Source organism: Boleophthalmus pectinirostris, unplaced genomic scaffold (genome assembly GCF_026225935.1).
Source record: "Boleophthalmus pectinirostris isolate CB_2022bp ecotype Guang Dong unplaced genomic scaffold, ASM2622593v1 HiC_scaffold_23, whole genome shotgun sequence".
Taxonomy (NCBI): domain Eukaryota; kingdom Metazoa; phylum Chordata; class Actinopteri; order Gobiiformes; family Gobiidae; genus Boleophthalmus; species Boleophthalmus pectinirostris.
Window position 1 is genome coordinate 7,014,206 of NW_026571207.1, and position 72,089 is coordinate 7,086,294.

At 39.2% G+C, this 72,089-nt stretch overlaps 4 protein-coding genes across 6 annotated transcripts in view; 3 read left to right on the top strand and 1 right to left on the bottom strand.

Annotated features, from left to right (window-relative positions):
• Positions 1–19,635: 19,635 nt before the first annotated feature.
• LOC110153674 (alcohol dehydrogenase class-3-like) lies at positions 19,636–40,626 on the bottom strand. 3 transcript variants are annotated; one of them, XR_008632966.1, is made up of 9 exons: positions 40,497–40,626; positions 40,218–40,319; positions 31,920–32,070; positions 31,443–31,530; positions 25,868–26,087; positions 24,110–24,373; positions 22,739–22,876; positions 22,474–22,612; positions 19,636–20,682 (listed from the first exon to the last, which is right to left on the bottom strand). XR_008632966.1 is itself a non-coding variant. In XM_020917587.2 (9 exons), exons 1-9 carry the CDS (start codon positions 40,512–40,514, stop codon positions 20,655–20,657), a joined length of 1,143 nt encoding a protein of 380 aa, XP_020773246.1. In that variant the 5' UTR covers positions 40,515–40,622; the 3' UTR covers positions 19,637–20,654. The 3 variants fall into 3 exon arrangements, 2 of the variants coding, with proteins under 2 accessions (XP_020773246.1, XP_055015226.1); XM_020917587.2 differs by having other exon boundaries at positions 19,637–20,682; positions 22,744–22,876; positions 40,497–40,622; XM_055159251.1 differs by lacking the exon at positions 31,443–31,530 and having other exon boundaries at positions 19,637–20,682; positions 22,744–22,876; positions 40,497–40,624.
• On the top strand, positions 40,626–47,570 carry LOC110153675 (GAR1 homolog, ribonucleoprotein). Its single transcript, XM_020917588.2, is given in 8 exon segments — positions 40,626–40,759; positions 42,611–42,806; positions 44,129–44,283; positions 44,658–44,717; positions 44,908–44,996; positions 44,998–45,032; positions 45,690–45,812; positions 47,427–47,570. Coding segments are annotated over 7 exon segments (657 nt in total). The 5' UTR covers positions 40,626–40,759; positions 42,611–42,622; the 3' UTR covers positions 47,438–47,570.
• A 3,883-nt stretch (positions 47,571–51,453) lies between these two features.
• adh5 (alcohol dehydrogenase 5) lies at positions 51,454–63,793 on the top strand. Its single transcript, XM_055159250.1, has 9 exons — positions 51,454–51,603; positions 53,593–53,694; positions 56,084–56,225; positions 56,312–56,399; positions 57,102–57,321; positions 58,231–58,491; positions 59,729–59,864; positions 61,811–61,949; positions 63,615–63,793. Exons 1-9 carry the CDS (start codon positions 51,586–51,588, stop codon positions 63,637–63,639), a joined length of 1,131 nt encoding a protein of 376 aa, XP_055015225.1. The 5' UTR covers positions 51,454–51,585; the 3' UTR covers positions 63,640–63,793.
• A 3,233-nt stretch (positions 63,794–67,026) lies between these two features.
• LOC110153721 (eukaryotic translation initiation factor 4E-1A-like) overlaps positions 67,027–72,089 on the top strand; it is a 13,022-nt gene continuing 7,959 nt past the window's right edge. Inside the window, exons 1-4 of the mRNA XM_020917639.2 lie at positions 67,027–67,116; positions 69,788–69,891; positions 70,507–70,602; positions 70,681–70,744. Of these exons, the coding sequence (XP_020773298.1) occupies positions 67,099–67,116; positions 69,788–69,891; positions 70,507–70,602; positions 70,681–70,744 (282 nt within the window). The 5' untranslated portion in view covers positions 67,027–67,098. The remainder of the gene's footprint in view (positions 67,117–69,787; positions 69,892–70,506; positions 70,603–70,680; positions 70,745–72,089) is intronic.

The window sequence follows — 72,089 nt, forward strand, 5'->3', positions numbered from 1 at the left end:
TTTCTAGAATGCAGTTAAAAAGAGCATCCATTGGTCTGGTGTCATCAGGAGACATGGAGATGTAAAGCTGCGTATCATCTGCGTAGCTGTGGAAGTTGATTCCATGTCTCCTGATGACACCACCAAGAGGGAGCATGTACAAGTTAAAAAGCACAGGGCCTAAAATGGAACCCTGGGGCACACCACATGTGGTTTTATGGACCCTGGAGGAGCATGTGTCTACACTCACCATAAATGTTCTGTCTGTGAGGTAGGATGTGAACCATCTGTGAACAGCACCGGAGAGGCCGAGGTCTTTTAGGCGAGTTAAAATAACAGTGTGGTCTACTGTGTCAAAGGCAGCGCTCAGATCCAATAGAACCAACACGGTTATCTTTCGTGAATCATAATTTATTCTAAAATCATTTAAAATCTTTGCCAAGGCGGTCTCGGTGCTGTGATTCACCCTAAAACCAGACTGAAATTTTTCCAAAGTGTTGTGATCATCTAAAAAATTATTTAGTTGGATAAAAACAAGTTTTTCTAAAATTTTGCTTAAAAATGGTAAGTTTGACACAGGTCGGTAGTTGTTAAAATCATTAAAATCTAAATTGCTCTTCTTCAGCAGGGGCCTCACCACTGCAGTTTTGAAGGCAGCGGGAAAGACCCCCGTCTGAAGAGAGCAATTCATCATGGTTAAAAGCTCATCCCTAAAAGATCCATAAAATGACTTAAAAAATGGGGTAGGAATTGGATCTAAAAGACATGTGGTGGGCCTCACTGAGGAGAAAACTTTATCAAGCATCTCAGCATTAACCAGGACAAAACTGTCCAGTGTTTCCTCTGGTCTAGACAAACACTCAGATGTACTAAAAACAAAACTTTTACAAGATAAAATATCAGATCTGATAGTGTTTATCTTTCCCATGAAGTGGTCTGCAAACTGCTCACAGAGAGTGACAGTGGGTGTTAAGTAAAACGTACTACAATCGGGGTTTAAAATGTTGTCGATGGTTGAAAAAGAACTTTTGGATTATTTCTGTGGTTGGTGATTATTGTGGAGAAATATTGGTTTCTAGCGTTTCTTATTGCTTTGTTGTATGTCTGTTGTTGATCTCTGAATAACTGGTGGTTTATTGTAATTTTGTTTTTTCTCCATCTCCGTTCTGCCCTCCTGCACTCCCTCTTGGATTTTGTCAACTCTTCAGTTCTCCATGGAGGTTTTAGTTTGGTTTTGATGGTTTTAGTTGAGAGTGGAGCAACCAGATCCAGAGCTGACCGTAGTTTACTGTTAAAATAGTCGGTGATAAAATCGCGAAGGGCAGGTAAAATCATTGAGGGATTTTTATCTAAAACTTTAATAACATTTGCAGCCACTTCAGGGGTCTTCCTCACAGCTCTCACAGAGGTCTCACGTTGTATAAAACCAGTGATGTTAAAAAACACACAGTAGTGGTCAGACACAGCCAGGTCAACAACAGAGGACACACTAGTGGTCAGGCCATAGGTGATGACCAGATCCAGAGTGTGTCCTCTGTTGTGAGTTGGCTGTGTGACGTGTTGAGTAAAATCCATATAATTAAGAACATTTAAAAATTCATTTGCAACAGGATCTAAAAGATTATCTATGTGTAAGTTAAAATCACTATAATCATATTAAAAGAATTGTGTAAAATAGATAAAAACTCAGAAAACTCATTGATAAAAATATTGCATTTCTTTGGTGGTCTGTAAACCGTGACACATAAAATCTGGGGGTTGCTAAAAACAATTGAATGGTGTTCAAAACTTGTAAAATTGTTCAATAAAATAGGTTTGGTGGCCAAAGTGTTTGTGCATATAGAGGCAGTGCCACCTCCCCTTTTACCATTTCTGGTCGAAAATGCAAAGTTAAAAGTGGGTGGTGAGGCCTCTGTGAGAACAACTGGTGCATCTGTACCCAGCCATGTTTCTGTTAAAAAGAAGCAGTCAAGTTTGTGTTCTAAAATCAGGTCATTAACAATAAAAGACTTGTTCAGCAGAGAGCGGACATTTAAGTATAGTCCGAAAAATACGGTTCATGTTTTGTTTCATTTTTTGTATTGCTAAATATTACTGCTATAAGTGGGGTTGCCTCTCCACAGATCTGATCTGTAACAACCTGCAAGTACAAATTTAAAGTTTACATTCCAAGAACCATGATGACGTGACAAAATATATATTGATCCTGATTCGTTTTCCTTGTATAGAACAATCTTATTTGGATTTGATTTGAACAAAAACATTAAAAGTATGAGAACTCCGCACATCAGTTACTTGAGACGGGTGCGTTGGAGGAGAGGAAGCAGCCCAAAAACATAGAGAAAAATTCAAATTGCATTGCAATTTGAATAGGACCTCATTTCCTAGTGAGCCAGAGTGTTGGAGACATGTGGACACTTTTTAAATATTCCATCCAGTCCTTGTTTTTGCAACGGTCACTGGTGCTAGGCTAGTGCATGGCAATGGCCATAGTTATCCTGCCACTAAAAACAGTCTTACCCACTCCACAAAACACCTGAAGCAAAACAGTTATTACGCCAGACTGTCAATGTAAATGTCTGTGTTGATAGAATAACTTTTGAAATAAAACTAAGCTTGCATCGCATGAATTGTCGCAAGTTGAGGAACTATTTTCTCATATCAGTCCGCTGCTGCCAAGCTTTCTATCAGGGAGTACAAGTCACTGTTGCTGCTCAGACAGAAATCCTTCAAATGCAAGGCTGGTTTTACTTCTAAAATTATTCTGTCAATACAGACATTTACATCAACAATCTGGTGTAATAATAGATTTGCTTCGGGTGTTTTGTGGAGTGGGAAAGACTGTTTTTAGTGGCAGGATAACTATGGCAATTGACACGCACTAGCCTAGTACCAGCGACCTCTGCAAATACAAGGACCTGATGGTATATTTTAAAAAGTGTCTCCGCACGTCTCCAACACTCTGGCTAATGAGGAAATGAGGTCCTATGTCCAAAATTCTGGACTGTTCCTTTAATAGTGGAGCTGTTAAGGACCAAAATAGTTCACTTTTATGGAACAAGCATGAAACTTTGCCAGATTACCAACGCCCCCAGGACTAATATTTCTGGATATGGAACCAAGTCTAATTCAACACTGGAGCCGAGAACTGCACATGTCACAAAATGAACGACATGAAAACGTGGTTGGCATAAAAAATACTGCATAATCCCTTTCTTATTGTCTAATTTGCTTGGTTATCAATTTTGTAATGTTGAACAACTATTTTTTCTAAACTCCAAAGCATTAAAGAGGTCACCTTTTCCTTAACTCTTTCCCCCACGAAGACGACATTTGACGACCCCCTTGTTTCCTTAATGACATCTTTTGACACCTTCCCTGTTTCACTAAAGACGTGAATTGACGAATTAGAAACGACTCGTTTTTTCACATGTAAACAGAGGCTGCGATAGGTGGGGCCACTACAACCCACACTAGGCTGACCAATAGGATAGGATATGTTTTTGCAGATTTTTTCCAAAGTTAATCGAAGCTGTGACGATTGTAGCTTCCGGAAAAAACACAACACGAAACACGTGCAATGGAAAGATCACGGTGCACAGTTTTAGAAATAATGAGGAGTGGACGTATTTTGTGGATAAGTTTAGAGAAAGTGACTTTTATAGATTTCAAAGTGATGATGAAGTTGATTATAAAGTGGAAAACAGCGATAGTGACGGACTTTCGGAGAGTGAAATTTAGGAAGGTGAGAATGTCGCTGATGAGTCTGTATGGAGTCCTGCGATATACAAACAAAGGCTTTATACTCGATTATGAACCAAAATTGCCTTGAAATCTGGATGTTTCTCAGGCGAGTCCTTTGAAATATTTCAGTATTTTTTTCCAAGATGAGATGTATGACAGAATTGCTACAGAAACAAACACTTATGTGGAGCTCTGCACATGATAAAGTAACCAAGATCACAAATACTGGACACCCACTGACGGGGAAGAGTTTTATTATTATATTATTATATTATAATAAGCTAAATGAGTTGAATAAGTTAAATGGAAAAAACAAATTAGGTGCACACAGGTGTACAACAGGTAAAAACAGGTGTACACTTGACTATACTGTATCTGGTGATATGAAATCTGTTTAAATACTTTGACAAATATATTTTTTAAATTTTTTTATGAACATAGTACTCAGAACATGAATATATCAGATGCTGAATGTAGTTTTTTTGTTTTCGATTTTGCACCTGAGCAGGTAAACTCTCATTTTCAGTGAGCTGTTATACACCTGTAAATGAGTTGAATCACACTTAAACGTCCAGAAATGAAGAGTTCCTGAGACAGTCCAGCACAGAACTGCAGGTGTAAGATTCTTCAGGGAAACAAACATGGAGCGACAGAACCAAGTGGCAGGCAGAATGTACAGAAACATCTGTGCAGAGTACGGGCTAGAGACCCCAGGGTCAAGGTGGGAAACACCTCCAAAGGTTGTGGAGAACAACCGAGCCAAGATCCTGTGGGACTTCAGATACAAACGAACAGGATGGTGATGGACCAACCAGACATAGTGGTGGTGGATAAGAAACAGAGCAGAGCTGTGGTGGTGGACATCGCAACACCAAGCGATGGTAATATCAGGAAAAAAGAACACAAGAAACTATAGAAATACCAGTGGCTCAAGGAGGAGCTGGAGAGAGCCTGGAAGGTGAAGGCATCAGTGGAGCCTGTGGTGATCGGACACTCGGTGCTGTAACCCCTAAACTGGAAGAGACTACAGCAGATACCAGGAAAAACAACAAACCTCTCCGACCAGAAAAGTACAGTACTGGAACAGCAAAGATCGAGATGGAGGGTTCTTCAGATGCTTTTATCCATGGAGATGTTATTGGTGAAAAAGCCCTTGTTATTGTTATTTATAGGTAGTACATTTAATGGCCTTGTGGTACTAAAATTACTTTAATTCACTTACATTTTCTACACTGAAGCTCTTCATGTCATATCCAGATGTACGTGTTAAAATCTTAAAAGCATCTTTTATATACGTCTTTCCAAATATCGTACATATGAACCTTAATATGAACCTATGAACCAGATGCATTAGTTATGATCTATAATCTTTGTTTATGTATGTATGTCGAATGATGTTGAGTATCTAATTGTTCTAACTCTCCTTCTCCTTCCCTTGGCTGCTCTGGCATGCCCAGGCCAACATTGCAAATAAGAATTTGTTCTTAATGTTTTGCCTGGTAAAATAAAGGTTAAATAAATAAATGTATTCTTTGTTTGCATGTCGCCTTCTAACTACACCATGAACTACTATTTCTTTCTTTCCAATGCTCTGCATGTGATTCTAAATTAGACAGAAGTGAGGGTAGTTTTTCACTGTACCCAACTGTGCACTCTGAGATGATTTTATTTTGTTGGTACTTACTACTACTTACAGCTAAAATCATTTAAGAGTAAAAAAAATGTTTTTGTATTTCTTTTGTTTTGGTTGAAAATATACCATAGTTCTCTCTCTCTCTCTCTACATATATATATATATATATATATATATATATATATATATATATATATAATATATATATATATATATATATATATATAAATAATGTGTTTCTCACCTTCCACGGTGGTAGGTCTCTCTCACCCTCATTGAGCTCGGGTCCTCTACCAGAGGCCTGGGAGCTTGAGAGTTCTGCGCAGTATCTTTGCTGTTCCCAGTACTGCACTTTTCTGGACTGAGATGTCCGTTGTTTTTCCCGGTATCTGTTGTAGCCACTCTTCCAGTTTGGGGGTTACAGCCCGAGTGCTCCGATCACCACAGGCACCACTGATGCCTTTACTTTCCAGGCTCTCTCCAGCTCTTCCTTGAGCCCCTGGTATTTCTCTAGCTTCTCGTGTTCCTTTTTCCTGATATTACCATCGCTTGGTATTGCGATGTCAACCACCACGGCTCTGCTCTGTTTCTTATCCACCACCACTATGTCTGGTTGGTTCGCCATCACCATTCTGTCAGTCTGTATCTGGAAGTCCCACAGGATCTTGGCTCGGTCATTCTCCACAACCTTTGGAGGGTGTTTCCCACCTTGATCCTGGGGTTTCCAGCCCGTACTCTGCACAGATGTTTCTGTACACTATGCCCGCCACTTGGTTATGTCGCTCCATGTATGCTTTCCCTGCCAGCATCTTACACCCCGCAGTTATGTGCTGGACTGTCTCAGGAGCCTCTTTGCACAGTCTACACCGTGGGTCTTGTCTGGTGTGGTAGATCTGGGCCTCTATTGCTCGAGTGCCCAGGGCCTGCTCCTGAGCAGCCAGGATCAGTGCCTCTGTGCTGTCCTTCAGACCAGCCCTCTCAAGCCATTGGTAGGATTTCTTGATATCAGCCACTTCAGTTATCAGCCACTTCAGTTATGTTCCGGTGGTACGCCCCCATGTAGGGGTTTGTCCTGCCATGATGGTCCCTCCAGCACCTCTTCCTCTGGACCCCACTGTCTGAGACATTCTCTGAGCACCTCATCTGCCGGGGCCTTGTCCTTGATGTACTCAAGGAGCTTGGATGTTTCATCCTGGACAGTGGTTCCCACACTCACTAGTCCTCGGCCCCCTTCCTTCCGGCCTGCATACAGTCTCAGGGTGCTGGATTTGGGATGGAACCCTCCATGCATGGTCAGGAGCTTTCGTGTCTTAACATCTGTGGTCTGTATCTCCTCCTTTGGCCAGCTTACAATCCCTGCAGGGTATCTGATCACTGGCAGGGCGTAGCTGTTGATTGCCTGCACCTTGTTCTTGCCATTGAGCTGGCTTCTAAGGACTTGCCTCACTCTTTGCAGGTATTTGGCCGTAGCCGCTTTCCTTGTTGCCTCTTCGAGGTTGCCACTTGCTTGTGGGGATACCAAGGTACTTGTAACTGTCCCTCAACGTCTGCTATTGTTCCCTCTGGGAGTGACACCCCCTCTGTGTGGAACTACCTTCCCTCTCTTTGTCACATCCTGCTACATTTCTCAAGCCCGAATGACATCCCAATGTCTGTACTGTAGATCCTTGTGGTGTGGATCAGTGAGTCGATGTCTCGCTCACTCTTAGCGTACAGCTTGATGTCATCCATGTAGAGGAGGTGACTGATGGTGGCCCCGTTTCTGAGTCGGTATCCATAGCCAGTGCGGTCGATTATTTGGCTGAGAGGGTTCAGGCCTATGCAGAACAGTAGTGGGGACAGTGAGTCTCCTTGGTATATGCCACATTTGATGGACACATGTGCAAGTGGCTTCCCCTTGGCTTCAAGGGTGGTTTTCCACAACCGCATCGAGTTCGCAATGAACGCCCTTAGAGTCCTGTTGATATTGTACAGCTTCAAGCACTCAGTGATCCATGTGTGTGGCATTGAGTCGTAGGCTTTCTTGTAATCAATCCAGGCAGTGCACAGGTTGGTCTTACGGGTTCTGCAGTCGCGGGGCGACTGTTCGGTCAACCAGGAGTTGGTGTTTGGCTATATATATATATATTATATATATATATATATTTCACACACACACAGTATATAAATTGTATCTAATTATTGAATTTCTCTTTTAGTTTGAGTTCTCACGTGAGATTCAATTAAACAGTTTTTTCCTACACATTTTTGATTGAATATTTACTTTAAAAAGGAGCATTGTGTCACTTTTCTGATGAGGGTCTGTCAAATGGAGATGTTGTTGCTTTGTCTGAAATATTTCACAGTGTTAAACTTTTCTATCATCATGGAGACCAAACCAGACCAAGTGACAGATGTCCACAGGATCTGTGGAGCGGCGACCCACTCACATTCAGAATGTCTGTTTTTCTAAGTATTCTATAAAACCACCTGTAATTGAATGAATGTAAAGTAGAGCTGTTTAATGCCACACTGTGGAACATTCCAGGCAGAGCAATGACGTATCCATAGAAACAAGCAGGTGGCAGACCCCGACCAAAAAGTGACATAGTTTACACTTTATGATTTATGCTGCATTGTCCAGTTGTAGTTCAGTCTTAAATGTTTTCTTTTAATCTCTGTTGTGTTGTGCCCTCATTTTATTATTTGTATTATGATAGAGACTTATGATTTAACCAATGGTGTGTAAGAACACTTGATCACGTGAGGCACAAAATTATGAATGGCCTGCACCTGTGAATAAAAGTGTGTGCCCGTGGAGAAGGGGTAACCACACAAAAAGAGAATACGAAGTGTACTGTGTTTTAATGCTCACGACAACGCTGCATAAAAGGACCCTGCTAACAATCTCTCTCTATTTCTACTTTTTCACAATATCTCTCCATTATTCAGCTCACAGACTGTGTCCTTCTAATGGTGCTATAAATAACCAATATAAGATTCCTGCTAAATTTCCCAGTCCCAATGTAAGAGTCTTGGGTTACTCATATCTGCATAAATGGATGGGCCCGGTCAAGCAGAAGTAAACAGCAAGGCCAAAAATCCAAGTTAATGCATCTGATATAAAAATTTATTGAACAGATACATATGTACTCTAGTTTATGAAACTGTTGACCTTTTTTCTGTACCATTTTTGGTTCTAAAGTTACATACTTTTTAAACAGACCATGTATGAAACATGGAACAAAAATTATTTCCCAAATTTCAAAGACCTGCAAATCATGTAAATAAATGAATGTATTTCATCATATCTTGTGTTACTGGATCTTTGAACTGTTGATGAAGGTACATGATTTTTCAAAAATAAAAAAAAGGAAAAAAAGTATTTAAAATGATAAAAATTAGCTTGGAAGGACTGACATATTTTATAGATGATAAATAATGTTCAATGATCACAAATTATCACTAATGCTTCCGGGTTCGGTCAAGTGGTAACGGAGGGAAACGGGCAGATTTTTTACATTCAAATAGCTCTTATTCAGAAACTAAAGGGACTATTGAAATAAGTAAAGTTTCAGAATGTAGGAAAGAGTTAACACTCCAACAGGGTAAAGTTAAAACTGTGATATTCTTTCAAGTTGTTGACAAAAAATTAAAAAACTCATGTCGGTAACGGAGGGAAAGAAATATGCAGCACTTTTTGGGCAATAAATACAAACAGCGATAACTCGCGGCTCTCACTTACATATCCTTAACAAACTGGTTTGAATATTTGCTTCATGTAGTTTTCTACCATATGGTACAAGATTAGGTTGAAAAACCTCTTACTTTTTGAGTAATGAGATTTTTTATGAAGAAAGGCCATGGTAACGGAGGGAAAAGTAACGGAGGGAAAATTGTGCAAGCAACTAGAAGGTGCAGGATTTTGCATAATTTGTCGCTTTTTTCTTCCGAATACTTTAATATTACTTCAAAATGAAAGGTAACTATTTCTATAAAATATGTCAGTCCTTCCAAGCAAATTTTTTATCATTTTAAATACTTTTTTTTTTTTTTATCATGTACCTTCATCAACAGTTCAAAGATGGAATAACACAAGATATGAAATACGTCCATTTATTTACATGATTTGCAGGTCTTTGAAATTTTGGAAATAATTTTTGTTCCATGTTGTATACATGGTCTGTTTAAAATGTACGTAACTTTAGAACCAAAAATGGTACAGAAAAAAGGTAAACAGAGTACATATGTATCTGTTGAATTAATTTTTATATCAGATGCATTCACTTGAATTTTTGACCTTGCTGTTTACTTCTGCTTGACCGGGCCCACATAAACAGCTTCAGTGTAGAGACTGGAGTAATTTAAATAATTTTAGTACCACAAGGTCACCAAATGTACAATAACATGGGCTTTTTCAAAATAACATTTCATTTGAGGGACTCTCCATCCGGTTTTTGCTTTTCCTGTACTGCTTTTTTCTGTTTTGAAATGTTTTGTTACGGCGCAACAATGGAGGGACCCAAAAATGAACTTCAGACCGGTTAACAAAAATGGAAAAAGGAGAATTTATTTTACAAAGAGCAAAATGAGAGCAAAATGAGAGCAAAATGAGGGCAAAATGAGGGCAGGAGCAGGGCTGGAGGCGGCAGGGATCACTGAAGGGCAGAGAACACAAGTAAGTAAAAATGTTCGGGAAAAGGCAAGCAGCAAAAACGTAGAATCTAGGAGCCAAGAGGTTCACCGTGTGAAGATAGGAAACAATCTGGCAGGGTCTCACAGGTGAGCAGGTGTCAAGTAGTGGGCTCTTGATTGCTTGCAGGTGCGATGAATCAGGACCAGGAGACTCCGCCCACACACACACATTCACACACACAGGGAGGGGAGCACCAGCCATGACATGTTTGTTGTTTTTCCTGTCATCTGCTTTAACCTCTTCCAGTTTGGGGTTACGGCCCTGAGTGCTCTGATCACCACGGGCACTACTGATGCCTTCACCTTCCAGATCTTCTCCAGCTCTTCCTTGAGTCTCCGATATTTCTCTAGTTTCTTGTGTTCCTTTTTCCTGATATTACCATTGCTTGGTATTGTAATGTCCAACATCACAGCTTTGTTGTATTCTTATCCACCACCACTATGTCTGGTTGGTCCATCACCATCCTGTCAGTCTGTGTCTGGAAGTCCCACAGGATCTTGGCTCAGTCATTCTCCACAGTCTTGGGGTCTCCAGCCCGTACTCTGCACAGATGTTTCTGTACACTATGCCTGCCACTTGGTTATGTCGCTCCATGTTTGCTTTCCCTGCCAGCATCTTACACCCTGCAGTTCTGTGCTGGACTGTCTCAGGAGCCTCTTTGCACAACCTACACCGTGGGTTTTGTCTGGTCCGGTAGAACTGGGCCTCTGTTGCTCGGGTGCTCTGCTCCTGTGCATCCAGAATGAGAGCCTCTGTGCTGTCCTTCAGACCAGCCCTCTCAAGCCATTGGTAGGATTTCTTGATATTAGCCACTTCAGTTATGTTCCGGTGGTACGCCCCATGTAGGGGTTTGTCCTGCCATGATGGTCCCTCCAGCACCTCTTCCTCTGGACCCACTGTCTGAGACATTCTCTGAGCACCTCATCTGCCGGGGCCTTGTCTTTGATGTACTCATGGAGTTTGAAATTTTCATCCTGGACAGTGGTTCCCACATTCACTAGTCCTCGGCCTCATTCCTCCCTGCTTCTGTACAGTCTCAGGGTGCTGGATTTGTGATGAACCTCCATGCATGGTCAGGAGCTTTCGTGTCTTAACATCTGTGGTCTGTATCTCCTCCTTTGGTCAGTGGTTAGATATAAGAAAGGGATTATGCAGTGGTTTTTATGTCAGTCTCATTTTCATGTTGTCAATTTTGTGACATGTGCAGTTCTCAGCTCCAGTGTTAAATTAGACTTGGTTCCATATCCAGAAATATTAGTCCTGAGGACGTTTGTAATCTGGCAAAGTTTCATGCTTGTGCCATAAAAGCGAACTATTTTGGTCCTTAACAGCTCCACTAACACTGTTATTTAAAAAATTAAAGTAACGCTTTGAAAACACATCAGATCTCAATGTGAAAAATAAATAAATGCTGGATATCTCTACAGATATGGACAGGACAATGCCTTAGAAACAAAAGGTTGCCCTGTCTTTTAATGGAAATAGTTGTTATAGTATCTAAATAATGACGTGGCAGGCTAGTCCATTTTGCCCTACTAAAAGACCCAATACAAACCACTAATTTACTGTCACATACTGTAAATGCATAAGCAATATTCAATCTAAACTGACTCTAAGATGTGTTATGACACTTTTCTCTCTCATTTAATGTCTCTTCCTCTTTTTAATTTTATTATGATTATTTGTGTTTTGATTTGTTTGTATAGTGATTTTAATGCAGTTCTTATTCTGTAAAGCACTTTGAATTACTTTGTGCTATACAGTTGTGGCAAGACAGGCTTTGAGGGTCTAGGCTGCAGGTGCTCTTACCTGTCGGCCCGTGGCGCTGCGCTGGTGGACTATTTAAGCGCTCCTTCTCCATCGTTCCCTCTTTTGCTCACACGCTCTTTCGGACCTCTCCTGGTGGCCTCTCTGCCCTTCAGCTCAGTGCTGCTGCTTGGCCAGTGCTCGGCACTGCATCAGTCCCTTGCTCCATTGTAGCACGTAGTGTGAACCCAGTGTCCGCTAAGCCCGTGGCGGCAGCATGTGCCGGTCCACGCTGTTTGGACCACATCTGGACGCAGTAGTTCTGCTTAAAGTTGCCTTTGATTCAGCCTGGGATTGCGCACTGTCACTTCCAACTGCGGTGTCAGCGGTGGCCTGCAGCGGTATGAGGACACCGCCTCTGCTGTTTTGTTTCAGTTTTGTCTTGTTTATTTTGTTTTGTTTCTGCTTTCTCTGTTTTGTGCTGTTTGTGTTGTTGCTGTTTAGCACTTTTTGTTGCTATTTTGTTTCTGTTTTGTTATTTTTGTCCTGGTCTCAACAATTGGCACATCTGTTTGTTGGTATTTCCTCCACTGTCATGTTTTACTGTTTTGCCTGTTTATATTGATGTAGCTACATTTAAGGAACTTAAATCTGTGTTTTAAAATAGAGAAAATAAAGATTGTGTAAATGATGGAACCTGGCTCTCTCCCTCTCATTGATATGCTTACCTGTGTGCCTTACATTTAGACTCTATTTCCCCAAACTAGATTTGGGGTGGTGCTGTTGCAACAATTTATTATAAAATTTAACATTCCCCAAGTGTTAACCCCTCGTGCCGCCACACAATTAAACTTGTCTTGCTTATGTATTGGTTTGCAGGTGTATGATAAAATACAACATAAACCAGTTTTAGTAACAAGTTAAAGCTGGATTTGCAATGGCCCTATTGACATTTGCCTTTGGTCTCTGTGGACAACAAGACAAAGAGATGTTAGTTAAATAGCGTGACAAAGAGGAACAAGTACAATCAGAGACAGCAACCTGGTCCCCCATGAAGCATCGGTGGGGGCGGTTCATCACCAAAGAAGCAGCTTATGAGGAGCCCAGCTCATATTACATGATCATTATATCCGCAATACAATGTGTGTATCTGTACAGGCCCATGAACATTTGTGTGATACTGGTCACGCATGAGAATGTCTGTGTTTACTAGTGTGTAATGAAAATGTCATTTTTCATGAGTTGTGTATATGTTAGTTGTGTGACTGTAGATCAGTGTGTTGTGTATGACCAGAAAAAGAAGAACTGGAAATTATTTTCGTTCCAATTAGAATTTTAACGGCTACACTGAAAGAGAAAGGAACTGCTATAATTAGTGATAATCTCAAAACACACACACACACCCACACACACACACGTAGACATACAGGGTGAATACAAAACCTGGTCAACCCTTCGGGGACCAGGTAATTAATTACACTTTTACCTGTTCCTGTTGCTCTGAACCAGTTTAAAATAAATAATAGAAATCAATATGACTTTTTGATTCTGTTGTGGCTTTTACTCATTTTTTTTATTACTATTTTGCTTCTGCTCATTTTAAAAGGCTCATATTACGTTGTTTTCTGATCCATGTTATAAAGTTGTTTCCTCATTACAAACAAACCTGGAGTTGTGTTTTGTTTCATTCACACATATTAGGTTTTAAATGATCCTTCTCTTTTTTATTATTATTGTTTATAGTCTTTCATTAAATGCTTCCTCTTACAGGCGTCAGCTAGAGAGATAGACTTAAGTTGTTCTGCAGCAAACTGTTGCAGTTGATGTTGCTGCAACATTTCCACTGCACTTCTCAGTCACCTTTGTGTCTGAGTCAAAGGTCACAGTGCAGTTTAACAGGAGGATTGGTCAGGTCAGGGAGAGCAGATCCTGTGGAGGAGACAAGTGTCCTTCCTCTGTGTCCTGCAGCATCACAGCAGCCTCCAGGGGGCGCCAGGTGAACACAGCGGGAAAGGCACTAACTCCATGAAGAGGAGAGGGAGCACACTGCAATAAGCTCACAGCTTTACACCTCTAATGTAAGTAAGCAATTCTTTAATTAAGTTTTCATTTATATGTCTTATATATATTATTTGCAACTCTGCATGTTTTTTAAGATAAAATAATTGTTTATTGTCTCCCATGGGAGAAATTTGGGTCTGGTCAAGTGGTAACAGAGGGAAACGGGCAGATTTTTTTATATTCAAATAGCTCTTATTCAGAAACTAGAGGGACTATTGAAATAAGTAAAGTATCAGAATGTATGAAAGAGATAGCACTCCAACAGGGTAAAGTTAAACCTGCAATATTATTTCAAGTTGTTGACAAAAAATGTAAAAACTCATGTCGGTAACGGAGGGAATGAAATATGCTGCACTTTTTGGGCAATAAATACCAACAGTGATAACTCTTGGTTCTCACTTACATATCCTTAACAAACTGGTTTGAATATTTGCTTCATATAGTTTTCTACCATATGGTACAAGATTAGGTTGAAAAACCTCTTACTTTTTGAGTAATGAGATTTTTTATTAAGAAAGATCATGGTAACGGAGGGAAAAGTAACGGAGGGAAAATACTTCAAAATGAAAGGTAACTATTTCTATAAAATATGTCAGTCCTTCCAAGCAAATTTTTATCATTTTAAATTTTTTGTTCCATGTTACATACATGGTCTGTTTTAAACGTATGTAACTTTAGAACCAAAAATGGTACAGAAAAAAGGTAAACAGTTTCATAAACTAGAGTACATATGCTATCTGTTGAATACATTTTTAAATCAGATGCACTTTTTAAATCAGATTAACTTGAATTTTTGGCCTTGCTGTATACTTCTGCATGACTGGGCCCATTTGTCTTGGGACAGGGGGTAACGCGCTTTATCAAAAAACAGGACAACACAACTCAACCTGACTGTGAAGAACATGGGTTGGGTCATTGATCACCTTCCTGCCGAGTTTCCTAACAGTCTCCCCAAAAATTTGCTGAAGTGAGCTTGAGGTCACACTTATTATTTAACCAGCTCTTTTAGTCAAGGTAAAAATCTGTGATTTAAGTTTGACTGACAGGTTACCAAACCATGTTGACAAACTATAACGTAAAATTGATTCCATACATGCTCTGTAAAACATCAGTATTACATTTGTATCCACTCCATGTAACCTAAGCCGTCTTAAAAAATTCTTGAGCAGACAGATTGTACATGCGGCTCCACTGGAGTTGAGAGTCAAAGAACACACCCAAGTGCTTATAACATGTCACCTGCTCTATATCCCTCCCCTTGATATTAATGGGGCTGTGGTCCCCGACAGATTTGGGGTCAAAAATCAACTCTTTTGTCTTTTCCTCATTTAAGACAAGGTTGTGATCCTCACACCAATGCACCACTTCATTAATTTCTGTCTTGTCACTGATGACATCTGTACTTTTATTGAGTAAACTAAGAATAGCTGTGTCATCAGAAAAATTTAAATACATAATTGTTTACCTGCTTACTCCTACACGCATTGGTATACAAAGTGAAAAGAAGAGGCGAGCTAACACAGCCCTGTGGTGCCCCAGTGCTGATGACCTGAAGACCTTTAAATCTTTTCTTTTAACAAGAGGTTTAGAGTAGAAGTTAACGCAAGGATGAGAAAGTTACCTTGAGAAACATTTTACTTATAAATACACATGTATATATACTTATAGATGGTAGCTTTAAACTGTAAGATAAAAAAAAAAGGTAAGAAAATACCTTTTTAAATTTTTTTATTTAATTTTTTACAATTGTCTAATTTTTAAAAATTAAATAAAAGTATTCATATTTTTGCATGAGAGAAGGCAAAAACATCACTATAATGCTATCAATATTATAGCTGTATAGATTTTAGTACGCAGTAACGTAGGACACAGTCATCTTAGAACTTCATTTCTGAACTGTTCTCCGAGTTTCCAAGACAGAACTCCAAGATGAAATAATGTTCCAGTTTAAAGTTACAAGTCAGAACCCAAAAAATCCAATCTTCGAGGCCGAACCATTACTTAGGGCCATACGAATTTCAGACGTGCGTAACATGACCCACCCTTTCGCTGTCATGACAACACACATCTTAATAAACAACTCCAAATCTCTTCATCTGGATGTAAATAAAATGAAAACGCGAGGCCTCTTTTGACATTCTGCTGTTGGCTCAGCTTTATTTGTACACTGGCATTTACCTCTCTGTCTGTGTTTGTCGCTCATCCCTCCATCCTCCTCCTCTTCCTCCTCTGTCGTCTCTCCATCCTCTTCCTCACGTGCACAGTTATGGCAGCAAACAGGTAAGGCTCAAACATGAGCAAATATGGATTAAAGCATCGGTGGTATTTTCATTTCAATTTTAGAATCAAAAAGTGGTTTATCATTATTATAAGGAAGCATAAAGGCTAAATTTGAACAACAAAACTGAACAGTAGTATTTTGGTATGTTTTGTGCATGATATAAAAATCTGAATTCAGAATTTTGAATTAAAATTTATTTGAAATTCTTGAATTTCACACTCAAGACTGATTTTTTTTTTTTGTCCTTTTAATTGAGGAAAAAAAAAAGTCTTGCCCCAGTACAGGTACATTGTATAAGTCTGCTGCTTGCTGTCGGCATCTAATTTTAAAGCACTTTACTGTTGGTTAATCAGAAAGCACTCAGTTAGCATACTAGTTGCTGCAAGCTTTACATGGGTTTTAGCAAGTTGTGAAAAGCACTCAGTATTAGACTGTGATTTCTGTTTTAATGATAGGATTTAGTTTAAAGTTCATATTGTAAACATGAAGAATTGGCAAAAAGATTTAGCAGAAAGAGTCAGCAGTTTTTATCCAGAATCACAGGATGTTTCTTTTTGTTTGTGGAGGAAATTATCGTACTTTAAAAACAGCAGCATTTGCGATTTGCTAACTGAATCCATTCACATTTCAATTCAATTTGCAGACCTAGTAAGTAAGTAATTTTGCACAAACGTAGCATGTAAAGCTTAATAGATAATCAAAAATATTCATAACACAAACCACCATGCAGTTGCAGTTAGGATACAGCAGAGGGCGTACTAACCACATGAATATATCAAGCGTTAGTAAGGATTTAATTAGGAATGTCACGGTGTTAAATTTTAGCTGACTTTGAATAAAAAAAACAAAACTTAAGAGTAACGTTACTTCAAAATAATTTCACCCATATAGAAGAGGTCCTAGAAATTAAGATTTAAAAAAGTATTTGGAAAAAGTACTACTCAATGGAGTGTAACGTTGTATTTATAATTTGAGGTTAATGTAACTGGAAGGATAAAACATTAAAATAATGCGCAAAATCTGTTAAGGATAGAGCACAAAATGAGAAAAACTACACTACCAAAACTAAGTTTGGTTTACTATTAGGGATGTAACAATATCGAAATCTCTCTTTACGATATTTTCACAATATACATCTCACGGTACAATATTTATTGCAGTATTTTGTTTAGGCTAACAAAATTGTAAATGTACTACTTTTTCCTCTTAAAACTACGATTTAAAAGTGCTTAGAACTGTTATTTCTTCATGTAGTTTGCATCAAAACAGAGCAAAGGATCATGGTCTATGTAGTTCCCTCTTTTTTTTTTTAAGCTATTGCTGCTCCATAACAATGAATTTAGGTAAAGAAACTTGTAATTCGATATATTGGGTAAATTGGGTATATTGGGTAGATAAATGCTGAAGACATCAAATATAATGAAGGAACTGTGTTGTAAAGGAAAGAAATAATTAACTTTTTTTTTTTTTTACATACTTTACATTAAAATCCTCAGTAGTAAGTATCTACTCTTTGCTTTGTCGACAGAGACGCAAACCCTTGGCCTTCTCTCAGTGAGCTTCATGAGGAAGTTTCATGTAATGCAGACATGTCAAACTCAGGCCTGGGGGTCAAATTTGGCCCACGAGATCATCTCAAATATGTATTAGAGCTGGCACACTGGCTACAGATAGACTGTACAGACATTATTTATTTAAAATTTTGTTATTGTTTTATATTATGCTAGTTCTGGATTTAAGCAAAACTATTATTAAACATTTATTTTTTAAGAAAAAGTTTTAACATTACATGTCAAAAGAAGAGAAAACGTGCAGATGCTGTTGAAACTTTCCATTAAATATTTAGTTTGGCCCACGCCTTAGTCCCAGTTTTTAATTTTGGCCCTCTGTGAATTTGAGTTTGACACCCCTGATGTAATGGTTTTCAAAGGCAGGAATAAAAACAAAGGTGTTTTTTTTGTTTGTTGGTTGGTTTAATGTTTAAAAAAAAACAAAAAAAAACAATCAGCAGTTTTGAGTTATTAAAAGTTTTTTTTTGTTTACGTCTTGCTTACTGAGATTTTATAACTATGACCAAACAATGAAATCCTTAAATATGCTCTGTGTAACTTTTCTAGCAAAAGTTCCCTCATGCTCGTTCCCATAGAGATGTACCTCTACAGTCAAAGAGGTGACGCTACCTGCCCACTTTAAAGACCAGATCTGTGGAGAGGCGACCTGTTACGACCCAGCTTGTTGGGGTCAGGGAAGTAACAAAGATAAAAAAGATTAAATGGAATAAATTAAACAATGTTTAATCAACAGGGATGTAAAAGGTAAATTAACAAAATAGGCTAAAATATATACAGAATATAACCTAAACCAGAGGTTTCCAAGCTTTTTCCTTCTGTGAGCTACTTTTTGTCTAACGAAAACACCAGAGAGCTACAAATTTTTGGAGTCACCAGAAATTTTGTAAATATAAGAACCATGGTAAGCTGAAGATGAGGTAGAATTAGATGTCTTTCAAACATAACCCATTATCCAGTTATAAATGTACAAAATTAGGCATAAAAATTATAAATTTACAAAGGAAATTTAATCAATCAAATTTGAGCTATTCAGCCCAGTATATATAATTCAGAGATCTCTTGGTGAGCTACTTGGAAGGAAATGGAGAGCTACAAGTTGGAGCAACTATGAAACAAAACAACTGAATTAACGTACGAGTTTTGTGCCCAAAAAAATGGGTCAGGCAGGCTTATACAAAAACGAGTGATTAAACTGAGGGACACACAAAACTGCCAAATTAAGAAAAAGCACAAAACAGAACTAAATTGTCTCAATAAAATAACAAAATCAGACACATACTAATACAACACAAGTGACGCACAAAAGAGACACACACAAACACAAAAGACAGACTGGACACAAAGGCCAGCAGCCCCGAAAAGATGCTGCAATTGCCTTAAATAGAGGGAGGAGGCTGGAGGTGAGGCAGGATTGGGCAGGTGAAGAAGTGCCCCACTAATCATGGACCAGGGATCCCGCAGCAGGATCCAGGACAGCCAGCAAAATAATTTAAAGCACACATAAAAATGGAAATGAAGGCCTGGAGCCATAACATGGATTCACTCAGTCCTTTTATCTTTCGTGCAGTGGACATTGGCGATTTCAGATCATTCAAATGAAGGTGAATGGAGTTTAGAAACACAGTGGAGCATTACCACGCGACATGACAAGGTGGGAGGGTTTTCTGTTTGAGAAAGAATTCAGTCTAAATATGCAGGGTTTGTGTGTTAAACATGTGTGAATGAAACAAAACACAACTCCAGGTTTGACTGTGATAAGGAAACATTATAATATGAATAAAATAGTGCAACATGAGTCATCAGTAGTTAAAGAAGGGAAATGAAGACAACATACTATCAATCAAACTCAATCAATCAAACTTTATTTATAAAGCACTTTTCATACAAAAATGTAACACAAAGTGCTTTACACAGATTAAAAACAATCCCACATTTCCACCCACCCACCCAACCCAACCCCCACACACATTAACATGCTAAAATACATAAAACGACACATAGTAAAATGTGAGGCTGAATACAGGCGAACCAGTTGAGAAAGCACCATCAGAGGAGCCGTCTACATCAGGAGCAGAGAGACGTCCACCACCACCAGGAACCACCACAGGAGCCAGGGGAGAGATGAAGCCCAAGCTCCAACTCTCCACCAGGAGCCCACGGGACAGACCCGACAGCTACAGCCGACCTCTGCTCCTGATGCAGAGGGCTCCTACAGGATTCAAATTATCAAAAATTAGGCAAAAAAACCCCCCAAACAATTAAATAAAATATACCACAAAAGGGTAAATATTTCATCTCAAACCACGAATAACATCAAAATGAACAAATGTCTTCAAAGGCCTGAGAGGTCTTCATTAAACTGCAATGCATACACAATGCAAGTACAAAAACAGTGACACCATTTCAAAAGAGGGATTTTACTTCAGTGTTATTAATTGCCAACACATTACATATTTAGATCACAATGTTACCTTTTACTGATTTGATATTAACATGTTTATAAGTGTCACTTTTAAGTTTTTTTATGCTCTGAATCAAAGGTCAGTCCCTCTTAAGAGTGCTGTGCATTCTGCTAATGAAACTACTGCACATCAGGTTTGTAAAATTGTTGTGTACAGTTTGATATCGTGCTTTTGTATATTTAGAATTGTCGTGTGGGAGCATGGGTGACGTAGACTTGTGGGTGGAGTGTTGACAGAATCTTACAGCTAACCGTAAGGAGGGTTTGAATAGTGCCCATGAGAGATTAATTACTAAAACGTCCATGGATGAAAAAAAAATCTACTTTGTAAAATACCCCTTTTTAATCTTTGCATAGTTAAGAGAGTATTTACAGAATCTGGTGCTGGTGGAAAACCATGGTCTGTGATGATGTTATCCCTGGTGTTAGAAGGACATCTAGTGATAAAACGGGGAACTGTACAGTACTTCCAGAGAGCTTCAGGAGACTTAATGTGGACTCCTCTACCAAAGGCTGATGACTGAACGGATACTGCGAAAACAACACACACACACATTTAAAACATTATTTGAAACAACACCACATAAGGATTATAACAAAACACAGTAACACTACAACATACATTGTATTTAAAGGAATACTTTGAAAACACATCAGATGTCAATGTGAAAAAAGGTGGATATCTATACAAAACTGGACAGGGCAATGTCTTAGGATCAGACGGATGGTGCCTCTTTTAATGGAAATGAACAAGAGATGCAGTAGAGTGACAACAATGAGACAACGTCTAAAACAGTACTGGTTTTACATGTGGAGGTCATTTCAAGTTTCTCCCTCTTGGTCTTTTTGGCTGCCTTTCCACTAGTGCAGCTTTCGGGAGTGATTATCACTATTGGGAGTATAAGGTCATTCCTTAACCCTACAGAAGCCGCACAGATTGTCCAACTTCTCCAGGATCACACATCCCAACGTGCTCATTAGGAGCATGCCACAACATTGTCAAACATGCACATAAGCATGTGGGGTCTCACACGAGATATTGAGAAGTATTCTGAGTTGCAGTTATATTTTGGCAAAATGGAGAAGCCTTCCACATCATTATTTCACTTTGAAGGCCTCTATAAAATGAAGCCCTCTGTTGGCAGAACATTTTATGTTCATTCAAAGACGGGGCATCCTTTTGTTTCTTAAGACATTCCCGTGTCCATATTTGTTTAGCTATCCAGCATATTTTTTCACATTGCGATTGATGTGTTTTCAAGGTGTCCTTAAATTTTTTTGAGCAGTATATAAGCATGTTGGTTTCTTTTTGTACAAATGGCACTTTGTAAAGTGTTTGATTGATTGACTATAAGAACTACACCCAATAAGCCTTAAAGCCAACTTTCTTGAGGAATGAGACGTGTCAGCTGAAGGATTCCATTGAAATTCTCATTCGTAACAACCTGCATGGAGATAAGGTACACTGTGGAAGATTATGGTCAAACGAACAATATTTTCAAGGAAAGAAAACCAGAGTCATACACATTTATTTTGTATTATTTCTGTATGCAAAAATAACTTCAACATGTTTATACTTCAGTCTATTTGATTTATAGAAAGTTCCATGTGGGGCTTTAATAAAACATGAAGACTTAATTCATAATGAACAAATAGTTGATTAATGATTCAGCCTTAGTGACCAGTTCATAAACACTTTAAACCTAAAACTGCTACTCCTCACAGCTTCAGTAAGTAGTTACTAAGGGTGAATCATTCTTAATTATTTGTTCATTATGAATCAAGTCTTTTTCTATTATGTACAAATTACTTTTAAGAGCTTTTAACCACATTATCATTTCCCTTTTCATTTACATGTATTTTTACAAGTTTAAGTAATCTTTATTTTCATATATTCAAGACCAATATTCTCACCCACAGGAATGCACCCACTGCTCTGCACTTACTTCATTCTCCAATTAAATTTTCTTAATCGATACATGTAGAATTTGGCAGCATCACATAGTCATTTTGGTACAAATGAAAAATTAAAATGTGCAGCTCACTAGTGTGCCCATATCATGATTCGCTTTGTTGTCATGAAGTTTATAGCGACGTCAGCTCCCATTGAGCATCGCAGTTTTTTAACACAGTTCTTATTTTTCATTGTTCGTTCCCATGGATATGACAAAGGCACTGGCTTTTAAAAGCATGTTGGCCATTAAATGCACTGGTCCAACCTGTTTTATATCCAAAAATTGTCCCTTAAAAGCAGTATGTGTCACCAGGCTCCAGTCCTGAACAGCTGCAGGGTTCTGTATGTCTAACAATAACATGTCTCACCTCTCTCCAGTCTTCAACAGCTCCAGGGCTTTGTTGACCTCGCCTAAGCTCAGCCTGTGTGTGATAAACTCATCAAGTTTCAGCTCTTTCTTCATGTATTTGTCCACCAGAACAGGAACATAGTCAGCTCCCTTACACCCTGTAACACACATAGTTTTTATGGTTCTGTGTGGTACTATTCATCAAAAGATACTAACAAATGAATAGTACTTGTCAGAATTTCAATGAGCCTTAATTCCACTAGAGTGAATAAAGCATCAAGTACCTCACCTCCAAAGTATGTCCCCTTGAGCGTGCGTCCCACGAGCAGCTCATCCACGTCAACATTGATTGGCCCAGCGTCAGACCAGCCCACCGCCACACAGACACCCCACGCATCCACAGTGGACTCCAGAGCCTCAGACTGCAGCACACACACAGACCACACGTCAACTCAAGGATGATCATCTCATAGATGCAGGTCACATTACTGTACAGTGTTTCCTTCCTAAACTGCCCAATATTTGTTTTGATACATTCATAACAGATTTGATCAGATCAGTTAAGCAGGGTTAGGTCTTGTTAGTACTTGGATGGGAGGCTGCCAGGAATCCCAGGTGACAGTGCGGCAGCTGTGGCTGTAGTGTAAACTGTTAAATGTAGTTAATACGATTAACTGAGATTCAGGAGCAGGACCACGCCTCAGCCGCCCTCTCCTCACCGGCGAACCACAACTCACCTCGACCACGCCTCTAATTTCCCAGAAGCCTATATGTAGCAGCCTTTCCCATCATCCCAGTTTGTCTCGGCGAACTCGACCCCACCCTCCCATCCCCTATTTTGTCTTTCAGTCATAAGACCCCTACAAGGGGGGTCCCGTTCCGGCTGGGCCAATTGTAGATTGAGACGGAGCCCCCACCCATAGTCTCAACCCAGCCATCTTTGCCTCGCTTTGTACATTATCAATAAACTACTTCGCACTATGTTGTCGTTGGCGTGGTCCTAGCTAGTGAATGTGTCCTTAAGTAAGACACTTCATCCACTTTGCACAGTATGGGTGTGGTGTGTGACCCACAGGAGGGCAGGCCCCATGGGTGAAGGTCTGGCCACCAGATGCTCGCATACGAGCCCCAAGCATGGGTCCAGGGTGGGGCCCCGGCTGCACAATACTGAGCGACATCGTCCTCTATTGTTCACTGTTCATATGGGTTTATGAAGTATGGCGTATGTGGTCAAGGGCACTTTGCCCTTTCAGGGCTGTGCAGTCCCCTGTATGTTCATTGTTTTCATAGCCAAAATTTCTAGCCTCAGGTGCCGGATTTGCCGGTTTGGGAAGCTACAAGTGATGGAAATGTTTTTCCTCCACATGGTGGCTGAGTGTTTCTTTAGAGATAGCATGAGGATATCAGTCACACAGGAAAGCTTAGAGTAGAGCCACTGCTCTGCCAGGTAAAGAGGAGGCAGCTGGGGTGGCTTGGGCCCAGGATACAGTGCAGGGACTATGCTTCTCGACTGGCCTGGGAACTTCTAAGGATCCCTAGGAGCTGGACGAAGTGACCCGCCCCCGCAAAAAATTCGAATGACTATTGTTTTTACATGCTTATGATTATATCTTGACCTAAATAAACACAATAATCTATAAAACAAAAATAATGACCGTGACAGTAGGGTTGCCCACACACTCCAGTGCATAGTCCACCCCTCCCTGGGTCTTCTCCTTCAGGACCTCCTGGATGGGCCGGGGCTTATGGTCCAGGGGGTTGATGCACTCTGTGGCCCCTAGCTCTTGGGCCAGTTTGAACTTCTTTGGATTGATATCCACGGCGATGATCTTGGAGGCGCCCGCAGCTCTACAGCCCATCACCGCAGCCAAGCCCACAGCGCCCAGGCCGAACACGGCACAGGTGGAATCCTTCTCTACCTGTAGAGGTCATGTTCAGAAGGCATCAGGACTAGAGTACATACAACATAATTTATGTTATAAGACCCAGGCCCTACAAACAAGCTAATCCATCCTAGCTTCCGAATATTTTCTCTTGTTTACTAGTTTAGTTAGTCCGGGTTTAGACTTGATTTTAGTCCTTAATTATTTAATTATGCTTTCGGGTTTAGTTTAATTCTGGGTTAGTCCAGGATCAGACCCAGTTGAAGCTAGTTCTGTTATATTCTTCACAAAAATCTAATGTAGCAGTTATTGTTATATTAATATTATTGAAGCAAATCTAGTGTTGGGGATATTTTGTGCCACCCCAAATTGTGTTAAAGCAGGCATGGTATGCAATTTTTGATATTGACTTTTCAGAGCTTTTAACTTTGTTATAGTTGTTTCCCTTTCTCCTTTTACCATCTCAAAGTTGTATTTGGGGTGATTTGTGCATGTTTGAACAATCGTTAATCGCTTATTTTCAAGACGCTATTTTGCGATCAACCCCCATTTTCAACACCTCTGCACTTTCGCCAATTATATTTTTTTAATAAGTGACATGTGTAGGATTTGCCAGCGTCATGTGGTTATTTTGGTACAAATGGAAAAAAATAAAAATAAAATCTGCAACTTGCTAGTGTGATGTGCAGCTATAAATCAGAGAAGCCAACAGCTGCGCAGCTTTTAGTTGTGATGTTTATGGAGATGTCAGTTCCCATCGGGCACTGCAGTTTTTGAACATGAATCAATGGACTGTTTTTTTTCATCAAGTTGTTTTAGATGAATAATGCAATTTAAAGTATCCAAATTGTAACAATGATCCACATGTGTCCTTATGACATTACAGTGTCACTATATAGCAGAATCAAGCACAATGTGTCTTTTAGGTGGCTGGGCGCTCCCTTAGAGATAGGCTGAGCTCAGTCACATGGGAGGAGCTTGGAGTAGAGCCACTGCTCCTCCATGTCAAGAGTAGCCAGCTGAGGTGCCGGATGCCTCGTGGGCGCCTCCCTGAGAAGGTGTTTCGGGCATGTCCCACCCACCGGGAGGAGGCCCCGGGGAAGACCCAGGACACACTGGAGGGTCTATGTCTCTCGGCTGGCCTGTGAATGCCTTGGGGTCCCCCCGGAGGAAGTGGAGGAGCTGAAGTGTCTAGGGTGAAAGAGGTCTGGGAGTCCCTGCTTAGACTGCTGTCCCTGTGACCTGGTCCCAGATAAGTGGGGAAAAAAATGGATGAATGAATGGACGGACATTTATAATGTTTAATATCTCCTCTTTAAGCACTGTATGATTTCAAACCATTGTATATGTTTTAGTCTATTTTTGGCTAAAAAGTTACATACTGTGGCTTTAAGTGTTTAACTCACAAGTTTATGACAAATTAACACGTACTGCCTGGATCATCATGATTTATTGCTTTATGAATATTTTGAGCAATGAGGACTCAGGAGTTATCTCGCTGGTGGTATATTTCTGTGTACTCTTCCTCACCTGTGCAGTCTTACATGCTGCCCCGTACCCGGTGGACACCCCACAGCCCAGCAGGTACACTTTGTCCAGGGGAGCATCCTGGTGGATCTTAGCCACAGAAATATCAGCCACCACAGTGTACTGGGACAGAGTAGACACGCCCATGAACTGGCGCACCTGCTGATCATTCCACGACACACGGCTGGTCCCATCTGCCATCATGCCCATCATATTGGTCTTCCTGCAAATGAAATAATATATTGAGTAGTGTGTATGGCTGTAGTGCCTTAAAGCAGACCTTTTACAGCTTTTATCAGGTTATAGTGTTCTCCCCTCACCATTTACTCATCTGAAAGTATTTGAAGAGGTTTGTGCATGTCAATCATTAATTGCTTATTTTCAAGACCTCATTTTGCCCACTGCTCTGTACTTACTTCGTTCTCCAATCTTATTTTCTTAATTTGAGATACATGTAGGATTTGGCAGGTGGCAGTCATTTTGGTACGAATGAAATTAAACCTGCAGCGGGAGTTACCAACATTTTGTTGTCATGATTCATTATTATTATTATTTAAGATTAATATTGCAATTTAAAAATGTGCCATTTATAACAAAGATCCACAAGCCAAAAAGGGGGAAGCAACAATAGCATGATTAATAAGATCTGCTTTCTCAGAACATGAGCACTCATACTTTGCTGCTTTAAATGAAGCACTCAGCACTTATATTTTATATTGTATATTTTATATGAATATTTAGTGATATATTACTTGACATATTGCTATTGACTTTTATACTGACTTAAGCGGTTCTGCCAAAGAGAATCTCGTTTTTATGTGTGCATATTTTAAATTTATGAACATAAACAGACATCAGTGTCATTAAAAAAAGTCAAAGTTACTTCAAAGTCCAGGCTGACAGGACTGGCTGTAGACTTCTCCATTAAAAAGACCCCAAAATAAAATTCATATGCATATACATTTTTAGCTTAGGTAAAAAAAATAATACAAACAAGTTTGATTTTATATTAATTCAAATACACCCAGTCATGCTAAAAGCAGATGTATCCAATAGGGAAACTCCCATGAATGAAACAAAACACAACTCAGAATGTATAACAACAGCCAAAAGAGGAAATGACATTAACGTGATCAAGGCTGTTTGTAGGCGTTTTAAAATCATGTGTCTCAGTTAGCCTAGGAAAAAAAAAACTTGAACTGAGATTCCAGGACGATTAGGTGTGCATTTCGTGACATGTAATGCAAACAAACTCAAACAGCAAACAGTGCAAGCGTGTCTACACATGCATAACACATGTAAGTGGCCTGTCAACTGGGGGACCAGGTTTTCAGAATTCAAAACTGGGACTTACCCGGGTTGGGATGGTTGGTATAAATAAAACTGAAACAGAAAGTTCCTAACAGTCCATTCTTGACTCACTTGTGGGGCAGCAAACAATCGGAGGGACATCTACTGGTGTAACTGGCATTTTTTTTTTTTTTTTTTTTTTTTTGCCTTCTGGCAATTTTCAAGCACAGTTTTCTGTATTTTAGCTAAACAACTGACAACATGAGAGAGATACTTTATTGATCCTGAGGGAAATTCAAGTTTTGCTGCAGCAAAATTTTCACTGCGCTTCTCAGTGGTCTTTGTGTCTCAGTGCAGTTTAACAAGACTGGTAAGCAGCAGTGGCGGATGGTGGTATAATTTTTTAGGTGGTGCCTAGGCCAAAATTACACATATATATTATATATGAGTTATATATGTATAGTCCCTGACAAAAGTCTTGTCGCTTATCCATTTTGTAGAAACAAAAGCTTATAACCTCCCTTTAAATTAATCAATTGGTTTTAGAAATGTCTCATATGAAAGCTAAAACCCTCCCAAATTATGCTCAATATACTAAAATAAATTTGCTTCACTGAAGAAAGATTGATCATTTAATGAACACAGAAAGGTCAGATTTTGGCAAGACAAAAAGTCTTGTCGTCTTGTCATATGATGCACCCAATCCTAGATTAGAGCCTCACCTGTGATCAGTTACTGATCAATCAATTAGTGGGTGTGTATAAAAAGAACCGCAGCACACCAGACCTTCACATCAACTGCAACTTGACCTCTGACAACATGCCTAAGATCCACCCTGAGACCAAAGCGTTAATTATCAAGAGGCTGAAGACCAGATCCACTGCTGAGGCGGTGACACCTTCAATGTGTCTCAGCGTCAAGTACAAAGAATAAGAAAAAGATCTGAAATGACTGGAGATGTTTTTGACAAGCCCAGGTCCGGCAGACCCCGCAAAGACAACTGCTCGGGAGGACCGTTTGTTGATTCAAAAATCCAAGGCCAGCCCCTTTTCCACTGCAGCAGACTCCACCAGGCCTGGTCACCTCAAGTCCCTGTGTCAACCAGAACAGTTTGTAGAATTCTGTTTCGAAATGGCCTCCATGGTCGAATCAGTGCACAGAAACCAGTACTAAACAAAAGGCAATTAAAAAACCGTGTGGCATTTGCCAAGGCCCACAGCCTGCTAAAAGGATGGACACTGGAAAAGTGGCAGAAGGTGGATTTCTCAGATGAATCCTCGGTTGAATTACATCACAGCCACCGCAAATATTGCAGGAGACCTACTGGAGCCCGCATGGATCCAAGATTCATCCAGAAAACAGTTAAGTTTGGTGGTGGAAAAATCCTGGTCTGGGGTTCCATCCAGTATGGGGGTGTGCGAGACATTTGCAGGGTGGAAGGCAAATATCAATAGCCTAAAATATCAAGACATATTAGCTACCTCTTACATTCCCAACCATAAAAGGGGTCAAATTTTGCAGCAGGATGGTGCTCCATCACATACTTCTATCTCTACATCAAAGTTTATCAAGGCGAAGAAGATCAAGGTGCTCCAGGACTGGCCAGCCCAGTCACCAGACATGAACATCATTGAGCATGTCTGGGGTAGAATGAAAGAGGAAGCATGGAAGACAAAACCAAAGAATCTTGATGAACTCTGGGAGGCATGTAAGACTGCTTTCTTTGCTCTTCCTGATGAACAACAACAACCTTCATCAACAAATTGTATGAATCATTGTTGAACCACATGGATACAGTCCTTCAAGCTCATGGAAGTCATACAAGATATTAAATATGGATCTCACAGCACCACTACTTAATTCACTGACGTTATGCAACATATTTTTGTATTTGAAGTAAATTATTTGTTCAATTTTCTGTAGGCGACAAAACTTTTGTCTTGCCAAAATCTGACCTTTCTGTGTTCATTAAATGATCAATCTTTCTTCAGTAAAGCAAATTTATTTTAGTATATTGAGCATAATTTGGGAGGGTTTTAGCTTTCATATGAGACATTTCTAAAACCAATCGATTAATTTAAAGTCAGGTTATAAGCTTTTGTTTCTACAAAATGGATAAGCGACAAGACTTTTGTCAGGGACTGTATAGTATTGTAGCCCACAGGCTGTATTATCTGTATAATAACGAACGCCAGAGGCAGACAGTCATTCTAGTCACTATTAAGGATTTGCGTGTCACATGGCAGTCACTTGACTTAATATTTTGGCAACCATACTGGAGGACAAGGTTGGGGTTTATTGTTTATTGTTTATTGTTATTCAACACAACTGTCGAAATTGCCAGCTCATTAGAGCAGCCGTTATTAGAAAGATATAATCCTAAAGTCGTCCTTCTGGGTTGTGGAATAGATCCCAAATTCTGACGCTAGCTCTGTGCCCAACCTCCAATATCCAGATATTTATGACTACTTGCTACTACTAACTATTCTACACCATCCTAAACCACCCAAGAACTGAAAAGGTACAGGGGGGATAGAGACTTCCGTGCCGGCAAAAGTGAGGACCGGGGCAGGTGGGATTCCATGCCAGTGAAAGTGAAAAACCCACAGCGCATCCTTATTTTATCGCACACAAATATTACACATTGGTTCAGATAGTTTGACCTCCAATATGGCGGCACAAACAACAGGTCACGTGCTTTTGTGACGTAGATGCAAAACCTTAATTGGCTGAACTATATCTTGAATGAATAATTAAAAATAATGGTCTTATATTTCATCAGTTCCCTGTCCTACGCTTGCATTGTGTGTGGTTTTCACAATAGGAACACAACGCACAGCCAAACGCAAAGTTTACGCAGCAGCACAACCTGATCCACCCCTCACAACCAGTCCCAAGAACATCAACGTCATCAATAAGAACACATGGCATCAGTGCTGCTCCTACAACACACACAGCAAAACACCGGAGCAGCTCATTTAAATTTTTTGTATCAAGTGTAATGGGAAAATACCGTTATTTCTTCTACGTGCATTTATTCAGTTTTCATTGTGTGCTTCTTATATCCTGTTTTGAAGAGAGCTGCTCTCCTCATATTCTCCTCTGCCTCTCTTTGCAAAGACATTTAATAAACTTATTTTGTTGCTTCCACAGATGTTTATTATTTAAAAGATAATTTTCCACAGCAAAAGCAAAATAAGTGCTGTTTCCCTATAAAGAACCGTTCAAAAGAGCTGACTGATTCACAACCCTCACTGGACTGACTCATGAGATGAAATAGTATTCTGTGACTCACATGAAGAGCAGTGCTGTGTCAGTGTGAACACACACTCATGACACAGCGTGCTCTCTGTGTGCTGTCTGAGTCACAACTTTAACTTTATTTATACAGGGAATGCCCCATGAGAGTACAGATTCTCTATTTCATGAGAGCAGTGCAAAAAAAAAAACAACAACAAATAACTGCATAAGTCTATTTAAACATTAACGGACCTATATGATGCCATTTTCTGATCTATCTTATTATTATTACTATCTTATTTCTCAAACAGAAAACACTCTGTTCTACCTTGTGATGTCATGTGGTAATACAGGAAGTGCGCCAATGTTTTGGCGGAGACAGATATTCAAAAAACATATTAAATGAGCAGAAGAACAGAAAAGGTCCACAGATAGTAGAGATAGATCATTATATCAGCTGGCCAATATATTAGGCCCATTTGGTCTTTTTACCACATCAGCTATTTGTCTTAAATCTCCAGCACAGGAATATTTTGTTATGGTCTATTGGCTGCCTAAGCGAAGCATTTTCAAAACAATAAAAATTAACTTGCAGCAAAGTGCGGCCAGGGGTACAGGGGTTAGTAAGAACATTTTAAGAACAAAATGACGAGATTCACTGCAGCAGTCACAGAGAGAGGGGCCCACAATATTCCAATGTCAGTCAATGGGAGATAGCCATGTCCATTTATATCTATATACAGTCTATGTTGCAGATATATTCTTTCCCTTTCATGTATGAACAATATAATTTATTAGAGCTAATACTTTTATTAGTAAACCTGATTATTGTAAAAAAAAATATAAGCAGCTTAGTACCCATCAACATTTTTGAGCCTCCTGCACGTTGCCTCACTGCTATAAACCTCACCACATGTCACTGGTAACATGATCTGATCTAAATATGTTGTGTTAGTAGTTAGCACCACATAGAAGTAAAATAGCCCTGTTTGTTTTGCCAAATGAATTGAATAGCCTCCCCTCCAGAATCCCTGTATAGAGTACGCACCAGTTCTTCCTGCACTGGTTGGTCCTGGGGCTCTTGCACCTCTCACACTCTCTACACTGAGGCAGGTACAGAGGGATCACTTTGTCTCCTGAAGTAAAAGAAAAAACACAACTGAATAGCACTATCAGCTTCAGAAATGATTTAAAGACTTGTTTTAAATCATCATTAAAGATCGATGTTTTTTAAATCTACATGGGTTGGTCCCTCTATGTCTCTCTGAGCTTCTGTCTGTCCATGTTCCCAGAGCTTTGAGATCAGCAGACCAGATGATTTTAGATGATCCAAGCTCCTGACTCAAACCTCGAGGGGACGGGGCTTTTTGCTGTATTCCTCTGGATACCAGAGCAGCCCAACCTTTAAATAACCTTTAATACCAGACAGAAGTAAAATACCCCCTCTTTAAATGTTGTTTCTCCTCACATAAACGCAAACTCTGATATGATACAGTTCTTTATAGAAATCCAAACGATCTATTACCTGGGCTGACGTTGGTCACCCCGGGGCCCACACTCTCCACCACCCCGGCCCCCTCGTGTCCCAGGATCAAGGGGAAAGGCCGCGTCGACGCGCCTTTCCCCGTACCATACAGGTAGGTCAGGTCTGTGTGGCACACTCCACTGTACAGCATCTGAACACAAGAGCAAAGAAAATTAAGTAAACGAAATGTGAAAGAGAATGTAGTCCTAATTTGCCTGCAAGATATAACTGCTAACACATCACATATTTAGATCACCATGTTACTTTTTATTGTTTTGAAAATGCTATATTCACCAAAAACATGTTCAATTTAGTTTTTTGATGCTCCAAGTCTCCCCTCCCTTTTCTCTGTGTTAAGTCACTCCCCCTTCAGAGCACTATCACAACACAAATATTGCATCAGGATTCTCAAGTTGCTGTGTGCAGTTCTGTATCATGTTTCTGTATGTTTATAGAAAATTGTCATATGGGAGCATGGGTGACATAGGCTTGTTGGAGACACACTGCACAAATCTTGCAGCTAAGCATAAAAAAGTCTGAATAGGAGCCCTTAGAGATCACTTGATTACTCAAACTTGCATGGATGATCTCTAAAACCTCTTCAGGTGGGAATCAGCTAGAATGTCCCCCGGCTGGAAAGTCCCCCTGAACTGTACCCTTTATTAAAATGTGTTAATCTATAAACATATTAAAAACAAACAAAAACATGCAGTTAAGACCTTCCTAGTGAATGATTCTGAATGATTTTTGAACAAATTCGGTAGCTTTAAGTTTCTTATGTTGTGCTGCTTACAAATTATGTTCTTGGCAGGTTAGGAAATAATCAACAGTTACAGATATATGGAGTACGAAAGCTTTCTGAAATCTTTGTGTGCATAGGATAGAAATCTGCATATTTGAGCATAAAATTAATATTTGTAAACTCTTGAATGAGTCCAGTCGTACATAAAAAGTGTTGTGTGTATTTTATCCATCAGAATACGATTTGAAAATTTACAACATCAAGAATTACAATCATGAAATGAAAATTTATGATTACACTTTCTTCAGTAGGAATATGAATTCACAGACACAACTCGACTGTCAAAAAAATCCAACTTTTGCACAGAATATGGACTGAACCAGGACTGAATCAGGCCTAAATGACTAAACGAAAGTGTAATCGTACATTTTAATTTCGTGATTGTAACTCCTGATGTGTGTATTTAGTCCATTAGAATACAAATTGAAAAGTTACAACAATAGATTATATATACGACTGGACTCATTCGAGAGTTTACAAATATTTACTTCATGCTCAACTACAGCCAAATACGCACAGGTGTCCCAAATATGCACGCATTTCTATCCTATACACACAAAAGAAGCTTTCTTACTCCATACAGATGCTATAGGACATGGGGAACAAGAAAAAATATTTAAAATATGATTTCATACTAAACTTCTGCGAGCAAATGAGGATTATATTGATATTACAGACTGAAAAAATTTGCACCACTTCGGGAAGATCGGTAAAATTACATAAAATCTGGTCTCGCTACATTCACATTTCATTTTCTTATGATATAGAATGCTGATTTTCTAACTCCATACATCACATACTAAAGGCCAGCGAGAACATCCCCCCTCTTTCGGGCACAGCAGGTACCCACATGCTGCCCAAGAGAAGGGGGCGCCCGTAGGGAGGAGAGGGACATTCCCGCCAAGAGAATGGGACACTCGCGCTGAGACTTTCAAGCCAGGGGGACGCTTAAGCCGGCATTTCTTTAAGCACGGTTTTGTTGAGGGAACAGTATGGTTCTTTATGGTAAAATCTAAACAATACCCGCAGATAGTACTAGTATTCATTTTCTCCTCTAAAAGTAACACTTAAGTATCTAATTTTCTGAAGGCGGCACAACACCTGCATGATTCCATGGAAATGAAATACTGTGGAATATTACAGCCAAAGGAATAAAATATCTATGGAAACAAGCAGGAAGAGACACTCCTGTAGGTCAAATAAGAGTCAGGTTTGTGGAGATGCAGGCCCACCCATCTACCCACAGTAAGGACTTGTGTTTTCTCAGTTTTTCCACTGCAATAAACACACCCAAAATGAGAAAACATGCCTTTATTTGGTAGTTTGCAGTGTGTCTGGCCAAAATAAATAAACACTGTGGCTTTAAGTCAAAAGTACTGACACATAGACAGCCTTTCTGCCCTGTCCAGTAATCAAACTTTGGACTGTTGTTAAGAGAGAAGGCCAACTACTACCACCGTGGCTCCAGTAATGAGAATAATAAGAAGCAGCACAAGGTGTAAACCATGTTATTCAGTACAGTTCTCCTCTAAAAATAATTTCACCTTCACCCACTCAGCTCAGAAACCTCAGATTCAACCCCGCCATCTCCTTCAGGCCACATGTCCGCCACATCACCAAGGCTTCTTTCTTCCACCTCCATAACATCGCCTGCCCTGACTCCTGCAATGACCTTCAAAAAATACATCATATACAACTGTGCCGCCCGCCCCCTCAACCACACCTGCCCATGAGACGACATCCTTCGACAACTCCACTGGCTTCACATCCAACAGCAAAACTTATCTTTATGTTATTAGGTTCTTTTTACAAACCAAGAGCTTATTTTCATACCTGACAGTTTTGACTGCTCACTAGCGGTCTTCTTCAGAGTGGTCACGTGATGTTGCTGTGATGTGTCGGTCAGCTGATTTAAACACGTCACAGCAACATCGCGTGACCACTCTGAAGAAGAGCGCTAGTGAGCAGTCAAAACTGTCAGGTATGAAAACAAACTCTTGGTCTGTAAAAAGAACCTAATAACATAAAATATCGGAAGACCAAATGAATCTCATTGGACTGGACCATGGATCGAGATGAATATAGATACATCGTATTGTTTAATGTGATCATACAGTATCGATATCAGGGGTAACAGTACTTTTTGGTATATTTTACCAAATTATTTTGTTACAGTGCTACAGTTTTGCTGCTTGTTTAGTGTGAGGAAAGACATTTATGCAACTCATTCAACATTTTCACAGTTTTGATGATTAAAATGTTTGTGTTTCATATAAACTTTGCACAAGAAGTGGTTTAACAAATTCTTTTAGTATCACATGACATACTACTATTTCAATTGTGACATATTGTGACATATGTCTCACCAGTGTTGGGGAGTAACGGATTACATGTACCGCCGTTACGTAATCAGAGTACAAATTATGAGTAACTGTATTCCGTTACAGTTACTGTTTCAATGAGTGGTAATTGGATTACAGTTACTTTGCTGAAATAAGTGGATTACAAGGCGGTATTTTCCTGTTTTCACATTTTGTGCTACCTCGCATTTATTTATTTTTTTATTTCGGTAATTCCACTCATTGCCTGAAGCCCAAACAGAACGCGACAGTAAGAGCGATGGAAACGTCATGTTAAAGTTGGCGGCGTCAGTCACACAGTGGAAGCAGCAGTGCATTGGTAAAAACGCATTTGTGTCTTGGAAATTCTTCTCCCGATGTGAGATATATATATAAAAAAAACAAATATAAAATCGCCTACAACTTAAATGTGAAACCGGAGCTACTGGCACTGGTGAAAACAACCTGCATAGACTCATAATATCTGCACCACTGTCCTATAGTGACCTGCGACATGAGGGGACACATACACACAAACACACACAAACACACACAAACACACAAACACCTTCATCATCGTCATCAACCTGAGAACCCGCGGACCACGTCTCCTTCCGTAGTTACAGCGCGGACACCGCCGTCTCGTGAGCCGCGTGTGGACCGTGTTTTCTCGCGTAAACCGCACTTCCTCCTGTGCGCCTCTAAACCAGAACTAACACCAGGACTAAACCAGGACTAACACCAGGACTAAACCAGGACTAAAGCAAGACTGAACCAGGTTTAAACTAGGACTAAACCACGACTAAACCAGAACTAAAGACCTGGTCTAGACCAGGTCTAAAAATCAGGACTAAACCAGGACTAAACCAGGACTAAACCAGGTCTAAACAACATGACACCTAACAGTAGGTTGACATAATTTAAGGTGATCTCATATAATTTCTCTATCAATAATATTTTTTAATCTGGTGAAGGAAAGGCTGATTTTGTTACTGTCTTTTAACAGACAAAACCTCGTGGTCTTTGTTTCTCAACAGCAAACAGTTGCTTATTCATGGTGACTTGGGCTCAGACAAATTGAAGACAACAAACACGAATTTTGAGGATGTGGTTGCTACATTCATGTCGTTTAACAAAACATGACAAAATCAAGTAATCCAAAGTAATCAGATTACGTTACTCACTTTAAGTAATTTAATGGATTACGTTACAAATTACATTTTGGGGTGTGTAATCTGTAATCTGTAGGGGATTACATTCTAAAAGTAACCTTCCCAACACTGTGTCTCACCACTCTTGCTTTATAAACCTCCTTTGGAAGCATATAGTGAAGGGTCTTGAACACTCAAAGATCATATTATGTTCAGTGTTGAAATCATGCAATGTTGACTTAAATGAACTTGCTCCTCCCTTTCTTGAACAAGCTGAAAACTTCAACAAATAGCATACATAGTTTTCTGTATTTTGGCAAAGCAAATGACAGTTTATGCTCATCTTTACTGTTGGCAGGGATCAGATTAGTCAAAAGATTGTGATAGTTCTGTTTTAGTCCTAGTTTAGACCTGATGTAGTCCTGGTTTAGATCAAATTGGTCAAAAAAAGGGACACCTGGGAAATTTTTTGATAAAACTGGAACAAATCACTGGGTTTGTATAAATCTGCTGAGAGAGGGGACACAGGGCTCAAAACTGGAACTGGATCTACAAATGTTTCTCTTTAGCTGTGCACTGACCTCCTCAGTTTTACATTTAAATTACTTTAGTTTTTCTTACCAGTACCCTAATTACTGTATTAGCTTTTGCTGCTTGTTTAGTGGAAAGAAACTCGTTAATGTGACACATTTGACATTTTCACTGTTTTGATGATTCGAATGTTTGTGTTTCACATGAACTTTGCACAAGAAGTGGTTTAACAAATTCTTTTAGTATCACAGCCATGATTTAGCCATTATTTTTTGTTGAACCGTATCGAATAGTTTTGAAATGTATCATATCGATCCGTAAGTGCACTGAATTGTATCGTGGCCTATGTATCGAGGTACGTATCGTATTGGCAACTTCTTTATAATACACAGTTCTATCATCGCGTGTCATCACACTACTAAAATTTCAAACTGTATTTCGACACTAAGGAGTAGACTCAATACTCCACACTGATTCCAATACCACACTGATAATTAGAAAAGACTCTTTATTTAGACAGTAGAATTAGATTTTCAAGTTTCAGCAATAAATTGACCATGGATCGAGAGGTACCAGAAGCTCACCAAGGGAGTTCTTAAATATATGTATAAAATTTATATTAAAATTAGATTAATTACCATTGTATCATTTTGACTGACTTTATCACTAATAAATAGATAATGGTTTATGTTTGTTATGTTATGCATCTAACTGTTCCCCATTAAAGGCTTGCCATTCTTACAACCATTAACATCAGTAACTCTCTGGGATTTTTGTTTTGTAAAAGTACCTTACTGTAAAAAGCAAGGTTGGAGACTCCCGTCATAAACACCAATGCCCACAAATGACTGTTTCATGACTTGTTGTCTTTGGTTTGTGTTACAGAGGAAGTGAAAATACATGTGCCCTTTCAAATGTAGTCTAAGTGGTGCATAGTTGGAAGCCTGTGTTCAAAGTCTAGCTCACTGAGGATTAATATTATTAGTATTGCCTATTCTGTGCTTGTGTCCACGTCTCTCCATGGCCTAGCACCAAAGTACATCTCTGACATGTTAGTGCCATTTGAACCATATGCACTACACATGGAGTCAGTGTTCCCATTTTACACAGATAAAATCTTAAACAGTCTACCTGCAGATGTGAGACAGGCCTCTGCTCTCACTTTATTTAAATCAAGGCTCAAAATTCAAAATTGGGACACACCCGGGCTGGGATGTTTGGTATAAATAAAACAGTGAAAAGAGTGTAACATTCTGCATTCTCATGTCAGTCATAATCAGAGGGGCTTCTGTTCCTGCATTTTTTTTATTTTATTTTTTTGCTTTATGGTCACTAGTGTAAGAGAATTTAAGTAATTTATCCTCCAGGTACATCTCTCAGTTTAACATGGACTCACAAAAGTTATATTTACACCATGATCTTCCCTTGGCACACCATTGGCATACCACTATTTCAATTGTGGCATATTGCCGTCTCACCACACACTTTCTTTCTAAACCTCCTCCTTTGGAAGCATAGTAAAGGGTCTTGAACACTCAAAAGATTACACTATGTTCACCTTATTAAGCAAAAGATGTTCATTTTGTCTTCTTATATACTTTAACTTCTTGGGTTCTTTTTAAAGACAATGCAGTAAAATGTGTTTACCTTGTTGACATGTTTCGGCTGCTAGCTGCAAGCCATCTTCAGAACTGTCACCGGTGTTGGTGGTGACGTGTCGTATATCAGCTGTTGTTACTTCCTGTAGGCTTGTGGTCAGCCTGATGGACCTGGCAGGCCGCTCAGACTGACCACGCCTCCCGTTGCCCGGTGTTCTCTGGAGGAGGGTGTCCCAGGTGTGTGAAAGGAGGAACGCGCCGTCATCACGGTTAATGCTGTCCGTGCCTCGTTTCCTGATTTCAATGGCCTCCTTGATCCAGCGTTTGAACTTGTTGTTTTCCGATCCAATGACCCGAGCCCCGTCCCAATCCATAATGTGGTTGTTCCTTTTACAGTGGTCTGATATGGCGGATTTTAGGTTTTCCTGTTCTGCTTTGTCTTTTTGTGTTCTGGTGAGTCTCCCTGACGTTTCCTTCTCGCATTCCTTTTGGTGTTCCTTTTTTTGGATGTGAAATGCCCGGCCTGTTTCTCCTATGTATGATTTATTGCATGATTTGCATTGAATTTCATAGATGGCATTGCATTTTTGTTCTTGTGGGATTTTGTCCTTGGGGTGTACGAGCTGTTGACGGAGTTTTGTGTATGGTTTTACTACAGTGCTGGGATATTGACATTGTCAATACGCGCTCGCACCCAAAAGACAGAGGACGATGCAAACCATCGCACAAAAAGTTGGACTTCTGGACACGTTGAAGGAAGGTAGAAGTTACGCGCTGTAGCAGAGTTTTGCACCGGGTCTTGTACCCGCAAATAGTTGCTGAAATCAGGACCATGAGCCCGCGCAGCAGGGTGACAGCCGCTCTTACCTCCATGAGGTGCGGAGCAAAGCCGGTCCTTTCTCCTGCGGTCTGCTTCGAGCCCGTCCCGACAGTGAGTCCTGTTTTAGTCCTAGTTCAGTTCTGGTTTAGTCCTCCTCTTCAGTCCTGGAATCAGTCTGAGGTTAGTCCTGTTATAGTCCTGGTTTAGTCCTGGTTCAGTTCTGGTTTAGACCTTATTTAGTCCTGGTTCAGTCCATATACGGCTCAAAGGTTCAGCTTTTTCGCAGTTATTTTGGTGAGAGTAACTTAAAGTAATGCAATAGTAATGTAATGCCTTACATTTTAAATGCAGTAATATTGTAATGTAACGAATTACTTTGAAATGACAGTAATAAGTAATAAATAACGCATTACAGTTTTAAAGTAACTTGCCCAACAGTGATCACCAACACCGGTGACAGTTCTGAAGATGGCTTGCAGCTAGCAGCCGAAACATGTCAACAAGGTAAACACACTTTACTGCATCGTCTTTAAAAAGAACCCAAGAAGTTACACTATGTTCACCTTTGAAATCATATTATGTTGACTTAAATAAACTTCTCCTGCTCCTCCCTTTCTTGGACAAGCTGAAAACTTCTACAACAAATAGCACGCATGGTTTTCTATATTTTGGCTAAACAAACAAAATTTATGCTCCTCTTTACTGTTGGTGAGGATCATTAGTCAAAAATTGTGATGGTCCTGTTTTAGTCCTGGTTTAGTCTTAGTTTAGTCCTGGTTTAGATCAAACTGGTCAAAAATAGGGACAGCTGGGAAATTTCTTGATAAAACTGGAACAAATCACTGGTTTTGTATAAATCTTCAGGGACTTAAACCTGGGACTATCCCTACTCAAAAAACGGTTCTCTTTAGCTGCGCAATGACCTCCTCAATTAGGCTACTGGTAAGAAAACTAAAGTAAATTAAATGTAAAATTTACTTTAGTTTTTCTTACCAGTAGCCTAATTATTGTATTAACTTTTATTCCGTAGGCACTAGTTTGAATGAGTTGCACAGACCTTGATGCGCACTTCGTGAGCTTTGGGCGGATCCACCTGCACATCCTCTACGACCAGAGCTGTGCCTGCGCCCCACGCCACCGCTGCTTTGCATGTGATCACCTGTAAAGACAAAGACAGCCATGTTTAACACATATGAACACGATAAAGATAAGTCACAACAAGATAAGCGCGCGCTGGGCATATGGCACAATTACGCACGAATATTACGCAGAACAACAGCCAAGTTTCAAAATAAAGAGATACCGAGTGACAAAACTATTAATTATTCAGACGTACTTTGCCTTCTGTTGACATGTTTACAGAGCCCTGCGTCGTAACAGGCTCAACAGGCTCATGATGGCTTTTATAAACGTGCTGGGGCTTGTCCTTATTTGGGGCGGAGTCCAATAAACTACGTCCACGCGCGAGTTGCGACAGTGCCAGTCTGCAGCGCGTCACTTACCCTTCCTTTTACGGCACAGGCGAAGCTCACATGTGCTTCTCCTCTCGACTCGTGGTGCTGAGAACCGTAAATATCTCCCTTTAGCGGTTCGTTCACGGTAAGTTTTGCGTGTTCAACCGTGAGTACCGCCGATATAAGGCAGCATACACGCGCGGTTATGATCATTTATGTCATCGTTTTGTTATGATTGTGGAAATGTGTTGATTATGCAGCTGAAAGGGCTGAATTGTGTTAGCATGTTGATAGTAGCAGGGTGCAGAGCTCATGCAGACTGTACCTTAGAAAGTTATCTCTTTGGGGAATGATTTTTACTTTGTTTTTAGTACATTTTAAAATTGTTAAAATGTGTACTGAATCTGGAGAAGCTGACAGGAGTTTTCATTGTGAAGTTAAATAAAGTTTATAGCTTGAAAACTTACAAGAAACCAGTTCACTTACTAAAGATCTGAAACGGTTACAAATTATCAATGTAATTATCAATTCCTATAATCAGACTGCTTAAAATGGACTGAAATTTAAAGCACTCAAAGGACTCAGATTTCACATTGAGAGAAAATATTTTGATTTTAAAAGGTAGGAACTTTTTTGAAGTATTTGTTAAAACATATATAAATAAATTAAAGGATGGATGACTCATTTCTGTTAAAGGTGTCAATCTATGCATGATAATCCAATCAAAACATTGACAGTTATTGTATTAGGAGAACCTCCATATAGGTGTGTTGTTTTGTTTTGTTTTGTTTGTTTTTTTTATAGTTTTTAAGGGATAAATTAAGTCATCTACTTCCACACACTTCACATTGAATTTAAAAGAACTAATTGTAAATACATTAATAATTATTTTAGTTAATTGTTGTTTTGTTTTGTTTTGTACTTGGGTTTTGCAGCCTCCAACTACACTTTGATGGCAAGTGTATTCATAATAACTAATAAGATTAATTTATGTTCAGCTGGATGTAAAGTTTTTGTTCATTTCATCACGTGTCATCACAAATACTAAAATTTCAATCTATTTCAATTAGGAGACTGCAAAAATATTGAAATATTGATATTTCGTATTGTTTAATGTGATGATACAATATCGTGGGCTGCTGTATCGATATATCGCCAACAGTATATTTTACTAAATTATTTTGTGACAGAGCTACAGTTTTGTTGATTGTTTAGAGGAAGGAAACTCCTTTATGCAACACATTTGACATTTTCACAGTTGATGATTTAAAATGTTTGTGTTTCATATGAACTTTTCACAAGAAGTGGTTTAATTAAGACTTTTAGTATCACAGCCATGACTTGGCCATTATTTTTTACTGAACCATATCAAATCCTTTTGAAATATATCATATTGAATCGTATCGAATCGAAAGCACACTGTATCGGGATATGTATCATCATGGCTTATGTATCAAGGTGTGTATCATATCGGCAACTTCAGAATGACACGCAGCCTTAATTTCCATACTAAAGAACAAACTCCATACTCCATACTGATTCCAGTACCACAATGATAATTAGAAAGCACAATAGAATCTGATTTTCAACAATAAATTGTAGAACTTATAATAAACTTTCTTTTATATTCCCATGTGTCCTTATATCTGTGTAATCCTTCAGTGGTCTACGTAGTTTCCATAGTGGGCTTATACGAGTCTCTGTGCTCTTATACTTGTTCTGATACAGCTCAAGATCATTCTAAAACTACTCAGCAAAGGTTAATTTTTAAGTTTCGAAATCTGCTCAAATGAGCATCTAGTTTTGATAGTAGTCTTAGTATTAATGATTTAGTAACTGATTTTTGATACTTTTCACAACCCTAATTTATATTACTGTTTTCTATTCCTATTCGTGTGTGTTTGGTGCCATTTTGTGAAACTGTTAAATCTGTCATTAAATTGTCGATGTCATTGTTTTGAGTTGGCCTCTCAAAGTTGTTTCATCTCTTGCACAGGGCACAGCAGACATGTCGTTCCGAGGAGGAGGACGAGGAGGCTTTAACAGAGGCGGAGGAGGAAGAGGAGGCGGAGGGCGAGGAGGAGGTGGAGGCTGGGGAGGTGGAGGGGGTCGTGGGGGAGGCTTTGGCCGAGGCGGCGGCAGAGGGGGCTTCAACAGACAACAGGACTTCGGGCCCCCAGAACATGTCGTAGGTGAGATGAACCACTGGAATAAAGATGATTGTTTTAATTAGTTCATGCAAAGTTTGATTTCTTTGTAATGAAATGTGCAGTTGTACAAGATCATACAGATTTAAAGTGATTGGAGCAGAACACCAATACGAAGAATCAGTGGTAAAACTTGCCAAATTTCCATAGAGATACATTAGCGTAAACACTAACAATACTCAAACCTAAACTAATACTTTTACAGGCACGTTTTAGCACATTGCTGAAGAGTTGCATAGATCTGAATAGGGCTGTAGTCCTTTAGTCGTTTAGTCCATTAATCGGTTGTTCGCGTCTTAGTTCTAATGGTTGACTAATTGTTTTATTTAGATTATAGGGAATTATGTGAAACTACAATTGTAATCAAAAATGCAGTTTTCTTGTACTTTTTTCTGCATATATTTTTCATAAACTCACCTGTAGTTAGGGCTGTCACTGTTCAAGAATTTCTCTCGTGGTAACTTTATATGACGCTGCACCAGATAAAAAATATTTATGTAAAATCACAGCTAAGCCTAAGTGACGGACACGTTCATGTGCAATATAGTTCTACAGACGGGTACAAGACTATATTATTAGGAATTAGGAGTGAATAAGACGTAAAGCTTGGTATGCCTGTACGCACTGTGCGTGCCTTGAATGTCCCCACTGAATCTAAATGGATGTCCCAAGTTTGGCATGGAGGAGTGTCAGTGATTATTGACCAAACTGTTCACCAAACCTGTTCTTTCTGACACTGCGCTTGTCAACCTGTAACAGTTAACGGTTAACCAGCAGTTAAGCAACAGACAAAAAAAAGGTGCATGGTGTCCTGTGCGCACTGAGCAGACACATTATGAATAGTTTTATAGCTACTCATTTAAAATACACAAGTGATGCTTCAGTGTGAACAGGGTAGGTTACGAATCACACACACGAACACAGTGCAAAGACAAAGCTCCTCATCTGGACAGAGACATCCTGAGCACGTACACGCTGTGCCAGGTGCTCCTCGCTCGATGATCCGGGTGCTTTAATCCCAAACTGAAATAAAAGCTTCTATGTGCGGTATATGAGTGCATAGGCCATTTCAAACAGGTCCTAAACAGTGCATTTATGTGTAAATACTAAAACGAAGGGTGACTTTAACACATTACACAAACAAAACTGCGTGTTCTGATATGTTTTAGAGGGCTGCAGCAATAGATTTGATGATGATCATCAATTTTGTCAGTATCTCCCAACCCTCTATACAACTCATCACAGATTTTCTCTGTTATGAAAGTTCTGTGTTTATTAATGTAATTTCCTTTTGCTTGTGTGGTCAGCACTGGGGGAGTTCATGCATCCATGTGAAGATGACATCGTGTGTAAATGTACGACAGAGGAGAACAAAGTGCCCTACTTTAACGCCCCAGTGTACCTGGAGAACAAGGAGCAGATCGGCAAAGTGGATGAGATCTTCGGACAGCTACGAGACTTTGTATCCTTTGTTCTGCGCAGTCCACGGACCATGAACAGAAGTGCTCTTCCCCACTAGAGCAGAGCGAGCCAAAGCTCACATTTAAAAAGCCGTTGAAAAGAGAAAAGTTTGAACAGAAAAATGTCTAATTTGAAAAAAGCTAATCACCACAAATTCCTACCCTTTGAAAGCTGTAGGTTCTTTGTCCTCCGAACACAAGCAGTTTGTGTTTACATTGTGCTCTATGGGAAAACCCTTTCTACTCCAGAGGAGTTTTTCACTGCTGGACTGGCCACTACAAACTCACAGCAGGTCTAATTTAGCAATACCTTACCCAGATTTTATAATGGATCCTTATTTTGCCACTGATTGAATTCCTTAACTTTTTGCTTTAGTACTTTTCAGTCAAACTTTCAGAAAACATGAAGGCGTCATCGTTCAAGAAGCTGCAGAAGGTGTTTATCTTTACAAGCCTGCTTTAGCAATAAACACGATCCAATTAAAATAGCAGTTTTAATTGTTGCCATACTTGTAAAAGGAGTTAGAAAACATGTTCTGAATTATGTAGGACTAGATAGGCTGCCTTCGTCTATTTGTTGCTCATTATTTGTCTACAATAATTTTGTGTTTTAATACCTGTTCCAGTTCTACATTGACCCCATGAAGCTGCTCCCCCTGCAGAGGTTCCTGCCCAGGCCCCCAGGGGAGAAGGGCCCACCGAGAGGAGGCCGAGGAGGGCAGAGGAGGCGGCCGAGGGGGATTCCGTGGAGGTATGAATTTAACTTCATTGACCCACACTATATAAAGGTAGTCCATGAATACAGAATACATTCAAAACACAAGTTGATTACAATGCATTAGTACATGATAAAGTGCATACATACGTAGGATGAACTATTACCCATTTGTATTCAGTAACCTAAAAGACACTGGCATAAAGGAATTCTTATGACTGTTCAAACCGGTTGACCCACTATGTGATTGTTTTTCATATCAAGTATCAAATCAGTACATACTCTCATTAAATTTCACTGTGCAATAAAAAAAAAATATATATTTATGTATAATAAATTAATGGTGAGTGTTTTTTGTAAGAATCAAATGCCAAAATTATAATTACTGTACAGTTTCAGCCTATGATGTGTTTAGCATTATACTATGTAATGTTGAGTTGAGGAGTCAAAGGGTTCATTAGTTAAATTGTTGGGGTTGAATAAGTGTTTACTTCCTCCCACTCCCTTTCAGACTTAAAGCAAACTGTGACAATAAAACGAAAGATGTTTTTAAACATTCCTTCACTAAAAGCAGAAATGTGCATCTATAATATCTTGTTTACATTCACAGTTCTGATTCATGGGCTTTGACAAAGAGGAGAATATAGACGTGTTGATTAGACAGAAGCTCCTAATTCTGATGTTTGTCACCAGGTGGATTCCGCGGGGGCCGGGGTGGAGGTGGTCGTGGCGGAGGTTTTGGAGGAGGAAGAGGAGGAGGAGGAGGTGGTGGTGGCTTCAGGGGAAGAGGAGGAGGTGGAGGCAGAGGATTCAGAGGTGACTTCATTTATCTTCACTTCAAAAAATAATTTCAAAATCATGTACCACCTTAATTTTTTTTTTTTACCATGTATTTAAGCAAAATGTGTGTGTGTGTGTGTGTGTGTGTGTGTGTGTGTGTGTGTGTGTGTGTGTGTGTGTGTGTGTGTGTGTGTGTGTGTGTGTGTGTGTGTGTGTGTGTGTGTGTGTGTGTGTGTGTGTGTGTGTGTGTGTGTGTGTGTGTGTGTGTAATTTGTATAAGCAGCTCTTAAGGTGAAATAAGTCCACTGTGTACTGCCTGCATATAATTATAGCAGTTTTATTGTCAGTTTTACGTGACTTTCTTGTTAACTGAACTGTCATTTTGAGTTTCAATTGGAACAATCACTTAAGCTCGAGACGCACTTCGAAGAGTTACAAATGCTCTTCTTTTCGTTCATTTGTGGCGATGTCACTGCCTATTTTGTGTATTCTTTTATTTATTCTTTTATACTTTTTAACGGTACCCAGGGCTACGCCTAGAAAGCCAATAACCCTTTTTCACAACGCCTGGAAGTCCCATCTCGTAAGGATGCGGAGCTTCAGGTTAATGCTTTTCTATGGTAAATGTCTGGAAATGTCTTGCGTCTTCTCCATCAGCTTCATTTCCAAATCTTCAAGAAGAATAATTTATCCACAACTATCAAGGTAAGAAAGACAAAAGCTTAAGGACAAACAATGACTACCTTTAGTGAACAACTCCTGAGCAAAACTAATGTTATTAATAAATTACTTATTACTAGGGGTGGGCGATATCTCGATATATTTAAAATATCGAGATGAATTCTGACATATCGTATATAGTTTTCAGTTTTAGAGGGTTATTTTTTCTTGAACATATATCGAGATATATATCGTATATCGAGATATAGCTAAATATATCGAGATATATTTTTGATCCATATCGCCCAGCCCTAGTTATTACTTATTATTTACGGTATTCATCACCATAAGTAACTTGTTAACTCAGACTGATTCTATAATTAAAAAAAAAAAATGACTTCATGTTGTTGATATCAGCATAGACAGAGACATTTGTGCAGATCAAATGCTAGAAAGCTTCACAGATTACATGTCCAGCATTCAAACTGCACAAATGTAACTGTCTATGCTGATATCAACATCATGAAGTCAATTTTTAGAATCAGTTTGAGTTAACAATTTAATTATGTTGTATTTATGACCATAGCGTTAGTTTTGCTCAGGAGTTCACTAATGCTCGGCGTTGTCGTCTTTCTTACCTTGATAGTTGTGGATAAATTCTTCGTGGAAAAATGTTTATCCTTTGTGGACCTTGTTGGTTAAAGTTGGTTTGGTGATGGAGCAGATTTATGAAGCTGGTGACGAATATGCAAGACATTTCCACAGACATTTCGCCATAGAAAATAACCTTAATAGGCAGGACGTCCGGCTGTTGTGAAAAACGTCTATTGGCCATGACTTCTCTCTTTCTTACTCTCTACTTGCCTTTGCTGTTACCTTTTATGGCATTGCTCTTGAAAACAGAACTAAGACTTGTCCCATGTTTGAAGCAGTATTGTATTTGTACCTATCAAATATCATAATACTGATTTGTACACGTGTATTCCACAGGTGGGAGATGATCCTGTCCGGACAGTGTGTGACTGCAGACTTCTTCTGTGCCAGAGCCTGGACTCTTCCATGTGGACCCTGCGAGTTTTCATTTACTGTCAGATTATGTTGTATTTTCCTACATGTTTTCCAGGAAGTGGTTTTATTTAAAAGAATGCTGCGTAAAGTTATTTTGTAAACGGGATGTCTATATTCTGTACAGGTGATCTCATGGCAGCCAAGATTTTACATGTATTCGTAACTTTGATGCATTCAAGATAATAGAAAAGATCGGTGATACCATGTTTTTTAATGATTTGTAATGTCTAAGAATTTTGATTTGTGATGAAACGCCTTGAATAAAAGGTGCTTTATATAATTATTTGTCTGTATTTTGTCCATCTTTACATTTTTTTCATGCTTTGTAAAGATATAAATACTAAAAGCTAAATGCACTGCAAGTTTCTCTGATCTGGCCAAGATTTTAAAACTTATCAGGTTATTCATTTTGTTTTCAGATTTATTATCTACTTAATAGTTGTGAAATGCTTAATTCTAATCTAGAGGTAGTTTATTTTATGATAACTTGTTCAGTAAATTTGTCTTGCTGCATGGACAGATAATTTCACTACTTTCAAGTAATTTTCTGATAGATTTAAGTGTTTGTTTCTTAAATTTTGGCCAAGGTTTTTTGCGGTGTCCTAAGCTACTGGGTGATTATTTGAACTGACTTGTGGTTTAGTGTTGTTTATTCTGTCCCCCTTTCCCTTAAGCTTACGAATTTATAATTTACATAAATGTATTACATTGCCAACATAGTTCTTGTACACACTCACTACAAAGTCTATTCACCAAATCATCTGAAATAAGCTACCACTTCTCTTTTCTCTTTTTTGTGCTTTGAAAACTAGAAACTGCCATAGTAACGTAGATGTAATAAAACAAATGTATGTATAAAAGGTTTTTTTTGTGGTTTATTTTTTTTTACTCGTGAATATGTGCCTTTAAACATTCTAACAGCCCCCACAGTGGAGTGTTTTACGTCTCATCTTAAAACCCACTTTTTAATCTCTGGCTTTTAATACCGGCTGAGCTGTGTGGTCCTCTAGGTCAGGGGTGGGCAAACTACGGCCCGGGGGCCGTATGCGGCCCTTTAAACCTTTTAATCCGGCCCGCCGAACTGGAATAAATTACAATAATAAACCTTGTTGATGTTTTATTTGTCATGCATTTCCAGCGTTTCCCAGTAGATGGCGCACTATATATACATTGAGGGGCGGTGCATTAGGTTGGCCGCAATGCTTTATGGGAAAGTATTCTTACAGGAGTTATCCGGACCATGAGTGAAGTAGTTGGTGCTTAAGATATAAGACTGCACTGCTTCCAATTTGAGTTAGTAAAAATCAATCAAGAAAACATATGGCCTGTGTGTTGTAATTATAAGCGTATATAACATTTCCGTGGCAGGATATGTCACACTTTCAGGTGTGTGTTTGTGGTTGATCGGCGTGGGCTTTATTTATAAGCTGTTACCAGTCATATCTGTAACGGTGAACTTACGATATACTTTTACTCGTGGTGTGCAGTGGAAAAGATCTTAACGGATAATGTTCTAAAACAGCAGTGATGAAACGTGAAGCACGCGTCTGAAGTCTTAGATAAATGCTATGAAGATGTAATGACTCTAAACTCTTAATAGGTTACGTCCTGTTTCGTGGCCCACCCTGCAGTCAAACTTTATGACCCCATGTTGCCCGCCTTAATACTATTCGAGCGTTAAACAATGGAACTCCTAGAACAGAACTCCTAATGATCTGCAACGTTCAGAACATAGTTTTTGGTATTCATAGAATACAGACTTTTCTATGAACTAAACACAAGCTGAACCAGTGCATTTTTATATCTTGAACATTTCTACCTGACTTATGGTCCAAATACGCCGCCCGAAAGAATACTTTCCCATAAAGCATTGCGGCCAACATAATGCACCGCCCCTCAATGTATATATAGTGTGCCATCTACTGGGAAACGCCGGAAATGCAGAAAAAAAAAACATTAACAAGGTTTATTATTGTCATTTATTCAAGTTCGGCGAACCTGAATAAATTACAATAATTTATTCAAGTTCGTCGAACTTATAGTATAATTAAAGTAATTTATTCAGGTTCGGCGAACTGGAATAAATTACAATAATAAACCTTGTTACTGTTTTATTTTTCCTGCATTTCCCGCGTTTCCCAGTAGATGGCGCACTATATATATACATTAAGGGGAGGTGCATTATGTTGGCCGCAATGCTTTATGGGAAAGTATTCTTTTGGGCGGCGTATTCACACCATGATGGAGGTAGAAGTGTTCAAGATATAAAGGGGCATTGTCTCTTTTCAATGGTGACAAAGCTAAGTCTGTAGGGATTCAGATGCAATGTTGAAATCAATACCAAGTATGTACAGCGGAGCTCGCCCTGTGTTGGTGAATGCACACATGGTGAAACACCGTGGAGTAGACACTGCTTTATTTAGTAATATGATCCAGCCGCGCAGGGCTAATGCCCACATGTGGTGTGCGGTGGAGCAGACCTCATTCACTCCTCATGTGTTCTGAAACTTCTGCGTCTCCAGAAGTTGCAGCGCGTAGTGTCAAATACGTTCTACATGAGGGTGAATACGAGTGCAATGGAGCCGGGCTCTTAACACGTTCTGCCTCCTCTCCGGCCCTTCAGTCAATTTTTAGAGCCCTATATGGCCCCTGAACCAAAAAGTTTGCCCACCCCTGCTCTAGGTCTTCTATTTGTTTTGCTTATTTACTGCTATTTTATGAATTTTATTGTTTTGCTTTTATTTGATTTTACTGGTTTTATTGTTTTAGGGCTGGTATGATCAAATTTGAGCAAATTTCCTTTTTGTTGTCTTCATTTTATGGTCTCTTTGCAGCACTTTGGAAACTATAACCAGGGTTCCCACTTTTTTCAGTGACAAAATTTAAAAACTTTTCCATGACCTTTTCCATGACCTTTTCATGACCTAAAGTGAATTTTCCATGACTTTACGGCAGAGGTGGGGACTTGCAAGTCTTGACTTGGACTTGAGTCAGACTTGAGTAACTATTTTTAGGACTTGGGACTTGATTTGTTAAAATGGACTAAGACTTGGGACTGGACTTGGACTTGAAGGTCACTGACTTGGAAATTGACTCAGACTTGAGGCCTGTGACTTGAGAAGCACTTTTAAAACTGAATTCTTTCTATTCTCACCATAATGATTCACACTAAATCTTGTCAAGACATTTAAAAAGGAAAAAATAACTAAATTAATTTCTACAACTCTTATATACTCTGTAAATACCCATATACAAATGTACTATGTTTTTTTTTTTTTATTACAGTCTATCTTAAAGGTTATATAAATTGCAAAAATGTAAGCTTTGGTTTAAAGACTTGAAATAACTTGAAGCTCAAAGCAGATGACTTGGACTTGACCTGGACTTATGGGCCAGTGACTCGAGACTCAACTTGGACTGGCCTGTATTTGACTTGGGACCTGACTCGGACTTGAGGTCAAAGAATTGAGACTTAATTGAAACTTGCAAAACGACGACTTGGTCCCACCTGTGCTTTATGGCATGGAACTGATCATACTTTTAGAGCTAAATATGAAATGTTGACCCTTTCCACTCACCTTATGGTATGATTATAGTTTTTTTAACATTCAGTACTGTCAGTGCATTTATTGTCGTCTCTTTGAAAAAATAAAAAATAAAAGTTGCATGAAAGAGATACTAAAATTCCATAACTTTTCCAAAACTTTCATTGAATTTACAAAATACCATGACTTTTCCAGGTCTGGACAATGACCTTTCTCATTTCCATTACTTTTCCAGGATTTCCATGACCGTGGGAACCCTGTATAACCTATAATAAAACAGAAATGTAACGTGTATAATCTTATCAAGTACGAACTCATGTTATTAATACAAATCAGGCTAAGAACCGTGAAATGCCCTGCTACTTTCATTCATCCATTCATAAATGTTTGGTTTAAACTTGAGCGCGTTGGTTCGTTCCTGTTTTTCCTGCGTCAGTTACGTAACCCTGATTTCCTGGCTCCTGATTGGTCCAGAGCACGCCTCCTTTACGGCCGCTCTCCGCCCCTCCTTCCTCTCTCCTGCGCACGCTGCTAACATGGACACAGCTGGGAAAGTAAGCACTCTTTTACAAAATGCACCAAAAATCTCACTCTGGTACGGACGTGCATGGGCCTTTACGTGTATAAGACGTGTAGGAAAAGGTTAATGCATTTTATTCGGAGTTTTAATGCGAACGCGTGGGCCTGGTTTTGCAACGAAGAAGTGTTGGAAAGTAGGCTAGCTATTCCCTGATCCCATATTCGCACTGGGATTTGCGACTGATTAGTTGGCTGTATGTTTGGCTGTATGTTTGTTTGTACAAAAACTTACTCCTTTCAGCATCAAAATACCTCTTTGCTTTCTTGCATCGTGTAGGCCTATACAAATTGGTTACATAATAATCTAAAGACTCTTTAAATCCGTCAAGTGGTGAGCTCTAGAAACGCCCTGCTATCTTCTATCACTTTTACAGTTTATGGCCAGTCAAAATCCAATAACCAGAACAGTCAGATAACCCAATAAGAAGGTCTGATGTACAAATGAAATGATTAATTATCTAAAACACCAGTTAGTCAATGGATTTCTAGAGTAAAGAATTAAAACATATGTTGTTATAACCTGTGCAGATGAGAAAAAGAAATCAGATTACTGGCATCAGTGTTTATGTTGCATTTCAATAGTCTGACAACCCCAGAAATGATCTAATAATCAGATTTTTGTGAATTTTCCAATTTTAAATATATTGATGTATGTATAGTAGTAGGGATATCGTGATATTGTATCGTCAGAAGTCTCTCAATAATATTGTGGGCTGTCACAGTATATCAAATTACAAGTTCCTTTGCATAAATGCATGGTTTTATTGTAGCAACAGCTTTTAAAAATTGGAAACAACATATCCCATGATTCATTTCAGAGCAGATAACCTGAAGAGAGATGTTTTTACTTGAATTCTTGGGATTATGACGGAAATAATTCACACCAAAATCTTGTCATGGTATTTTAAAAGCAAAGAAGTGTCCCATCTACAATTATCATAGCCTCTTCAGAATATCGTAGTAAATATCAGACCATGAGATGCATATCGTTATAATATCGTACGAGAGATTTAGATATTGTTACATCCCTGTGTAGTAGTTGTTATGCATGGCTTCATTTTTATAAACGAGATAAGCTGGCAGGCCTGTATCAGCCTTTAAATCACTTCAACAGGGTTTTGCAAAATAAATTTTGAGCTTTCAGCTATGTTATAACATTTCCTCATCAAAAAGATTCCTGAAGTGATTTTAGATGTCATCCAGGTATGTTTGAGTAGTTTATTGATCTCTCCCGGCTCCTATTTGAACCCTTCTTATTAGGGGTGTCTCACGATACCATATTGTCACGGAATGAACCTCACAGTACAATATTTGTTGCAATATTTTGTAGAGCCTAAACAGCTAAAACTGTTAATATGCTACTTTTTCCTCTTAAAATGCCTTGACAAGTCTTAACCCAAAGAACTAAGACTTAAAAGTGCTTAAAACTGTTATTACTTGATGTAGTCTACACTGAAATGGAGCAAAAGATCATGGTCTGTGTAGTTCCCTCTGTATTTTTTTTAGCTATTGCTGCTCCATAACTCTTAATTTAAGCAAAGGGATTTGGAATTCGTTATATTGTGATGGTCCACGATATTATTGTGAGAACTTTGACGATACGATTTTACGATATTTCGGTTATTGTTACATCCCTGCTCGTTATTGCTTAGCTTTAAAAATCTGTGCAATGCTGAGACCACAAGCCTTATAGCATCATAACATTAAGAGTTAACACCGTGATCTAAATATGTTATGTGTTAGCAGTTAATACCCAGTAGAAGTAAAGTACCTCCCCTTTAATATTTAATACATTGTGTGTATAGATAAGATCAGGCATTTAAAGTTTTAGAGAAAAATTCTGAATAATTTTATCACGTCATACTTTATTTTTGTGCCATTGATAGGAATTTTTAGATGCAGTCTTTATAGATATATCTGGCTCTCTATTTTGTTGTAATATGTGGCGGTTGTGTCTCTGTCAGGTCATCAAGTGTAAGGCTGCAGTTGCCTGGGAAGCTGGGAAGCCTCTGTCCATTGAAGAGGTGGAGGTGGCCCCACCCAAGGCCAATGAAGTCCGTATCAAGGTAATGGTCACCAGAGCTTTGTTTTTTAGTCCCTTGAAAATACAATAGTAGTATTTTGGGCTGGTCGATATGGTCAAAATAAATTAACTTTTTTCACATATTGATTCTATGCAGTGACATTACACTGGGTATCAGTGGCGGCTGATGGTTTACATTTTTGGGGATGCATATATAGTGTTATAGCCCACAAGCTTTAATACCTGTATAATAACAAAACCCCAGAGACAGTCATTTTGGTCACTATTGGTTGAACTTGTCTTATATTCCAGGAGCCAAGTGCACCAGCTGGTCATAAAACTAGTCTAAATCGTACTTCGCACTTAAATCTGAAAGATACACCAGTCCATATTACAACTAGGGCACCAGGTAGACTTAAGCCCTCTGTGCACTATGCCTAGATGAAACTTTTTTGCCCAGAAATGAGCAGGTGGCAGCTGATGGAGTAGCGAACAGCAAGTGCCCCGGGCCCTGGAGGCGAGGCTGTGGGGTCTCACCCCCCATGCTGAGTGCCCTGGGCTGTGTCTGTGTGCCCATTGCTCTGATGAGGTAGGCTGTAGTGTCTGTCCCTCCAGTCAGTGTGTCAATCGAAGTAAGAGCTGTAGGATTTCACCAAAGTCAGATGCTCTCATTTCAGCTTAACGCTTCGTTTCTTACTTGGCACAAGGGCCCCGTTGAAGCGAAGACATATTACTCCCTAAAAACTCTTTTTGATTTGTTGAACTCGCCATAACTGTATAGCACATATTCTGTTGTTATCCATTCATTAGCCTGTAGCAGTAACATGCTGTCAGTGGAAAGTTGGGACTAAGTGGGACAGAGCTGAATTACAGTAGGTCAGGTGTGTAAACGTTTATGAAGACCAATCGTTTGATTTGAATTCACGCCACCTGCACCCCTGAGACGTACTTCACGGCTGTAATGTAAAGTAATGAGCAGAGGCACTGGATTTGACATCAAATTTTCTCAAAGCTTCAGACTCTTCCATAGACCTCCATTGTGTTCGCAGCAGCCCAGCGAACTCGAAGGCCAAATACATGAATCAATTATGATCAAGTGAAATGAGCACATTTAACATGATAAAAATATATCTATGCAGATACACGTTCAATTTTAAACAAAATATGAAACATAAAGCCTAATACAAAATAACAGCTTTATAAATTTTTCATCTTGGTCGCACTTGCACCCTCTGTTGACCAGCTGCCACTGCTGGGGATGTTCTGCACATATCTCTAAAGATGGAATGTTTAGGAGTTACTATGGTGACACAATGCACACATTAGCAAACACTGTTAGAGTGTTAGAAAGTTTGAAAATTGTTATACTCATCAAAAACATACCTGGTGTTTTGTGTTGTTTCATTTACAGGTATTTAACACACAAATACAGCATATTTAGGCTGAGTTCTTCTCTAAAACTGAAGCATCTCTGTTCCACCTTGAAATTTTGTGTGGTAATGGAGGAAGTTCTCCGCTGTGTTTTAAAACATACACCTTCACTAGAATCATTTTAAGCCCTGGAATTTCCCATCTCTACTGAACAAAACGTAAAAGGAGCTTGGAAACTTCAGCTTCATCACATCACAAGGTGGAACAGGGCATTTTGAGATGTACACAGACCATTAATAAAGGCTTTTGAGGATGTGACAGCATTATAATGTGGCTTAAAGCTCACAATAAATTTTGTGTTATATAGGACCAAGTCAAAAATAGAACAATTTAATATTGCAAAGTCCAAACTCCGCTCCAAACCACATGCTTTTATTGATTGAAGGTTGGCTGTAGATCTCTCCTTTATAAATTATATTGCATTACTTTATGTCATTAACGAATAGACGTGACTTAAGTAGTACCGGTGCACTTCCATTCATTGTCTTGTACTAGTCTCATATGGTTAAAAACTCCATAATTCAAAACTAGTAGAAAACTGCAATTAAATGGCATTAAATGGATCTCTTAGTGCATTATAAGAATAAGTGCAAAATGAAAAATTACATTGTCCTAAACTAAAAAAAAAAATGTAGAGGTGTGAACTGTAGGTACAACAAGATTTTTCTTTGAAGAGAAAGTGTATTATATAAATAAGTGCAGCCTTTGTGATTTGTAGTTTTTTAAGTCCTTTGTTTGAGTTGAGCTGCAGTGAATCCTCCCCTGAGAGCAGCCTCTCAGAGACTCATTAAAGAGCAGGCAGGGCAGTCTTTATTATGTGCTCTCACAGGCTGCAGTTACATGCACACTCAAGATCTGACTAAACAGCAAAATAATCTTGATTTATTTCTGATCATGCCATGTTTTCAGTTTACAGGCATTTAAGTAATCATAACTATCCAGAAAACAGATGCAATGACAGGGCACAGATCCATAATTAAAAATGTACCATGTCTCCTCAGCTGTTTGCCACCGGCGTATGCCACACTGACGCCTACACCCTGAGCGGCAGTGACCCGGAGGGACTGTTCCCTGTGATCCTGGGCCACGAGGGGGCTGGCACTGTAGAGAGTGTGGGGGCGGGTGTCACCAAGTTCAAACCTGGTAATACACTTACAAATTGCTATTGCTGATACCATTTAGTACCACTGCTTTATCAGCTGAACTGATCTTCTTTTCCCTTTCCTCAGGTGACACAGTGATCCCCTTGTATGTGCCTCAGTGTGGAGAGTGCAAGTTCTGCAAAAACCCTAAGACCAACCTTTGTCAGAAAATTAGGTAATATGACACTGGAATTGCATTTTTGGTGATTCATATAATTAGGGAGGGGCGGTTTCCGTGAGAAGAGACACAGCACATATTTGGGTCTACGAGAACAAGAAGAGGCTTTGGCACAAATTAGGCTCACAATTCTGTGCAGTTTGTATTTTTCCTTGTATTTCATCATTGTAGCATTGCTTTTTTTGAACTACAGCTTCTAAAGAGGAACTCCCCAGCACTTGACCCTTTTTTCCCAAAGGCAAATTTTTTTCAATTTTGCCATTTTGCCAATTAACCCGTTTTAACTGCCACCGGCATATGCCCGCTGCTCTGTACTTTGTTCTCTTAAAATAAAAATTAATGAATGAAATTAAATGACAAATTTCTACACAGTGCTGCAGAAAAATAAAACTGCAGTGGAACGATTTTGGTACAAAAAAAGCAGCAGCTTGCTAGTGAGATGTGCAGCTATGAATCAGACGAACTTGTTTCTTTTATGAAGTATGATGTATAAAGTTTTATGAAGCAGGTACAAGCACACAGGTCTTCTTTAAACTACACTACAGAACTGTTGTCAATATTTTCCCTGTGTTATGTTTCCTGAATATGGCTGCAGGTTGGTTGAGTTGGAAGTTTTAAGGACACTGCTAGATGAGATGTGTCAGGTCATTTCCACCTTCTCACACTGTAAATTGACTGTCTTGTCCTTCTGTCCCTCAGAGTGACCCAGGGCCAGGGCCTGATGCCTGATAAGAGCTCCCGCTTCAGCTGTAAGGGCAAACAGCTGTTCCACTTCATGGGCACCAGCACCTTCTCCGAGTACACTGTGGTGGCTGAAATCTCACTGGCCAAAGTCAATGAAAAGGCTCCCCTGGACAAAGTGTGTCTGCTGGGCTGTGGCATCTCCACAGGCTATGGAGCAGCTATCAACACTGCCAAGGTGAGGGTTCGGAACTCATGGTTCTCTACTAGAGCAATTAAAGCAACACTATGTAACTTTCTGGAGGTGAAAGACGCCTGCATGATTAAAACCATACTTCAGAACATTCTCCATAGAGGTCAGTTTTATGTCATACTGAGAATTAAAGCAGCAACATTTCCACTGGGAAGTGCAGGAGGAGGTGCAAGTCTGCTTACTGTAAAGACGCATGCTTATCTGTGCAATAAAAACAACCAAAATGAAAAAAAACATGCTTTTATTTATTTTTTGCTTAAAGTTCATACTGGAAGATGTAGCATTTACATCAATGGAATAGGAAAAAAACCTGCACAAAGCAGAGTTGTTCTATAAGGGATTTTTTCCTCACAGCTATTTTGGGGTCAAGTTATAAATGGATTTAGGATCAGAGTTCAACTTTTTCTTTGCTTCCTGTGCTTCATGAACAATGTCCTAGTGTTCGTGTGTGGTAACTCTTGTGCTTAATTTAACAATTTTCTAAAATAATGTAACATTCTTTTGACAAATCCATTGTTAAACAATATTACATTTAAGTATTATTATTCCATTTAAATAAAACTCATATTTAGAGTGTGTTTTTACAGTTTTTACGTCCATTATTCACCAATCATATTAAATTGTTAAAAATAAATTTTATGTTACAAATTCCCCTTTCATTTGACTGGCTGCTTCCTGTTGCTGTGAGTGGGGATATGAATGGACTACTGTACTGTACTGCATAGTTTTTATTTTCATTATCCTATTCACCCTCTAGATGCTGCCTAAGTCAGAATTCTGTTTATCAGCCGCATCTAAGTGCCATATACATCAGAGATGACATTTTTGCAGATATTAATTTGTCATTCTTAACCATGTTCCGGTGTTGTTTGAAGTCTCCTCTGTCCTGTTCAGGTCGAGCCGGGCTCCACCTGTGCTGTGTTTGGTCTGGGGGCTGTGGGGCTGGCTGTGATCATGGGCTGTAAGGCTGCAGGTGCCTCCAGGATCATCGGCGTGGACATAAACCCTGCCAAGTTTGACAAGGCCAAGGAGTTTGGAGCCACCGAGTGCGTCAACTCCAAGGATCACAGCAGGCCCATCCAGGAAGTTTTGGTGGAGATGACCGACGGAGGGGTGGACTACTCCTTTGAATGCATCGGCAATGTGCATGTCATGGTGAGGAGCAGGGGAGGAGGTGTAGAAATGCCAAAAATCATACTCAAATAAGAGTAAAGTAAGACTAAATCAGCTGGACTAACAACCAACCACCAACACAAGTTTAACCAGGGCTTGTGTTGGTGACTGCAACTCCTGCTGGATGTATCCGTGGATGTGTAACATGGGTGATTAAAATTTGCCTTAATTAAGAGTAAAGTTACTTCTTATTACAAAATTATAATATTACTCAAATAGCACAAAGTACTTGCATAACTAGGGGAAAGAACTGTCTGGATATAACTAGAGTTGTTGCAGTAAGAGCCTGGCAGAATTTTACTATTCTGCTATGAACCAATTCATGTTTATGTGGCTCTAAGCAAATGGGTTTAAATATTGGGACCTGACCCTAACCTGTGCACATTAAAACTAATGTGTTGTGCACCACTGCATCTGGCCATAGTATCTGCAGGGGCACGCCTTGAGAACATGAGGTTTTCATTGCGTAATGTGTTAAAATCACCCTTCGTTTTACTGTTTACATTTATGAACACTGTTTAGGACCTGTTTAAAATGGCCTATGCACTCATATACCACACACAGAAGCTTTTATTTCAGTTTGGGATTAAAGCACCAGGATCGTGGAGCTAGGAGCACCTGCTGCAGTGTGTACGTGCTCAGGATGTCTCTGTCCAGATGAGCAGCCTTGTCCAATTCATGCTGGTGCATCGCTTGTGTAGTTTCAATGAGTAACTATAAAACTTTTCATAACGTGCCTGCTCCCTGCGCACAGGACACCATGTGCCTTTTTCTGTCTCTCACTGTTTTTATTTGGAGATAATTGTATAAGGACTAAAGTTGTCCTCTTTGTGCGGAAACATACAAATACAAAAGTGAATGGGTAATCGTCACAGGTCGACCAGCGCAGTGTCAGAAAGAACAGGTTTGGTGAACAGTTTGGTCATTAATCACTGTGGCACTCCTCCATGCCAGACTTGGGCATCCATTTAAATTCAGTGGGGACATTCAAGGTACACACAGTGCATACAGGTGTACCCCTGCAGGCGCCTCTCTGGGGGGGTTTACTGTACCACTGTAAGATTACATTATATTATTCAAATGGTATAATTATTCACGTTAATTTATATCAGTTTTTGTTTGTTGTGAATAAGCCTGGTAATTACAAAGTTGCAGCAACTTTTTTTTTTTCACAAAATATTGTACTTTATGATATTGAATGGAGCTTGTGCTGTTCCAGAGAGCGGCCTTGGAGGCTTGCCACAAAGGCTGGGGAGAGAGTGTGATCATCGGGGTGGCAGGGTCGGGACAGGAGATCTCCACCAGACCCTTCCAGCTGGTCACTGGCCGAGTGTGGAGAGGAACAGCCTTTGGAGGTACTCTACAAGGATAAGGACTCAATGCAAGGAGTCAGGTTCACTGTGTGAATTACAGAACAACTAATGAGAGAATAACAGAATAATCACTAATGTTATTGGGTAAATAACGGTAGTTCTAGAACAGGGGTGTCAAACTCATTTTGGTCCGGGGGCCGTATCCAACCTACTTTGATCTCAAAGGGGCCGGATCAGAAAACTCATGTCATATAAACCCCAAAAATAACAATAAGTTCAAATATTTGTGCAGAGAAATGCAAATCTATTACAGAAATCTTTTTTAATTGATGAACTCTTTCTTATTATAATATTATAATATTATGAACAACCTGAAACTTTAAGAAAAAATTTATTTCAACACAATGTTTAACACTAACTTGTATGCAAACAGGAATAAGTCAGTTTTTCTCAGAAAATCCTGCACTCGGCATCTACTTTTCTCATTTTGGACATTTTGCTCATGAGGGTGTCACGGTCAACAGTCAAAATGATCGTCCTTTAAGAGCGTTTGGAAAGAGACAAGTCTTCATTTGTGCTGCTCTGGTGGGAGGGGCCACGCACAGAGACGCTGGAGACGCTGTTATGCTCAGCACTGCAGAAAATTACCAATATTTTAAGAGAAAATATAATTGAAATATTTTAGTAGAAAATCACCCAAGGGCCACATTAAAGGTCTTGGAGGGCCGGATCTGGCCCCCGGGCCTTATGTTTGACACCTGTGTTCTAGAATGAACCTGACCAGCGTGCAGTTTCATCTGAACATTTGTCATTATTCCGTCTCTTATTAGTTATTATGCTATTCCCGACCAATTCCGAATAAAAACTTTTACAAGTCCATAGAATACATACGAAAGGCAGGAGTACGGCTGCTCGATTATGGATAAAATCATTATCACGATTATTTTGGTCAATATTGAAAACATGATTATTCAAACGATTATTTTGTACTTACGTATTGCATTTATTCAGCATTTCTCTCGCTCTCAAAAAAACAAAACAAAACAAAAAACACTTTGTTATTGATAATTTACACAAACCTTTTAAATTGAAAATACATGGAAAAAAAAGCTTACAGATTTGTACCTTAGAGCAGTTTTGCTCTAAGGTACAAAATGAATAAAAGATACTTTGAACATGAAAAAAGGCAGAAAAACAAATGTATCCACAATAAACTATGTACAACAGCTGGATATAATCTCTATATTTAAAAAATAAAATAAATATACTTATTTATATAAAAAATAAACATTAAGCTTTATCGTCTCAACTCCATTATGAGTTTGGAGATCATCTGACACAAATTGAAATTGCAATCAAAATTTAATTAAGAAGAAGTTTATTACAAATCACAACACAGAGCATTGTCACACACAGTATTGCCTATCCGAGCCTCAGTGAAGATGAAGAGTTTAAATAACTTCTATATTGTCATCTAGGCCGTGACTCATTTCTCATTTCTCGCTTCCTTCTCCTCGATTCTGCAGGAAATGGGTGAGGAAGTCCCATCCACAGAGGGCGCAGCGAGGAGAGAGGATGTAAACTCCTCACAATAAAGTTTGATTCTTTCATCTGACTCCTGAAGCCTCCTTCGCGTTTTCTCCTTCCTTCTGTGGGTTTCTTTAGGACACCACTCAATATGACGCATTTGTTTGACAGATGAAAAATGGAGGATTAAGGAGAGGAAAGTGAGGAAACAGAATTGAGATGCAGTTTTGTAGCTTGATTGTACATTTTAACCAGCATCCACTTTGACCTGATAACATTAGTGATTATTCTGTTGTTCCCTCATTAGTTATTCTGTTATTCCCTAACAGTAATTATGGGCATTTAAGAGTACAATATGATTATTTTCATCAGGACAATCTAATATATTGGGATTTTAAATTATGTCTTTATTATTATTAATTATGTTTTTTTTTTCTGTAAATGTGTCTTGTTTTTTTCAGGCTGGAAGAGCGTGGAGAGCGTCCCCAAACTGGTGGAGGACTATCTGAACAAGAAGCTGAAGGTGGATGAGTTTGTGACCCACACTCTGCCCTTTGATCAGATCAACAAGGGCTTCGACCTCATGCACACTGGAGAAAGGTGTTACTTTACATTACTTTTTTTTCCCACATGTTTTGCCATAATTTTAGATGTAGGGCATGGGATTGAATAACTCTTATGGCAATGAACTGAAATAACCAGACAGATAATCAACAAATACGTCATATTTACACTACTGGTCAAAAGTTTGAGAACACCACACTTTTTCCATTTTATTACTGTTTAATGTTTACTGTTGACCAAAATATATTCTAAAATTTTGATTCATGAAAGTGTCTGCCTTGGGCAGATATAACAGCTGAACACACTCGTGGCTCGTTCTTTTTACAATAGAAATCAAATATTCTTCAGGAAGTTCATCCCAAGTCTGTTGCAGAAGTTCCCATAAATGTGTGGCACTTGTAGCTTGCTTGGCTTTCACTTTTCTGTCCTGTTCATTCCAAACCAGCTCGATGGGGTTTAAGTCTCGAGACTGTGCTGGAGACTCCATGTTTTCAAGCTCACCATCCTGTTCTTTTTTCCTGAGGTAGTTTTGGCAGAGCTTGGACTTGTGTTTTCTTATCTTTAATCTTTTTTTTTTTTTTTTTTACTTCTGGATGTTCAGTTCTTACCTTTGTACCATTTCAAGCTCTTCATTGGACTTGCACGACTTGAATTTCAGTAAATAACTGGAAGAATTTGGGTAATCTAAAACTTTTGACCGGTAGTGTGTGTTGTTTTTTAATCTTAACAATTATCTGTCTTTACAAAAGATTCATACACACTGAAGAAAAAATACCTTGTGGCTGTACTGACAGAAGAAATTGAACTTTTAGTCGGGGAGCCAAAGTCTCGAAAATGGGTTGAACCTGACATCGTCTGCCATACATGTTATTTGTGTTATTTTTTGTTAACTGTGACCTTAAGGACTAATAATTGGAGGGTCTGCTCTTCCGGAAATATCGGGAGGAAAAAATGTGGCCATTTTACTGTATGCAACCTTAATTTTTTGATAGAAAATTATGAAAAATGAAAATTTCCTGAAATCCTCAGTGGGTTGGGTAAGCTGTTAATAAATGCATTCTAGATGCAAAGAGCACATGTGGTGACAACATTCAGTGAAAAAAATAATTCTTAAAACACATGATTTTGGCTCAATTTAATGCAATTAACTTTCACTTTTTTTCCAGTATTTTCATCTTTACATCATTGGCAATCAACTATTCCCCCAAGTTTTGACATCAGCCAATATGTCATTCTTTTCACCAAACCCATTTTTCAGGTTCAACCTATTTTCTTGAGCTTTTGAGACTTTGGCTCCCCAAATATTTCTGTCTTTCAATTTTAACTTTAGGCCATTATCAAGTTTTTCAAGAATTTAGCACCATCTAAAATTAACATTCTTTTGGTGTTACTTTTTTTCCCTAACTAAATATGCTGTATCACCAGTAGTTCTGGGAGGTGTTCACCATCTAACCATAAAGTGACAGGTTCAAATCTCACCCAAGCACATAAGCTACTGTTTTTTAGTTTCTGGGCAAGACACTTTTCCCCTTTTAACCCTTCTACACCGTAATAGAAGCTTATATAATAAAAAAAAAAATACAGCAGTATAGCAGGTTCACTATCATTGCACAATTGATTAGGCTGTTAATATTGGATTTGATATATATTTCTGTAGATGTCATGTTATTTGATCACATCTTTTCTTGTCTGTTCCTCTAGTATCCGTACGGTCCTGACCTTCTGAAGTGCCACACAACCAGCCCTTTCACATCCGGCCTTTACACAATCATAACAGCACTTATTTGTCTTACTGTGAATGCTAATTTACGCTGTTAGTTTGTTTTCTAATCTTAAGAAAAAAGAAGTTTGAACTAAAAAGTAAATTGGTTTGAAAATTGTGTGTGTGTGGTTATTTTGTTTTGTCATTCACTGGACTTTATGGATGCGACTGACTATTGCTAATTGCTTCTTTTTTGGTCAAATTTAAATGCACATATAGTTATTTAAACACATTATTCCAGCAGTGTACTGGAGTGCAGTGGTTCTGTCTTACTGATATTTTGCAGTGGCATGTATCTCTGTGGTTGAATGTTCAGCAGCATTAGATGGCTGATGTCCAAAAGCTTTTTTTTTATTTTAAATTGAATTTCTGCAAAAAAACCACAACATTTTTCTTGCTTTGGACCACAGTATATACAGAAATGTTCAGCAGTTATAATGGTGACACAATGCACATATTGGGAAACACTGTTGAAAAATACCAAATGGATTTAAACAGCACATTTTCAGGACTGATCAGTACCAAACGTTCATGGTCCTCTTTAGGTGTTTGATTTTCAACAAAAAAGGTGAGAGTGACTAACTCACAAGCCTCTCAAGGTTCACGGCACTAAAAATGTCATCAATTCCACAACGCAAATAACAAGCATGCGGCCACAGAGACACTTAAAGCAGAGCCACTTCGCACCTGTAACTGATAAAACTGTCTTAAAGATCGTCACCAGTCTGAGTCCATATGCACGCTGCCCCGATGTGTTCCCCACTAGATTTCTGAAGTCCGTCCTCAACAGTTTGTTCACTCATATAGTTAACGTCACTTCAATCTGGAACATTCCCACGAGCTTTGAAAACTGCGGCCATTAAGCCTCTCCTAAAGAAGAGCAGTCTTCATGCCACAGTACTGAACAATTTCCGACTCATCCCAAATCTGCTGTTTTTTGGCAAAGTCCATGAAAAAGCTGTTTACCAACAGCTTACAAACTTTCTCCAATTGAACAACTCCTTTGATGTTTTCCAGTCAGATTTTAGAGCCCACCACAGCACTGAGACTGCTCTTATCAAGGTGACAAATGACATCCGCCTGAACACTGATGCAGGCAAAGTCTCAGTCTTGATCCTGTTAGATCTGAGTGCTGCTTTTGACACTGTCGATCATGGGATCCTCTTACAGAGACTAGAGGACTGGCTGGGCATCTCTGGTGCTGCACTAAATTGGATCAAGTCCTATCTAGAGGACAGGAAGTATTTGTTGAAATTGGAAACTGTGTCTCAGATCACATGACCCTGACCTGTGGGGTGCTGTTAGAGCAGTTAATACGCAGCAATAATGTATCCTACCATAGTGGACTCACTCTGCCACTGCATCCAACAGATCAGTGTGTGGATGCAAAACAACTTTCTCCAGCTAAACTCTGACAAGACTGAAGTCACAGTCTTTGGCCCATGAAACAAAGAGACAATGTCAGCAGTCACCTCCAGTCTCTCTCTCTAAAACCTTCAAATCAGGCTAGAAATCTAAAGGTAATAATGGACTCAGACTTAAACTTTAACAGCCACAATCAAATCAATAACATCTGCAGCCTTTTACCATCTAAAACAGCAAAAATCAAAGGTTTACTGTCTAAAGCAGACGTGGAGAGACTTATCCATATGTTTGTCTCCAATAGGTTAGACTACTATAATGGTCTGCTCACTGTTCTCTCCAAACGAGCTGTGAGACACTGCAGAACATCCAGAACACTGCAGCTCGGATCTTGACTCGAAAAAGCACATAAGTCCTGTGCTCAGGTCTCTGCACTGGATCCTGTGGCTCAGAGACTTTAAAGCAGCTCTGCATGGCCGAGCACCAAAGTACATCTGTGACATGTTAGTGCCATATGAACCATCTCACACTCTGAGGAGCCCAGGGACCGACCTCCTGCTGGTGCCCAGAGTCAGGACTAAACACGGGGAGTCAGCATTTGAAATTCATGCAGCTAAAACCTGGAAGAGTCTGAACATGTGAGACAGATCTCTACTTTGTCTCTGACTTTGTTTAAATCCAGGCTCAAAACAGTTCTGTTTAGCTGCATATGACTGAAAAGTTTTCATTCTTCACTCTTCTCTCTAATTTAATGTCTCTCTCATTTTTTATTTTATGATGATTATTTATATTTTGATTAGTTTATATTGGGATTTTAATATATTTCTTATCCTATAAAGCACTTAGAATTACTTTGTGTACAAATTGTGCTATACAAATCAACTTGCCTTCTGTAAGAATAAATGGTAAAATAGGCCTATGTATACACTTGTAGATTACTGAAAATTAGGGCTGGGCAAAAATATATATTTTTTATTAGCGATTAATCACATGAGTTTGAGCGATTAATCACGATTAATCGCATGTTATACGCAAAATCAATTAATGAATTAAAAAGTAGAGTATAGCGCTCTTTTATTGGAAATGTACATGAAAGAGCCACACATTTGTTGTGCAAACAGCATTTCTTTCACAGGGGAACCTCAGAGCCTTCAAGGCATTCAGTGAAGGCTCAAGAAAAAATACTGAATGGACGTTTGTACTACTAATATATTTATTGAATATTTTTTATGCTGTGAGTAATGAACACTACACTAGTAATAATTTCTAGATCAGTGTTACAAACTTGGACTGATATTTCTTAGGAAACAAAGGGTTAATATAATGGAATGGAAATGGACCAATCACATTTTTTCTTCCAGTGGTATCTGGGTAAATCAGTGACTCCAGCACTGAACTAACGGAGTCCGCGGCCGGAGCCGGAGCCCGCGGCCGGAGCCGCTGCATCTCACGTGGTCAGAAAAAAGTGAAAAAAGTGTAAAGAAAAGACGTCAAACTTAAAGAAACGCTCGCGGTGGACTTTTTCACAATAAAAGCCAGTGAGAAACAGACGTTTACAATAAAATAAATAAATAATAAAAAACTGCGTTAACGGCGTTAAAATAATTGTCGGCGTTAATGACTTAATTAGTTAACGCAAAGTTAACGCGTTAACGTGCCCGTCCCTACTGGAAATATTCATTACAATGAAAGGCTGTTTAAGTATAGCAGATAAGGATTTTGTGGAAACTGTTTAGGTCTATAATTTAAGTAAATATTTACTTTTACCTATATATATATATATATATATATATATATATATATATATATATATATATATATATATTTACCAAAATAAATAAAACGATTAAAACTGATAACAATAAGCTTTTATTTTAGTGTAGTAAAATTTTACTAAAAAAATTATATTATAGAATTACAGAAAAAAATGATCGATAAATTATTGTTCAAAAAAGGAAGTGTTCCAGCTGTGTACGCGCATGCGCCGTGCCGAAACCCACCTGCTCCAATGGCTCCAATCAGTATTTGAACTCAAGCTCCAAAAGTGCGAGATCACAGAAGATGGCGACCGCTCTGGTGGTGAGTGCATCCCTAACTTTACACATCCAAACAAAAGATTTTAATTATCACTTAGCTAGTCATTTATTGAGCTGTTTATCCCCTCCTAATCCAGCTACGGTTACGCGTAATACCGGCGTTTGAAAAGACGCGCCCCGGTCCACGTTCACTTCACAACAGAAACTACTTTGCACAAATATAAACGCTTTCAAAATTTAAATAACAGTAGCCTAATTGCAATGTTTGGTAGTTTTGCACATATGCACGATTTAGAGTTGCCAGACGTACCTATTTACCCGGAAGGCCCACTTTTGCGTCCCCTGTCCCAGCAAATTTATCCAAAACCGTTGATTTGTCCCAGTTTAGTTTATTTATTTGACACAGGGACAGTGCATAATATACATTAACCTTAACAATAGAGATGCATTGTGCCAGGTTTTAGCCCCAGCGCTAATTTCCACTTGTACTGTAGTCCTTGGGCGGATTAATGTTATTGTTCATAAAATCAACCATATAAAGAGAATGTCTTTATAATGACCGGAGCATCATAACAATTCTGTATCCTCATTCACACCCAGTTCACTCAGCACCTTAAAATCCCCATCCTTTATCAAAATCATCATTCAGTTTATTCAAGCAGAACATCACACTTTCTCCAGACTAGGGATGGGCATGATTAATCGATAATTGATCATTAAGAATTTCATCGATTACGTTAATTTTAATCGACAAACCGAATGTAGGTTGCTGTGCGTAGCGTGACCAAACAGGGGTCCGTACATGTGTCTCTCTGCACTCAGAAGGAGCGAGACACAAACAGTCGGTCAGTCTGCAGCGTACCGAAGCACAAATGTGTATTTAACAATGATTTGTATAAGAAATTCCACACTTTCCGTTGCGTTCGGGACAAGTGTGAGTCCATGTGCACAGTGTACAAAGCAGGAACATATGTTTCGGTGTCCAGTATGAAAAAGCTTTACCAGGTGAGAGTCGCGCAATGTCGATGACGAGTCCCGACCTCCCACCCCCCGTACGGTGTCCTGGTTTTGACAAACGCAAATATGGTCACACTAACCTGTATTCCACTGAATCATGTCTTTTAATCCGACAGAAATTGACCGCATCAGCGACACAAGAGCTGTAGTTTTATCTTCTTAGTTTATGCAAATTGGCGATGCGGTTTTAAGTTTCGTTTCTGTGAGAGTTGCTCAGAACTGAATTAAACACATTATAATGTCAAACGGATTGATGTGGCTCTAGAGTCGTTACGGTTTATATGTCGTAAAATTGAATTTATTTATGCAGATTAGTAGTGCAGATAGTAATAATAATGATGATCATTTTAATATAAAAACGTTAATGATTAATCGATAATCGATCGTTAATTCTTCCAACGATCGATTAAGAAAATTTCATCGAATGCCCATCCCTACTCCAGACACTCATCATCATCATTTTATAAACGAAATGTCCCATGTGTCCCCATTTTTGACCAATTTGGTCCCTGCCCAACAGTAAAGAGACACAAGTTGTGAATTTAGATAAAATACAGTGAAGCATGCTTAAAAATGACCAAACCACAAAGGAAATGTGACTGTACTATACTCTCATTTCACAATTTTATTATTACCAACAGAGCTTTTGGTTTTGAAAATCTGGTTACCCTATCTTAGACTGAGTATTAAATAGTTTTGGTTAAGTTTCATGTGGAAAATGTTGTCAAATGTTGTTTTTAACTTGGCACAGAGCAAACTTTTCACTATTTACACTACAGAGACAGTTGAAAAAAAAAATCTTATTGACAGTTTGGGGTAATTAAGCTGATGATTAAGTTTTTAATTAGTTCTGTTTACTGTATACATGCTACAGAAATATTCACAATAATTGGATAACTGTTGGCATAGTTACAAAGAGCATCTCGGAGTCAAAAATGTATTGCTGGGTTTCAGATTGCAATACTTAAAACAGACGTGCAGTTAAAATTAATATTGTTGCAGATTTTTGTAGTGATACACTGAGTTTGTGGCTCTATTCAGAAATAGAAATGTTCAGATTCAACTTGTCTTTCGGATATTTCATGGCAAAACTTGTAATCAATTGGTGTTTTTCAGATTCTAGACGGTGATGTTATACTCACAGATGGGGGGATTACATTGTGCATTGCCAGGAAATGTCCAAAATGTTGAACCTGATCATTCATATTTGAGGGTAGACAAAATAATTCACTGTATTACAACAAACATCTTAACAAATGCCCCATCTCTATTCAGTATTATTGATCTGTAATGTTGTGTTGTCATTAATAACCCAGCCATTTATCGAGGAATGTCCCAATGTCTCATGTCCCCCCATCTGGTCATAATAATCACTTTCTAGAATCTGAAAACAACCAATTGATGTTTTCGAGTAATAAAGTTGATTGTTAATGTAAAATTATTTAGTTCTGTTGACTGTCTAAATGCCACAAAATGTTCACAATAAGTTGAGTTACAGTAAAACATAAAGTATTAAAAGTGTTAAGTTACCACTGTTCCTTCGTCAAGACAGATTGTTTCTTGATAAAAAAAAAATTTATTCATTTCTAAACAACTGTCACATTTGTCAGTGAAATTGTGTCAGTAATGAATAACATAACATTTCAATGGGCCAAAAGGTTAATTAAATTCACTGTAGTTTTGTTTTGCCATTGTAGGTGTCAACCACAGTTCCTACAAATCCAAAAAAGGAGAAGTGTGAAAAAGCTGCTCCAAAAGTTGTCAGTCCAGAGGCGTACATCAAGCACCCACTTCAAAACAGGTATGTTCAATGTGAATTTGTACATTTTAGTGTATGTATGTGTGTGTGTGTAATTTTTATTTATTTTTTTGCCTGGATGTGTGCTTGAGACGATATCAACTTCTTGGAAAATGAAAATGCACTCCTCAACTATTCTGCTTGTCTCCATGGCAATGTTTTTTTTTTTTTGCCTCGAATATTCCACAGTGTGGCATAAAACCTACTTCTGTCTTGCATTTATTCAGTTCAACTGGTGTTTTATTGCTAACTTTAATACATCAGTTTATGTATAAAATGCTATTTACTGTGTATGGAGTCACCTCTCCACAGATCTGACCTGTAACTTGGCCTGTTAGTGTCACGTATGGACAAGTTTAATACAGTTCATTCCAGCTAGAGCAATATTATAACTCCATGCATATGACCCATCTAGCAGAAAAGTTACACAGTGCATCATTTAACAATGCTTTTGAATCACACAAACATGCCAAAAGGTGTTAAACAAAAATGCTGTATTCAATTATTAGAACAATTTCCACATCTTAAATGGCTAACTTTTCAAAAATATTTACTACAAAGAACAAAAACTGTATTAGAGCTACCACAGCTGTGTAATAAGTGTCCTGTTGTTTGCAGGTGGGCCCTTTGGTTTTTCAAAAATGACAAAAGTAAGACGTGGCAGGCCAACCTCCGGCTCATCTCCAAGTTTCACACTGTAGAAGACTTCTGGGCGTGAGCAGTGCGGTTTTCTCTTCTGTTCTCTGATTGACTGAGAGTCTGTGTTATTAAAATGTCCTGCTCTGTCCACAGACTGTACAACCACATCCAGCTGTCCAGTAACCTCACATCCGGCTGTGACTACTCCCTCTTTAAGGTCAGCCTGTTGTGCATGTATTTGTCATCATGAGGGCAGGGCAATATGGTGATTATAAAATGGAGAGACAATAATAAAATGACACTGTAGTCCCTCAGACATAAAAGCATAACGTGGAGTATATTCAAAGTTCAAACCATGAAGTGGTTAATTAGTAGTCTGATTGATCAGCCAGTTTCACTTTGTGGAAACCGTCTGATCTCGCAGCTTTAGGATTCCTTCGCTTGATGGTAGGCAGGTGCTTTTTTTATTTAACCAGTCCCTGCTATTTGGTCGTGACATATAATGCGCCAAATCCTGTAGGAAGTAGGGCAATAACATCTTTCCCCTTGATAAAATTCACTAAACATTCCCTTTGTTCTGGCTTTAAATTCTCGATCTCGGGAATCTTTGCCAACGCAGAATGTCTGTCTTTGTCTACATCCATCTCGACTGCTTTGTTTACTGTTGTGCTGTACCACAAAAGTTTGAGTTTGACGTCATGGCTTCACAGCTCTTCACTGATTGGCCGGTGCGCGGCCTAGGCAAGGCAAGGCAAGTTAAGTTTATTTGTATAGCACAATTCAATCCGTGTATCATTCGTTCATTCGTTTTTCAATATAAAACTAAAAATAAGAAAACGAAAAAACAACAGTTTTCTTCGTTATTTGTCTCCAAAACCAAAATGAAAAAACGGATAACGATTCGTTTTTTCAGTTTTCGATTTTGTGTTTAAATGAAGAATGGAAAAAACGGATAACGGCCGTTTCCCGTTTACGTGACTTCCGTGACTGCGATACCGAACTTTTGCACCGGGTACGTACTGAACTAGGACTGATCCAGGTCCGAGACCAGATCGAGACCAGAGCGGGACTGAGACCGGGACTGAGACCGGGACCAGAGCGGGACTGAGACCGGGACCAGAGCGGGACTGAGACCGGGACCAGAGCGGGACTGAGACCGGGACCAGAGCGGGACTGAGACCGGGACCAGAGGGGGACTGAGACCGGGACCAGGGGACTGAGACCGGGACCTGAGACCGGGACTGAGACCGGGACCAGGGCGGGACTGAGGGGACCACCTGACCAGGGCGGGACTGAGACCGGGACCAGGGCGGGACTGAGACCGTGACTGAGACTGAGACCGGGACCAGGGCGGGACTGAGACCGGGACCAGGGCGGGACTGAGACCGGGACCAGCGGGACTGAGACCGGGACCAGGGCTGAGACCGAGGGCGGGACTGAGACTCCGGCCCTGCCGTGGGCTCTGAGCCTCCGGTCTGGTCCCGGTCTTGTCTCGGTCTCGGTCTCAGGCCCGCTCTGGTCCCGGTCTGGTCCTGGTCTGGTCCCGGTCTCAGTCCCGCTCT

Bases quoted from the DNA above. Each gene is read 5' to 3' on its own strand.
- adh5 (XM_055159250.1), top strand. The intron at 56,226-56,311 runs GTAATACACTTA...CCCTTTCCTCAG, and splicing joins TGTCACCAAGTTCAAACCTG to GTGACACAGTGATCCCCTTG. The intron at 56,400-57,101 runs GTAATATGACAC...TCTGTCCCTCAG, and splicing joins AACCTTTGTCAGAAAATTAG to AGTGACCCAGGGCCAGGGCC.
- LOC110153674 (XM_020917587.2), bottom strand. The intron at 32,071-40,217 runs GTCTGTGCAACT...TCTTGTGTTCAG, and splicing joins CTCACGAAGTGCGCATCAAG to ATGCTGTACAGTGGAGTGTG. The intron at 31,531-31,919 runs GTAATAGATCGT...CTTTTACTTCAG, and splicing joins GGTGACCAACGTCAGCCCAG to GAGACAAAGTGATCCCTCTG.